This window comes from Primulina tabacum, chromosome 4, assembly GCF_025594145.1.
Source record: "Primulina tabacum isolate GXHZ01 chromosome 4, ASM2559414v2, whole genome shotgun sequence".
Classification (NCBI taxonomy): Eukaryota; Viridiplantae; Streptophyta; class Magnoliopsida; order Lamiales; family Gesneriaceae; genus Primulina; species Primulina tabacum.
This window is the reverse complement of record NC_134553.1, coordinates 7,785,532-7,843,598: the sequence shown is the minus strand read 5'-3', so window position 1 is coordinate 7,843,598 and position 58,067 is coordinate 7,785,532. Positions and strand designations below refer to the sequence as shown.

Sequence of the window (58,067 nt, the reverse complement as noted above, 5' to 3'; positions counted from 1 at the left end):
TATTTAAAAGATTTATGAATTTTATATGTTAAAAGGTTTCTTTTAAAATGTTTACGGATTTTTATGAGGAAACGGTAACGTTAAAAGAAATGTTACATGCTTATTTTTACAAGGAAAATGATATTAAATGAGTGATTTTTATAAAGTGATGAAAATGTAAAACGTTGAAGGAAGTGAAATAATTGTGACTATTGAGGATATGAGGATATGAGGATAAGAATGTGGATATCGTGAGGGAAAAAGCCTCAGAGGGAGCCCATTTATGGGAGAAGGCCCCAGAGGGAGACCGACGATCGTATTTCCATTCGATGAGGATAGGCCAAGGCTCAGTTGACAAGAGATTATCGTTGATGTACCCGTCGCCCAGTACTGTGGTTACATGTAGATGGATCCATCGACTTTTTGAGGATCGAGGAAAGTCACAATTAACGATCTGAATTCAATAAAAATGAAATGTTTATGATCATGATGAAAGGATACATGTTATGAATGAGGAAAAAGGAAAATATTGAGGTTTAAAGTATGCATGTTCATATGAATATGTTGAGGTTTACGAAAATGTTTATGAAAAGGTTTACGAAAATGCTTATGAAAATAATTATGTTTAAAATTGATGCATCATTATGAAAATATTTTTATTTAAAGTTTGTGTATCATGAAAATGTTTACAAAAATGGTTATGTTTAAAGTTTATGCATCTTCATGAAAACGATATTTTAAGTACAAGTATTTTTCACGGTTGTATGTGATCTGTATATATATTATGTTGTTATCAAGGTTATGGCGTCTTGAGTCTTTAGACTCACTAGGTGTGATTGATGCATGTAATATTGATTATATATATGATAATGGAGGTCTTGATGGTTGAATTTGCTGGACTGAAGGTGCACATAATCCAAGAACCGACGCTAGTTTTCCGCACTAGTTATGATTCATGATTTTAAGTTATGTTAAAGATATTTTATGACTTTTATTTATGTTATGAGTGGTTTTTGAGAGGTTATAGTATGTGCAGTACTTTTAAATAATGTTGGTAGGTTTAGTAAAATGTTGGATAATTTTATGCTAAACTATTTCTTTTGGTTTTCAAATTAGTTGGTTGATTTATTTTAAAATGATGTCAAAAATATTTTATGGTTCGGCCGATGCTATGTGAGGTTTGGAAAAAAAAATTTCTAGCACAAGTTAAGAAAACGAATAGCAGACGTTTCATATTCAAACTAAATTTTTATATATTTTATAAAAGTTCAATGATATTCAATGTAACTTTTGTAGAATTTTAAAAAGTCACGTAGTATTCAAACTTGACTTTTGAAAAGTCTACAAAAGTCTATAAATATTCAAAATGTCAATAATCTTTTAATGATTCCATGAAATTCTATCAGGTACAAGAATTATAGACTGAGGTTCAACAATAAAATGTCAAAAAAAATCTTTGATTCAACTAAAGATTTGGATGTATATTGAGAAATCTCACAAATTCATATACTCAATACAAACACTAAAAAAATTTCATTCTTTTCTCATCTATTTATTTTTCTTTTTATTTGTACTTTTTAAAAACATATTTTATATTGTTAACAATAGTTTAAAATCAAAATTATCAACATCGTTCATTTTATTTTTGGAGTTCAGTCACAAAACCTCATAAAATTTAAAATTATATTTATTAAAATTTTAAAAAAAATCATTACACTATATGTAACGCCCGAAGACCCAAACATACTAACCACATGCATTAATGAAAATTTATTTGAAATTATTTACATGAGTTGTCTATAACATGTTTAATTATATGCATGATTTAAATGATTATTTAACAGAATGTTATGAATGTAAACTGTACGTAGTCGAATATGCGATGTACGGCAGAAGACGAGAGAATCGGGGATGATTTTGATAAAGTTTCTATTTTTAAAAAGTTATAAATAGAAACTTGGGACTTAGTAATCCAAATTAGAAAAGCGGTAAATCTATATATTGTATGTGACGAACTTAATCGGTAGCGAACTTTTGCTAAGAAAATGAGTAGTTTCGGATGTGAGGTACTCGAAACGAGTAGCACTAAGTATTTTTAAATATTGTTGAGACTTTTTAGTGGATTAATTATGAGTTTAATTAACACTTTGGTGGGCCTAGATTGTTGGTGATTAATTAATTAATTATCGGGTCCTTTATGTAAATTAAAGCCCACTTAATAACTCAATGAGCTACTTAAATAAAACTCTAGCCTACCACCCCTAAACTACACGCCTCTCACCTTCAGCACACACAAACACACACACTCAAATTCCTAGGGAGGCGGAGCCATAGAGGAGAGGAAGGAAAGAAGATTCACGTCTCGTTCGTCTTTCGTCGTGCCGTCGCTGGTATATCGTAAGAATAAAGGAACAAAGCATGTTTTCAAACACTTTTTCATGCATCATTCAATCCATAATATTGAATGCATGCTGATGTTGTGTGAAAAGTTGTATTCTTGGGCTTTGTAAATTAAATTCAGTTGGTTTTCCTTTATCTTAGACTAAAATTATAAATTCATCTAATTTGTTATTTTTATATTTTAATTTAGATCCAGATGGTTTTTTGTTTGAAAACAGAAGATGACAACTCACTCTCACTTGAAAGTTGGAAGGAGACTATGGTCAGTAAGCCAAAATTGATTAGATTTAAAAAAACACAACGTGGAGTCCCTGCATTAGCTATGCTATAAAATTTTGAGCTACAAACTGAAAACTTTTTTGCAGATGTTTTGGTGAGTAAACTATAAACGAATAAGATTGTGAATAGTATCGGATATGCTTATTTATTGTATTGTCAATACGCACATATCAAAAGATTTAATATGACGAAAGATGTTCAACGACATTTTTCTCGTACTAATGAACTTCAATCAAATCAATTTAGTTGTTAATTTGAAGGTTTAAAAGATGAAAATTTTCTAGTAAGAAGATTACAGGTTATCAAAAGCCGGTCATTAGAACTAAATGTAAAGCCAAATTAAATATTACGAGGGAAAAGGAAGGTGAATAGTGTGTGAGTAGATTTTTGGATGAGTATAACATGAGATGTTTGCAAATGATAAAACTCACTTGTTAAGATCGACCCACAATATATCACGTGCAAAATAGTATACTCTAAAACCGAAAGTAAATGCTAGAATATATGTCTCTAGTGATGTTTCTTCTATGAGAAAAGAAGCACGTGGGCCGGAAAATTTAGATTTTATTAGAAATGATGCATATGAGCATATGAGTCGGTTGAAGAAAAAAACATACCGAAGTTGAGAATGCAGATGTCATTGCTCTTATTCAATATTTTTTGAATAACACTAATAATGAGAATTACTTTTACCAGAATGTGAGATTGGATGATGATGATAGGATGATGAAATTTTTCTTTAGGGAATATAGATGTGCGATTGATTATGAATATTTTGGTGATGTTTTGTTGATTGATACAACACATAGAATAACTTAGTATAATTTGATTACTTCATGTGTTGGTATAAATCACCATATGCAAAATATGATGTTTGGCTTGATATTTATTTCAAATGAACCAAAAGTTCTTTTAAATGATTTTTTACAAAATTTCTTAATTATATGAAAGAAAAACAATCTCAAACTATCTTTTCAGACCAATATCAAGTCATGATGAATTCCATTGAAACATTCTTCCCCACATCCACATCATCATTTATGTCAAAGACATATAAATCAAAATGCTCATTCACACTTTGGGAGTTTAAATGACGATTCAACTTTTAAAAAATTGTGATGTAAATGCATCATTTATTGTGAATTTGTAGATGAATTTGAGACCACGTGGAAATATATGATTGATATACATAATTGGATGGTCATAAATGGTTGAATGGGATATACAGGCTTTGGAAAAAAATGGGTCAATACTTTTAGCAATTGAAGATTTAGTGCAGAACTTTTGGCTATTTCGAGGAGTGAAGTCACAAATATGGTTTTAAAAATACAGATAAAAAATGAGTTCTTTGTATGAATTTGTGGTGAATTATGAAAAGATTCAAAATAATTGGCAGATAAAAGATAAGACGGAGGATACTCGTTGTCATGGTAAGTATACATGTCAAAATGGGTTGGCGGGTGGCGGGCTGGCCTCTAAATGGTCAACCCAACTCAACCCACCTTGGGCCGCGGGTTAGGCGGGCCGACCCGCTTATTTTTTTAAGAAAAAAATGCTAAACATATTTCAGTCAAATAATTAAAAATTTTGAAATAAGAAAGAAAGCATACAACATAATCCATAAAAAGTAAAATGTTTAAAACAAACATAAAGATTGAGACATGGAATAGAATATAAAGTCGAGGAAAGAGACTGTTGTAAATTTTAAAAAATATTATGTCTTCAACAATACACATAATTAGCAAACTTCCGTCTGGTCCACAAAATTTCACTGCAACTCGTCGTACTTCAAACGAAATCACTCTTCGGTTAACAAACAACTGCTATGCTTAAAATTTATTTTAAGATTCATAATAAAATTTATAGGAATTTCTTCCCTTTTGTTTTCTTTATGTATATCTGTAAATTTCTCTTTTTTTATTTTCTTTATGTATATTTGTTGTAAGAGTAAATTATCAATAAATTTGTTCTAAGAGTAAATTATCAATATATTTGTTCTGAGACGTGGAGGCGTATGAAACTTATTCCAATTTTTATATAAAACTTGAAAATATAAAATTTTATCCTAATTTGACGGGCCAGCCCGTCCCGTTTGAGCCCGACCCGTCTTGGCCCGCAACCCAAACGGGCTCAGCCCATTTGGACCGCCTCCAAACGGGCTGTTATTTTATCAACCCAACCCGTTCAATTTTTAAAGTGGAGCGGGCTAATCCGACGGGCCTAACCCAATTTGACAAGTCTAATGGTAAGCCTGCACATATTTTCAAAAATTATCAATTTTTTTACAGGTCAAAAATTATCAATTGTTGATTCATGTTGTTGATGTTTATACGATTTTCATATATCCGGTTATTTGAAATTAAATTGATTAATTCTTTGAATTGAAGATATGTTGAATCACCATCTTTTTTAGTAATGATTGAAATTGGATTGACGTCAAAATAAAATCTCATGCTGAAAATTAAAAGTTAGGCGTGTGGGGTTCAATAAACAGAATCGTGAAATAAAGTGCAGTTTTCATAAGTTTGGGACAACTGAGATTTTGTGTAAGCATGCTTTGATGGTGTTTAAATGTATCGACGTCATTGTTTTACCAAACTGGTGGTCATATATTTGAGATGATGTTTGTCAACCAAATAATGAGATCGACACATGATCTAACTCCACTGAACAAAACTCATGAGGATGCGATAGGAAAATTATATCGATTGTTGACACTACAAAAGATGAATTCTCCGAACTTTTCCCGAATTTGATTGCAGATGATGAGACTTCGTGTGATGATATTCAAAGTGATGGTCACATAGATGAAATATACATACATAACTCACATACTAATAAAGCAAAAGGAGATACAAATGTAAATATTACATTACATTTGGATAGTAAGAGCATAAAAAGGAAAAGGAAAGGGAAAAGCTGAACTATCACAAGTACGAGTAAACCTTGTTCATATCAAAGTTTTCACGAGAAAGGCACAAAAAATGCATTTATGGGCATTTGAAACGGAGGACACGTGACCTTTAAATTATGTGTAATATCGGTGTATAGAAATTTTTCAAAATTAAAAGTAAATAATAATGGAGTGTTAGCATGATAGGCACAAAATTACTTGTAGGGACGAGAATTATATATTAAGCCAAAGTTGATATAATGAAATTTAATGTAGAATTGAACTGAAAAGAAAAATAAAAAGAGAATGGACAACATCTCCATAATACATTAAGCAATAATAGCTAATATTGAACATTCGAGTCGCACATTCAAAAAAACATATCCATAATACATGAAATAAACTGTGTTCAAACTAAAGCTAATAAGCGTGAACAAATTGCTAATAACAAAAATATATAAACAATGAACGAAAACAATCTCGTAAAAAAAACACTAAACGAAAATGAGCATAATATTCAAAGTATGACTATCGATTATAAAAGAACAACAAGAAAACAGAAACTCAAATCGTGATCTGTACGAAGTACAGTTTCCTAAAAACATATTTTCTCCTCCGAAGGTGCTTCGAGGATCAGAACGGACAACTGTTTCCCAGGATACAATGACAAAATCATGCAGCAACTTAGCACGAATTAACTACACCGACAAACTGAAAATGTAATTTCACTTTATCATCAAAACTTAATGGAGGCCTAATAAAAAACTAACAATTTGAAATGCAAAAGAATGCTTGAGTGAGATTTTGAGTGTTCTTGTGAAATATATTATATATATATATGGATTGTGGAAATTATCACACTATTTATAAGCTCCAAAATACAAATTAAAAGTAATGCAAGATTAATTAACTCAATTAGTTTTGCAATTAACTCAAGAATATGAAGATCCAAAAGCCTCCAATTAACTCAAGAAAGCGGAGACTCAAAAGAGACTTCCACAATCATAAACAACAACTAACTCAAGAATGCGGTGAGTCAAAAGACACTATCACATTCATGAGTCATTAACTTTCATTCATACTTTAAATTTGATTCAAATTTCCTACAATAAGTTACAACATATAAGACAATATATCAATAACAATAACAACTCTAATTATCGTCACTAAATTGTAGGAATTTTAGTATTGTTTTGAGCTCTTCATTTATCTATGTCATTTTTAATACATTTTTGTGATGCACACGTGCTAAATCTAATTTCCCTGTTCTTGTGTAACATAATAAAAAATGACAAAATCATAAAGAAAAAACATAGAATTAGAGGGTGGGAAAGCTAAATCGGATCTCGGCAAGAACACCCTCTTTCTTAGAAGAAGTGACTTCTGGAATGGTGAATGTCGACAATGCTTCTGGAGGTAAAAATGAAGTCTTGGTTGTTTCAGTTTTTAGATCTAAAAACTTATGCGGTGAGTTGGTCAATATCCGGACTGAATGAACTATGGTTGGGGGTTACTAAAATTGAAAAAATTAAGGCTTTCAGAATTTTAAAAAAGAGGAAAAAGTAAAATCAATGTAAAAAAGTTAACTAAAATAGTTGCGAACAAAACCGGACACGTCTGATCTGGTGAGTAGATTCAGACCCGACCTCTAATGGTAGGGTCGACGAAACTATTCCACTGTGTATCATTTTTGTCTGGCGTTGAAAATACTTGTTGATTTACTAAGCATTGAACAACCTTACAACATTAGTTTAGCACCACTGAACAAACCATCGTCGTAACGGATCTCTTATTTGGGTCATCCATGAAAAAATATTACTTTTTATGCTAAGAGTAGTATTTTTAATTATGAATATCGGTAGGGTCGTCCCGTCTCACAGATAAAGATTCGTGAGACCTGTCTCACAAGATACCTACTCTTCAATCAAATCAAATGATTGAAAATAATAAATCTATATATGCTAAAATATGAAAATTTGCCAACTAAATCTAATTGTAGTTAATGATAGAGGAAGAACTCAATTCAAATAAAAGAACCAAAACGCACAATCTTGCCAAACTTCACAATGTCACACATGTTAAATTACAATTAATTATCTAACCTTTACTCAATCATGATGAAATTTCCTAAATTTAGTATTAATCTATTTTTATAATTCATAATCTTATTTAAATATATCTGGTTAACTATTTCTAGTTGAATTTTATTAGATTTAAATAAATTAAATTGTCATGAAATTCCAATTTTCACCTAAAACAATATATTGAAATTAAATATTATTTCTAATCGGCTTAATCATATCTTGATGGACATCTTTGAAGTTATCTTTAAACAATCATCTTTTGATTCAAGATTAATCAACGGATATGTGTGACAAAAACTTGTGTGAGATGGTCTCACATGTCGTATTTTGTGAGACGTATCTCTTATTTGGGGGCAAAAACTTGTGTGAGATGGTTACACGGGTCGTATTTTGTGAGACGAGTCTCTATTTGGGTCATCCATGAAAAAATATTATTTTTTATGCTAAGAGTATTACTTTTTATTGTGAATATCGGTAGGGTTGACCCGTCTCACAGGAGTCATACTCTTTATTTGGGTCATCCATGAAAAAGTATTACTTTTTATACTAAGAATATTACTTTTTATTGTGAATATCGGTAGGGTTGACACGTCTCCTACATAATATGTATATAGTTGATTATAATATTCACACAAAAAATTTAATCAACATCAATCAATAATTTACCGTAAAAAAATTGATTTATTAAAAAAAAAACTAAATATCAGAACATAAGCCCTATCGTGGTCTAGTGTAAAAGAAATTAATAAATTAAAACTGAAAAATAAATAAATTAATATTTTAATGCATGAAAATAAAATCGAAAGAGAAATAAGAAAATCCCATTGTTGACATATGATATTTTTGTTGAATTTAGCTTTCTCCCCTCTCAAGCCCTAACCGTCAAAATTTAGTTGTCGAAAGTACTCTCCTAATGGATTCTAGTTGCTTAAGATTACCGAGTTAGGATTCATTTTTCGTGGTAAATGTTTCGAATTTGGAATTATTTATCAGCTCTTTAATTCAGTTTATTCACGTGAGTTTATGGTGATCTTTGTCCAGGTTTGTATCCTAGTATTGGATAAGTTAATGCGTCATGAATATTTTCCTTGCATCTGCCTATGCGTCTGATTGTAATTTCTGGAGCTTTAACGTATGATTATTCTACTTGAAGATTACAGCCTTTTTGCTTTATGATTCTCATCTGGGTATTGAAGGCCTTCTCATCATCTTACAATTCTATGTTATTGTCTGCACGCGATTACTTTGGAATTTTCGTGAACTGGGAAAGAGTTTGATTTCCTGTGCCATTTTTTATATTAAGACCGAGTAATTTTTTTCATTTTTAACACGGATGTGCCCGTATGATTATAGTGATATACTGATATTGGAGGAGGTGGTGTAGCGTAAAACATGGGAAGTAGTGAAGTTGATAAATCCTCCAAGGAGGGGAAAGAAGCGAAGGAACCAAAGACTCCTTCACAGGTTATCCTGCTGGCGGCTCTTGGTATCATGTACTCTTATGGTATTTTTTACTAGCTTATGATTTGAAATATTGCATTTTTTGGGGGGAAATTTCCAGGAACGTACTCCAGCTGTTCAAGGCATGGTTGCTGCCGATTGGTCTGGATTTCAGGTTGCTTTTCATCTGGTTGTACCTCATTAACTTTGAATTTTCTAGTTATATGGTGTGGATTGTGGTTATGTAGGCATATTCTCCTATGCCTCCACCTGGTTTCTTGGCATCAAGTCCACAGGCCCACCCTCACATGTGGGGTGTTCAGGTATAACATTTCTTCGTTTGTTTTTGTTCAGGCGCATAATCTAACAATTATTACATTTTTTAAGTCATATATCAGCTTATATGCACATAGAGTTATCGGAGATGAGAACTTAACTTAGGATAAATAGTTAGCCAACTAAATTTCAATATATGATATTTGAAGACTACTATAAGTTGACGTCGCTTTACTATTGTTATAAGTTTCTGCCTAGCTATAGTGTATCCCCTACGCAATCATGATATTGTTCATACCCTGTAAAGAAATGAAGTATGGCTCTTTATAAATTTCACAAGTTGCATTGCTCCAAAATTCCGTGGTTTATTGGAATAATAACATATAGCATGCTTTGAGTGCTTCTAGTTCTACTAGTGAATTTTCAGAAATCATAGTGCAATGTTCCAATGAGATACCAACGGAAACAAAGTCTTGCACAGTGAACTTCAGATTCGTCCAACAAGTATCGAGCCGTGTGCAAAACAGGTCTGCTTAGCTAGTTTATCCCAGTATTGGTTCCCGACTAGCTTTTCCGGAGTTTCTGGTATTGAGGGAAGGTATGAACATAAAGAATTGGTGATTCAGGGATGATACGAGTTTGATTAACAAAGATGGCTCCAAATTAGATTTGCTAAAATTGTAGAAACTGGTTCTTGAGCTAATTATCTGTGGACGAGGGAAAATTTTGAGAAAGGAGAGATTTATAAGCAGGAGGTAGTAATGTATGTTGTTATTATGGCTTGTGGTAGAATTTGACTTCTTGCGAAATATACCGTGATCTATGACTAAGCAAGTTCATCCAGCGCATGGTATCTAAAACTCCATTTATTCGTGAACTAATATTCCCTCGGTTATTTCTAACTGTCAATTTTGTGTTGAGCCTTATTAAGTGAAAATATCTGATACACTTGCCTACTTCAATATTTGGAATTTGTAACTTTGTATTTAATTCCTTATGTTCTCTATATTTCTATATGATTGCTTTTTTACTACTTTAGGCTCTGCTTGACAATCATGTATATTTTTTGGGTTCTGCAAATTGCAGCAATTTATTCCACCCTATGGCACCCCTCCACATCCATACGTCGCTATGTACCCTCATGGGGGTATATATGCACATCCAACTATGGCTCCGGTATATTCTCGCTAAGTTTCTGTTGTTGAGCATGTTTATGATCAAGTTCATCTTGGTGCATCTTCCTTAATAGTCCTGGTGTCTTTGAATTTGTTTTTAGGGATCTTATCCTTTTAGTCCTTTCACTATGCCTTCTTCAAACGGTGTTGCTGAAGCCTCCGTGAGTCAACATGGCACTTGAGATTTTTCCCTCCATTTTTCTTTCAATGTGATGCATGCAAATCTTTCCCATGAACTAATTGGAAATGCATGTTTATATGTAAATAAAGGCCGACTCTCCAAGCAACATGGAGGTGGATGGAAAGTCATTTGAAGGGAAGGAAAAACTGCCAATCAAAAGATCCAAGGGAAGTTTGGGCAGTTTAAATATGATCATTGGGAAGAATAATGAACCTGGCAAAATGTCAGGTGCCACTGCAAATGGTTCGCATTCCAAAAGGTATGGTGAATGTGTGAAAAAACATAGTTAAGGGACATAAATAAACATCATTGTTCATATGTTGTTAGTATATGAAAGCTCACTCATCCACAAATTTGTTACTTGATGGGGGTAGGTCCGGGAGATGGAAAGTGACTTTGGTACAGACTTTATGTATTCAATTATGTTCAGTTTTTATATGCTCAGCTCTTGGCAGCATTATTTTTGTTGTCAGATAAAATTAATCATCCTTTTCTTTTTGTCTTTTGTTATTTTTTCCTTGGTTTTGAGGATCATCTATGTTGTTTTTGTGTTTTCCTTCCCATTGCTTCTCTTTGTTTGCTGGTACCTGTCCTATCAATTATTTGATTATGAGGACGAATTTGTGTTACCTATGTTATTTCTTAAAATAATCTGTTGGTGCTGAACATTGTTTTAAATTTCTCAATCGAGCTGTTTGATTGACAAAATCTTCAGTGCTGAAAGTGCAAGTGAAGGTTCAAGTGAAGGAAGTGATGCTGATTCTGAAAATGTAAGTTTTACATTTGCACTTTTACAAGTTGCTAAAAATTAAGAATCCCGTGCTTTAATTTTTTGTATTTCACGGCATCAATCAATTAATAATGTCTTGTTCAACATGTATCACCTGAAAAGTTTTGATGCTTGATCATCATATCTTGAGACACGTTTTTGTTTGCAATTGTGTAGTTTGGATTCTTCTTGAATCAGATGTAGATCCGTTTAGATTGGATCAAATAATGTCTAAACACAGTTGAAGTAACTTATTAGGTGCTGTACTCTGTATTCAGAAAATGTAATTCACAGTAAGTTGTACTGGGATATATATCGGATAGACAAGAGATCCCATACAACACGACTTGTAGTAATCACTCACAAATATAGAACTTACAAAAAATTACTCTCTAGCTCAAGTAATCACAAAATATTAGCAGTCTGGTTGTCCCATGAAATTTGCACCATTTTAAACATGAAGATACTACTTTCTTACTAGTTGCTATATCAAAGATCAGTCATTATCTCTCGAAGTTTGGATATTACAAAGGAAAAATTTGTAAAGAAAATTCCGGTATCTTCATTAGTCCATCTTAATAATGAGCACAAATGCACGATTTTCAGGACATTTCACTTTTTGTGGTTATCTTGAATGTTGCTCAAGTGTTATTTCAAAGGAGCAGTTTTCACATACTCAAGCAATCAAGCGTGACTTTGATATTTGCTTTGTATATTTGGGTCATATAGTAACTGGCCAAAAAGAATTGACAGACCATAGGAAATGACCAACGACTCCAGCATTTTTAGAGAAACAAGAAATATTGGAGTCTCCTACGATAAGCTTTGTATGTTGAAAATTTATGGCCCCTTATAGGTTTACGTTTGTTGTTTTTTCTTTTCCTGTCACTCGGGGTGAAGTAGTTTCGGCCTAGAGGTAAAAATTAACTCGCCCAGAAGATCAGGCTGAGGTACTTTTAGCTCGGAACTATTGGTGTTAAAAACCTCCTCTGTGAACACCCAGCCTAATACTATAGCCCGGTTACATATTTTTTTAAACATTTATTTTTTAAAATGTATAAAAGTAGAATTGAGAGAAATGTCGAAAAATCAGCACTCTCTTTAAAATGTAAATTATCACGTATTTTTAATTACTAAAAAAAAATTAAAATAGGTACAGAAAAAATGTTGATAAAAAAATGAAATATATATTTTTTAATTACTGGTGCGTACCCCAGGCTGGTCTTGGTTGCTCCATATGAAAAAAGCTTCACGGTTATAACTCGCATCAGGTTCATTATTACCATTTACCACCCAGTTACTGACCGGAATTAAGTGGATCAAATTTAATTGGTCTTGTTTTCACCTGATCGGATAGGGTTTTTGGGTTTCCTGCTTTCTGTTTTCCCCCTACCTGTTAGAAAGCTATTACAATCCTCCGATAAGATTGCAAATAATCATGTGAGTTTAGAGAATTAGGTCGCACTTGTTTCTCCTTCTGAACTTTCTTTATTATTTTTGCAGGAATTGCCAGAGAAGTCTGGTGACCAACAAGATTCAGGTACGGTTCTTGTAGATTTTACTTCTACTGCTGTCTTAACCTAGTTTCTGAACCTTTTAATGACTCGTGTTATCTTGCTACAGCTGAACTGTCTCAGAGTAGCAATGCTGCTCACAATTCTCAGAATGGAGGGATGGCTGCGCCTCACCCTACGGTAAATCAAACAATGGCTGTTATGCCAATGCCAGCATCAGGGGCTGTAGGTAGTATTCCTGGTCCCACAACTAACTTAAACATTGGAATGGATTATTGGGGTGCTGCTCCGACATCTGCTATGCCTCCAATGCGAGGAAAGGTACCTGGTTCTTCAGTTGTTGGAGGAATGGTCTCTTCTGGATCACGGGACAATGCTCAGTCACAGCCCTGGATACAGGTTTCAATTCTTTTCTTTATTTAACCTAATAACTGGTGGGTGCCCTGCGTCATTTTTATTCTTATTATAACTTGGTTTTTAAAGTTGCCGAAATAGGTTTTGATATGACGAGGATTATTCTAATCCTTTAAGATGGAGATTATCCTAGTCATACGAGGATAATTTTTATTTTTAAAGATGAATCAGTTGGAGTATGATAACAGGCGGCCCAGAGCCTATAAATAGAGTCTCATTGGTCACCTGTACAGACCAGTCGAATACCCTTCTCCAGATATTAAGTCAAATATGTCTTATTTCACCGAATACCTGAGTAAGGAACATATAGAGCCATTAAAAAGTTGCATCAACAATGAAAACAGTGTATTAACCGTGACATATTAAAGTTAAAGTAACGATGGTACTTACCATCGCTTCACGTGCTCTTTTACGACTTCCATTTGTGGTGCATGCAATGATGATTACGTTTCATGTATTTTCATTACCGACATGTATCCATCCACATTATCAAAGATTGCAAATAACATCGTGTGCTAAAAATAAAAGGTTGATTGAGCATCTGAAGAAAAGCAGAATGGAAAATGGATCGAAGAACATTGAACGGTAACAGTGCAAGATCATAAAAGCGAAGATTGTTGGAGAGCTAATGACGAATTCTGATAGTTTTATGATTCGATTCACCATTTATCATCCTAATCTCACAATGTTCGCATGATCAAGACGATGGGTATTTTTTAATGATCGGATATCGGTTTTTTACTGTGGATAATTTTTCTAGATCGCACAGTACATACTAAGCTGTCTCGACAGAGTCTATGCTTTCCTTTTTAACTTGTGAGTTACTGATATTATTTCCTCTGTATAGAGAATATATTTTTGTGTTTTGCCTTCTGGACCTTGACCTTCTACATGTTCACTGTGAGTCCAGGACGAACGGGAGCTCAAAAGACAGAGAAGAAAGCAGTCCAACCGGGAATCTGCTCGTCGATCTAGACTACGCAAGCAGGTAATTGGCAAATACTTCCATTTCTCATTTTAGTTAGTCAAGCCTCCATCATGTCTGATCGTGTTACTTGTTTTTTGGTTGCGGGATCAGGCAGAATGTGATGAACTTGCCCAACGTGCAGAAGCAATGAGAGAAGAAAATGCATCTCTGAGGACAGAATTGGCTCGGATAAGGAATGAGTACGAGCAACTTCTTGCCCAGAATGCATCACTCGAGGTATTATCTGTATTTGAGCCTGTTGTAATCTTACTGTACTTGGGAAGTACATCTAACAAAATCCGATGCTCAGTTTTTGTTGTGGCACGTGCTCCTCAGTTGTCACTTTAGAAGTATTTACCCACATAACACTTTTGATCATTGGTGATTTTCGGCAATACTTCGACCAAGTATGAAAATCATTTTATTCGAGAACTATTTATTCACTGGGGCTTTGAGGAAGCAGTATTGATCATTTTATGGTACACTTCTTCACATTTTCTTGCCGGTAATAATTTGCCAAATGTGGTTTTCAGGAGCGACTTGGTGAACTACCTGATCAAGTAGATCGAGGTGCAGTCCAGGTGATCAGTGATCAGCCAGCAACACCTAATAGACAGGAGATCGCATTGGTGTGATATAGTGATAGTTGAGAGCTCGGTTGTCCTTTTAGTCTCAGAGTCTGTATGTTTATTACTGTTGATCGTGTTTGTTTTGACCGAATCTTTCACGGTCGGATGAACACAACCGCCATTGAGCTGATGACAGGTGTCGTTACCCTCGACTCTGTTACCAAATCATGTTGAATTGTATTTTATATGTTTATTAAAATGGGTGATAGGAAGGGTTCCAGGAATATATTACGCTACAAAACACGCCCTTGATCATTTAGCTTGATGTTTTTTTGTTGGTTAATAGGTATTGTTTGACGTGCCAATTCAGCCATTGTGATATTTTATGGGTCTGCTGTGTCGTGGTAAGATCAAATCACAGCTCTAAAACTAAAGGGTAGTGAATATACATGTAAAAATGACAACCGCATATTCGTGTAAAATTTGTCGGTTTAGTTCAATATAAAAAAAAGTCGATTGACCGTTCGACCTTTAGTCAATCTTGAGCCCGCTCATAAGTCGGCGGGAGAACTACAACCTCTCGATTTTGGGTTTGATTATTCAAAAATCGACCCTGAAATCAATTTTTTTCTGTTGAATATCAACTTATTTATGCCCTTGTTATAGGGCCTCTCTCCAATTGATTTCGAGTTTCAAATATGAAAAAAAAAATCCCAACCTTCTTTAGAGCCCAGATATACTACAAGATGAATATGGAAAAAAAGCACAATGCTTAAGCCAAAGTCTAACTACCATCACATTGTTTCTCAAGTCATTGCAAAGAAAAAAAAAAGACGGAATGGGGGAGCAGAATAATCAGGTAATGAGGGGAAACGAGCAACAAAATCAAAATACAGTAATATATTGGCAATTAAAAGGTACAGTTGAAGCAAATGATCAAATATAAAATGGAAGCAACAAACAACTCCTCTCTCACACAATCCGCTCCAATTCTCTGGCATAACTGAGTGTCTGGTTGATCAGCTGCAAAGACGGAATCTCCTTGCAAGGTGTCGATTCTTTAGATCTTTGGAAAAATACAAACCCGTTCTTGATCTCCCACTCGGTACGCTCCTGCATATTCCAACATCATACCAAGTATCACTGCTCCAATACCAATAACAAGATAGTAAAATAGTCTGTGATAAGAGAAAAATAGACATTTTACATCGTCATATTCAGAAGCCAACTTGAGAGGTAACATGCTAGAGTTACAGTGGGATTGGAGAAAATACAGGCAGCAATTTTTACCTCGTTGATGTATTCGGATAATTCTTGGTCCGAAGAAAACAGCAGCATTTGCCTTGCATCTTTTATTGAAAGGGAATCATACGTCTTTTCACTGCATCCAGCTATCTCATCCCTACCACCGTAAAAAAATCATGTCCCAAAAAAAGTGGAATTTTGGTCTTATCATAATGAAAAAGGCATATAATCACATAAATGGCTATAATTTAAATTACATAATATGATCAAAAACAGGAACCAAAGGTCCACAAAGAGAAGTCTGAATAAATGCCAATTGTGTAGGAAATACGATGAACAAGTGGAATTAAAAGGATAAAGGAAAATATCAGTTTATCAAATCGCAAGGTATGACCAAAATACAGAAATGCTTACACTACTAAATCAACTCAATCAGGAAATGTTACCTAACTGTTTTTGCCAGTAAGTCCATGAAATAAACATATGTTTCATGAGGTACTGTTTGTCTAGCACTTAATACACGGTTGTAGGCTCCTTCCATGAAAGATTGCTCCAACTCAACTGCATGCTTGATGCAAGGATTCTCTAAAGCATTGGGAGGAAGTAATTCCAACTCGGTGTGGAATTCTGCAATTCTGTTTTGCACAAGAAGTCTCAAAAGGTTGAGACCCAAAATAGGATACTCCTCAGCTGATGGTGGGAGACTACTACTGTTCCATTACATCAAATGGTAAAAATAAATGCCTGAGAACTTAAAACACACCACTTCAAATTGCTCTAAAGTCTATGCATAAAACAGTTGTCAACTTATAATTCATCGTGAAATAAAAATATGAAAGCATGGAAAAAAATCAGTTTGATTTTCAAATAAGACATGAACTAAGCAGCAAAGAATATAAACTTTGAATATAGTAAAATCATCAATTACTAAATTAGTTTAATTAGGTCATGACCTCTAAAATATTTGTGATAGGATTCAGTTCTTAAACATTAATGCTGATTCATCAATATTCCAGTGAAAGAACCATGACGTCCACAAAAAGCTTGTGACATTCACAAGAGATGAGCCAACCAAGAGGAGAATGGTTATATAATTTTCCGCAAATAAATTAAAACCTGATTTCTGATTCTCTGCTATCCAAATTAACATGTTATAAACTTATGTGTGCCAGCAAGTAGAAACCAAGTTAAGTTACCGGGCATCCATATAGTAGGGTTTCAATTGGAAAAAATCCCGCTCAAAAGCATCCTGATCCTTACCGGGCATCCATATAGTAGGGTTTCAATTGGAAAAAATCCCGCTCAAAAGCATCCTGATCCTCAATTTTCACACTGAGAACAACTGCATATTCGTATATATGCCCTGAAAAAAGGTCAAAGCAAAAGACATACAAAGTATTGAGAAAATCAATCCCGAATGTAATGATAAACATCCCAAAAGATTTGAGTAATAATAAAAGGACAGCAATACTTGCTAGCGTCAATTCACGGATGTTATTTGGTGTTTCCTTAAACAACGGAGGTAGGCTCTTAAATTCAGTCAATAGAACCTGCAAAAAATACACAATACACCATACATTAGCAAGTAGCAATATCAACCTCAATCAATTCCAAAGAAATGATAATTTCCATTGTGCTAAATTAAGCATATTCCAAATTGAACTTGTAAGAAAATCAAGTTCCTCGCGTTTCACTTGGAGCTATCTAAACCTATTTGTTTCTTGATCCTACTCCTCCAAATTCAATTTCCTGATATCATAGCAAAAACACTTTTACCACGCTAGCCCAAATAAATATCCAGATCTAACTTCGTGTACAGATTTCAGGCAAAAGTGCTAAACTATAAAGCTACGTACGAACATTAATTACAAAAACCGGACCTTCTCCCTACCATTAGATGAAGCAAAATCGATATATTTCAGTGATCCCCACTCTGTACATTACTTTAACCGTAGCATGTCTCACGGAAGACAAGAAATTATACATCCAGAAACCTAAAAAGTTTATTTCAAACAACGAGCAATACATGTTTACAAAAATTAAATGAATTCCGAACAAAAGAAAAAAAAGAAAAGGAAACTTTACCTTGAGCTGCGAGAGGAGTCTATCACAAGTATCATAATCCTTCCGCATGAAAGACGCTTGAAACCTATCAAACATTTGGGAAACCTCTGTGATTTTCGGATCCATTGAGGTCTTCAACGATTTTTCTTCAAAAAAATTTGAGGCTTCTCAGAAGAACATAGAAGGATCCGCCCCTCTGCGTTATGCAGAAGAAAGAAGTGTGCTGCAAGCAAATGGATCTAACCAGTTTGGATGTGAATGGGTCGGGTTGACCCGAATTTATTGACCCTGATATGTTGGACCACAACCCATCTAAGTAGTGGTCGTGTTTTATACACACCAGTGACTATTTTGCATGAATTATGCGTTTATACAATTTATTTTATAATTAATTTAATTTATATTCAAATAACGATAATATTATAATTATAAAAATTAATAACAAATTGTACTGTAATTTGAAATTATTGTATATTATAATTTGAATTGATTATATTTAAATAAATATTATACCATAATTGTAAAAATTAGTGAGAGAATAACCTATAATTTTGAAATAATGATTTTTTTAGTAAAAAAAAGATACAAAATATTTGCTATATTATATCCACATTTAATAAATAGTAAGAGATTAGCGATCAGACATAATACATACATAAATATTATGTATTTGATATATTTTGTTTTTCAATTTTTGATTTATTGATGATACATAAACACATAAGACTAGACTGAAATTATGATTAGGCAACATTAAAATATAAATGATTTTAAATTTGATGAATGTCTTAAAAACGACAAATTATCAAGAGTAGGTCTCTTGTGAGACGGTCTCACAAATCTTTATCTGTGAGACGGATCAATCCTTACCGATATTCACAATAAAAAAGTAATATTATTAGCATACAAATTAATACTTTTTCATGGATGACCCAAGTAAGATATCAGTCTTACAAAATTCGACCCGTGAGATCGTTTTACACAAGTTTTTGTCAATTATCAAAACCTCGTAAAAAGTGTGAACCATCACAAAACTAGGTAAAAAATCAGGTCGTCGTATATTACATGTTTTAATACAATTATAAAAATATCTTTACAAAATATACATCCAAATTCAAAATGGAAACAAAACAAATTGCTTAGTACGTACATGTCCCCTCTTCATTATTGCATAGCTGAATTTAAAAATAAATTATTATTCTGAATCGATTTTTATTAATATAAATAAGCTTCGAATGAGAGATTTTTAAACAAATCAGTGACTTTTGATTTTGAAAGATTTAACAAACCATCAATCATAGACAACAACGGCTTTATTGTATTTTTACATTAGGGCTTGAAGAATATTTTATTTTAAAAAGAATTCCAAAGATATTTCGGGTATTATACCAAATCGTCCTCACTTAAGCATGTTTATAAAAATCAATCCAAACATAACAAATATTTTATCACCACATATTACAAATCATTATGTATCATTTTTCTTATCAATCATTTATTAATCATTCTTAATACTTTTTTTTTTTTATTTAACTTGTGAACTTTGATTTAACTTTTATGTTCATGCAAAAAAGTGTCTCCGAACACACCAAACAAAATGATCAAAGTATCCAAGACTTAATACACATACAGATGCGTTTTTCTGAAAACTATATTTTTCTCCTCTTGATGTGACCGTAATAATCATGACACGTGCATTTTACCAATTTAGCTCTTAATACTACAGGATAATTCAAGTAAAGTTTTTTTTGTTATTGGGATAGACGAATTCTTATACATTCATCTTCCGAAAGAACCGGATATGATAATTTTTTTATCATTCGACTCAAGCAAGATTCAAAAGAACCAAATGAATCTAGAAAAAATATGTGTTAGCTATATCTACACATATATGAATAATTCGATGTAAAAAAACTTAGATATGATTGATGACACATGATAATTAACCCCTGTATCTCTTTTATAGGGGTTAATTCGTGATTCATCGCCAACAATGTTTCTTGTTTTTGGTGCATCATTGTCATAGTTTCGATGTGTATATTCGCTACCATAGCCATAACAGGTAGGTAACGAGCATGTTTCACCCAACTACTCTAACATTTAGCGATATTATTCTTAATCACATCCCGTCAGTTACACACAAACAGATTCCCAATTCTCTTGGCAAAGGACTCCCCAGAAACTCTTGAGCGAGTAGCATAGACTTAGTTATACATGTAAGAAATATGACACATATTAAAAGAGGCGTAGCGTGTAGGAATTGACGACGACCAAAAAGCCTAACATTTTTTACGAACAACACATGCAGCTTCAAATTTTTGAAAATTGAGACGTGCACGTACCTCTTCTTTTGACATTCATGTTCCTGATTTTTCTCGTTGATGGTATGAGAAACGCCTATAAATAGAGGTGATTGAGGTCCCTAAGCACACACCTCATAAGAAAATTATACACCATCTATCGAGAGGACGGAGTGATTAGAAGACATCAATCGAAGGAAAATCAGAAGAATTTCAAAAATTTTAATGGCCGAAAGTAACACTCGATATATTTCCGGCTATTGCAGAAACATGATTTTGAGAAAAATTCTGACAATACAGTTTATATGTTCAGAAAATCCATGACCTCATGAGGCACACGTCGCTTTTTTCAAAACAGACAACCAATGATTCTTATTATAGAGTGGATACCAAGAAAAATGCATAATATTAAAAATCATAACCAATCAATAGAGGTACCATAAATGTCCACAACTATATATCATCATAAGGAACTAAGCTAACACGAAATTATCTACTAGATGTCTTAGGCAATAAGTATGTTGACTACCAGAAAACACAGATGCATAGCCTTTATCAAACCACGATGTATGTCAGAGAAAAAAGTATAGCTAAGGAAAAACATGATGTTTTTGGAAGCTGAAAAATCTTTTAATATATAACAAAATCAGTCTCAGTTACAATCATTTTCTACATCTACAACTACATATGACAATGACAATGTGAAAAGATCATTGTTAGTATCTTTCGCAACAATAACCAGAAGACATTTTTTGTATTTATCCTTGATATGAATCTCATCCAAAAATATTAATGATTGACATCCACAAACAAAACCAACAATGAACATGTGAAAACATAGGATAAATTGTTTAACTCTATTTGTTATGGGATCCATCTCACATTCAGTATAGCTTCTAGGATTGGTTTCTTTAATGGCTTGACAATATCATCACAACTTATCATTTGACCCCTTCTCGGTCCCATAAATATTATGTATTGTCATTTCTTTGCTCATCCAAACTTTGCGACATTTAAGTTTCGAAGCGGCATATTTTAATAATTGACCATTATCACTTGTCGAATGTATCTCATCTTCTAGTTGAACCCTTACCATTTTACTACAAAATAAAACTCAGTCAAGAAGCTTCTTTAGAATATTTATAGATATTGTTTCGAAGATCTATAAACCAACGATTAATTGGAGAATTTACAAGAGACCTGCTCAGACCTACTCTTGTAAAGGCAAAAACTTGTGTGAGACGGTCTCACGGGTCGTATTTTGTGAGACAGATCTCTTATTTGAGTCATCCATGAAAAAGTATTACTTTTTATGCTAAGAGTATTATTTTTTATTATGAATATTGGTAAGATTGATCCGTCTCACATATAAACATTCATGAGACCGTCTCACAAAAGACCTACTCGTATGTAAAACTTCTTCCAATTAATTCAAAAATCGACAAATTTCTTACGGATTTGAGCTACAAATTTTCAGCAAGCAATATACTAAAATACTCACCTCATAAATTCAGAAGTTAACCAACACTAGACCATATAAAATTATGTTGGAACCCGCAGGTCGCGGTCAAGGAGCATATTATTATGGTCCAATATATGCACAAATTAACAAGTCCCAAAATACTCGATGCCATCTGCTTTTCTCACTTTTAGAAGTTCAATTATTGCCATGTGCTTCGTTTCCGTACGTAGAAACCAAGGAAAAATTACTTGTCCATTTCACCAGAAATGGCATCAAAAGGCACCACTTTTACTTGTTCAATTAGAGATATAAGAAATGCCTTAAGTTATCGATGCCAAAGTCCACACACATACACTATTTACATATGATGTAGGATGGCTAAACTTTGTCATCCATTTTCACCACAAACACCCTCCCTAATTTGCACATCTTCTAATCCTCTCTTAATCAGCTGCCCTTATACTAGTACAGTTTTGTCAATACGTAAAAAAAAAGTCGAGATTCGACAAAACCGAGCCACTAACTAAGCTAGTTTAGTGAACGTTACATGGTTTGGTCCATCAATCCATCAGCAAGAGACATCCTCCTTGTTCCTTGGAATATAAAGAAATGCGTTTAAATGAAGCAGAAGGGTCAAATGATCAGAATTGAAAGGGTGAATTGAAATTCAATCTTCGCATTCTGCAGATGGAGGTAAAGTGATCTTGGTGCCTTTCATTTTCTTCACATCTTGGCTAGGACAGATGAAAATTCTTCGAACCATGTTACAGAATTCTCTGCAAGAAAAGTTTGTGTCTAAGCAAGCAAGCCCGTCGAAAAGATGGGTTTGATTGTATGAACATGCAGAACTTGACAAAGAGTTAACACACTTACGGCCATGGATCGTCACCCATTAGCATCATATCCCCTTCGTCATCTATGAACACTATTTCCAGCTTATTTCGGGGTTGCAGCTCTCCCTTGATTTCAAACATCTCTTCTATTTCAGTTATAAGTTCTTCATATCCATTCAATGCAGTTAAATCCACAGCTCGACCAACAGCAACCCCTTGCATTTGTACCTGCTCAAATATTATTCAAACAAAGCATATAAACTGGATTTAAACTCTCTTGATGTAAATATTTATGCTTATTTGGTAGTAATTCAATGTCGAAAGGTGTTTATCGGATACAGTATTTGTTCATGCATGGTATACCTTAGTGCGACTTCTAAACAAATGACTTTGATTCTGTCTGCTCTGAACCTCCTTGGTTGGTACTTGCACTTGGTCTTGCTTCATGTTTTTCAAATCCGGGAAACCACCATACTTTTGCTCTGAATAACACGATAATACAGTACTTGGAACACACACCTCGCCACCGTCATTTGGTGTGTCCAATGATTTTGGAGGAGAGTCCTCACAGAGGTTCACAAGTGAAGGACTTTTCAAATCAATCCCAAATAATCGACATGTTACAACAGTATCAAATTTCTTTGCTTCATTCTGGGAAGACAAAGGACTGTTGCTTTGTTTTCCCATGTTTGACGCTGAAGGGTTTAAAATGATAGACCTAGCTGATGCACCTTTACTTTCTTCCATTTCTTCAGTAATCATTTTCAAAGAAGCATTTAGATGGGGTGTAGCTTGCATAATAGCCATGTGGTGGTTGCTCCCTCGTTCCTCAAGATTGCAATTAATTTGATAGGATTCGTGACCCAGATTCCAGGCAGTTGACACAGTTGAAGTTGGTGTTTCTAAAATATAAGTTACAAAAAATGACGTGGTTGTGATAAAAATGTTGTAGAAGAAATACGGAAAAATACGGGAAAGAGAATCTAACCAGGAACCGGGATTTCAACATGTGATCGGAGCCTTTTATTCTTCATCATCTGGGTCTGAATAACGCTTGTGGGTGTTGACGCCACAAATGGTTCGATCTCCCAGGGAGAAACCCTCTCAGGTCTCGAAATAGATGCATGTTCATCCCATTGAACCTGGAAATTAACAGCAATCAGCAATCCGGAGAATTTCAGGGTTGATGAAAGTACGAAACAGAAGCCAGCATATCAGCAATAGCACAAACCTTGAGTGATCGCCATTTAGAATATTCCCAATTGGAAGATTTATCCTCGACACCAACAATTGTACCCGAAAACCTGATTGCTCAGAAAAAGAGAATTTTCAGCCATTCAAAACATGCAAACTCATAACAAGATAGTTTATGGTGAAAAATAACCTTCTCTCCGGAGAATCCTCCCCCTCAAAACGCATCTTGAATCTCATGCCAACTCCAAATTCATGGTTTATAGATTCGAGATATTTGTTAAGGCCTATGATGAACTGACTTGTTCTGGAAAGTTTTAAGACAGAAAAAGTAAATAAGGACATTATGAGCTAAACCACATAAACATTGTTGCAGGTAAACTTGTATCAGACCTCGGCTTGTAGTAAATAACAAATGGTGTTTGAGTTGAAACAGCGTGAGATGCAGTGGCAAGCACTCCGAGGTGCATGCTCTGACTTGAAATAACTGACGATGGCATCGAGCTTTGTTGACGGGTATGGCGTCTGAGCCCAACACGTAATTCTCCATTCTCTCCCCTGGAAAGAAAAGGCCATAACTTGACCAAATTTTAAAAAAAAAACTGGTTGCCAACTCACAACAATTATACTACGGAGTATGTTTTGATAATCAAAATAGAAAACATTCAGAAGTAACAGAGATAATATAGACATTGTTAAAAACAAAGAACGGTCGCATGTAAGTAGTATAGAAATTGACATCATCTTTACTTACTAACTATATAAAGGAAACATCTCAAAAAAAAAACCATATCAAGGAAAAAACATGTTTGATTTTCAGCAGGAAAAGTAAGGAATATTGAATTTATCATAATAATATGCATCAGTGAGAACCTCAAAAATACAAACGAATCCCCAGCAACTAATCTTTTGGAAGTAACAAAGGTACTCCATCCTGTCGTAAGCAAATGCCTTCGAGGTTGACCTGATGAGTTTACATTAAATATATGTCAGCGTTGAATCAGGAATATAGGATACATGATAATTATCATACATATTTGAACCATTTATTAGAATTCATGAATCAAACAACTTGCCAATGAGTCAAAGGAGTAATCTGTAGTCAGAATCAGACATCACCTCTAAAAATATGCTTAAAATGCCATTCGACATCATGCAAATCCTTGGCTATTAGTTCTTGCGTTGGTGTCTGTTGGGACATGTCCTGGTCCAAGAGCAATAGCGGAACAATGTGAGAATTTCTTCCATAAAACGAACCAGATATGAAAATGAGTAATCAGGAGAAAAAGGAATGGTTACCAGAGGAGGCAGGCATTCAATAGCATGTTTTCGAAGGACGGAGAATCCACCATGGGTACTTGTATCTGACGCAGTTAAAACCTTGCAGAATGAGTGCACTGCAGGTCTAGGAGGCTCCTCCGAGGAGTTATCAAGGCTTCTTGGCTCATTTTGCTGCAAACATGCGACCATAAAACTTGCGTAAAATTCATGATTTAAACCTGCCAGCATTTTGCTGAATATCACGTAAAGAAAATAAAAAAAGAAAGTGCAAAAATAAAATTTAAACAATTCCCAAAAGAAATTAGGGAGAGCGAATAAGTTCTTACACATATATCTGGCATCAAAGTAATCTGTGCATAAACTTCATCAGTGTCTTTTTCAGCCTGTAAAGATAAAATTCCATAAAATTAGCAAACCATTATACCATTAATATTAACAAGTAAAGTCTTTCAATTGCTAATTCGGGAAAGTATGATAATTACGAAAAAAGTGTATGAAAGTTTTAGAACACTCGAATTTTCAAAAAGTAAAGGAGCATAACACATCAAGAAAAGCTAATGCGGGGACCATACCAACAGATGAATATTGAAAACATGGCAAAGGATCTTTGAAGGCAGATTAAACATTGGTATTCTTTGATTCAGTTCTTGATTTGTTGATGCTTCCAACTGCAAAAAAAACACACAAATTTAGACGAAACCCAAGAAGAATGCCACAAAATAAATTCAAACACAAATTTCACTTTTAAAGTCCAGTATTTCATACAAAGATCTGAAATTTAAACACCCCAAAGTCAAAAATTTGTTCCAAAAAACGAAATGGAAATAAATTCAAACACAACTTACTTGCTCCATGTGACCTTGTGGAAAATAGTAAACTCTTTCCCCAACCTTCGGAACATCCACCAAAGGACCAGCGCAAGCCTTCCATAATTCAACGTTCAGAATATCCTTGCCTCCAGTCCCTGAAATTTACCAAAAACAATAATCAAATTCAAAACCTATAGCCGAAAAACAACTCTCAGGAAGGGGAAAAAAAAGACGGTGTAAATTAACAGGTCGTTTCAAGAAATTGACCTTCAACCGAAAATCTGCTCTGTTGCTGAGAAAATGATCCGGTATTTGCCATTAATTTAAACCAAAACTCCCCTTTCTAACCAAAGAATCCACCTCAAAATCCTCGAAAAAAGCTCAAGAAACTCGAAAATAAAGATAATATCACAACACAAAATGCATCGAATTCTAACCCATCAGCACCAAATTCACCACATCAAACACTCGTAAACACAACTTCAACTCAATTCACAACAGCAACCAACAAAACCCAGTAGACTTATCTCCCCAAAAACGCAGTAGCAGTTGAATAAAAACCTCACCCACCACACTAAAACCAGAAAAAGTCTGCCTCGGGAAAACGAAAAAGACCGCAAATGTAAAAGTAACAAAGAAAATAAATATGGGAGCACGAGCAGTCACAGAAACGACTCGAAACAATCCAAGAAACAGCTTAAAATACGCCCTGATTGATTGCTTCTCTCCTGTTTAAAAGTTTTTTATTTATTAATTGCGAGTAATTGAGTTGTGTGAGTTTCACAGTACGTGGTTTGGTTGTCTCCTTTTTCACTGCACACACACACATTGCGTGCGGTGTGTAACGCCAACGGAGTTAACCGTGGTTAAGGGGTTGGGTTCGATCCGGGTTAGCCGGTTCGAATGACGACATTTTTTTGGCGGAAAATAGTTTGGTGGGGTTAGTTTTTTGTGTTTGGACACATGCCATAACTGTGAAACAAGAAAAAAGTTGGGAGGCTACTTATTTAATATTTTATTTATTATTATTTTCCTTTTTGTGGCCAAAATTTATTTTCAAAAATAATACTAATAATTCTTATTTGGTTTTTTTTTTAATAGCAGGAATTGTATTTGTATTTAAGAAAATATTTCAATAAATTTATAATCCTTGACTTCAAATTCATACGTCCAAGTCAACCTTAACAAGTCTCATGTCGAATCATTGGTTGAATGGTAATTTTAAATCATATTATATTTTTATTTAAAACAATTAGATTTAAGTCCATTTTTAATATGTCTAAAAATAAAAACTTGTGTTAGACGATCTTACGGGTTGTATTTTGTGAGACAGATGTCTTATTTGGGTCATCCATGAAAAATGTATTACTTTATATGCTAAAAATATTACTTTTTATTCTGAATATCGACATGTCTTACAGTTCGTGAGACCGTCTCACAAATAGGTCTACTCATGACTAAATCTTAATTTAAATTGTTTGTGTATATTAACGTATTTGACAATATTTTATGACAGTGATTAAAAAAAAAACAAATAAGTCGATAGATTCAAAAATACAATTCCAAAGCGTGCTTAGTAAAAGGTGAGATGAATATCTCAAGTGAAAAAAAAAATATTTGATCTCAAACACATTCCAAACTAAAATAATTCACTAAAAGTTTATTTTATTTTTTTCCCATATATGATTTTACTAATTTATCGTAGCGTCTCGAGTTGTTAAGACTTTGAAATGTAGGGATAAAAGTAAGTTAATTCGATGGATGTCGGCATGTGATTGGCCGCCTGTTCCGAGGCAGACAACAAGGTTGGCTCCACCCCACCCGGCAGCCCACTCGATTGCTTCCAAATCCTACATTTCGATAACTGCAACGATTAATTAATTCTAATCAAGGCAATTTATAATCAATTACCTCGAACAATGTGTCCTACTACCCTTTTTTTTGGGGAGTATTTGAACCATATATATATATATATACTTTCGAATAAATAAAAGTTATATTAATTATATTTTATACATTTTCTAGAGTGAAATTATAATTGAAAAATTACGTGTTTAATTAGAAAAAAAACAGTTGGCGTTCATGTTACTAAATTTAATCAATCAACTAAGAATTAATAATATGTAGGAAGCTAACAATTTATTACAAACTATTATGAACTAATAAAAATAATAGAAAAATAATAATAATAATATTTGATTATTTTTAGCATTTAGAATAAGATATAAAATCCTAAATATACAAGGAAAACAAATCAATTAAAATATGTATCATTAAACCTAACTAACTAATATTTTGGGGGAGACTGAAGAGTTCAGTCGAGTATTTAGTTGGGTGCGATGCGGAGTACATTTATAGGGTGGTCATGCACAAGTACAGCTCATCAAACGAATCCACGTGGCACAGCCTCACATCGTACTGATAATAATTTATGGCTATGGATATACTACTTGTATAAAAAATATTTTTATCTGCTCAACACATAATATAAAGACCACTTATTCATATATCACAGTTGAATAAATAGTCATGATTTATATATTAAATACATATATCTTGTGTTGAGTGAATAAAAACACTCACGACCAAACTCATAATTTGTCTGCCAATGTCTGATTGGACCACCCCATGTTGTACGAGGCCGCACATGTGACTTGACCTACCACTATGCTTCTCAATTATAATATATCTTTATTATTATTTAAATAAAAATATACATAATATTTATTATTATTATTATTTATTTTTTAGTTTATATCACTAAGAGAAGATAACGTTATTTAAATTTTTGGATTAAAAAAATTCGTAATCTAAGCAATTTGGTGAAGAGCAGGGAACTTTCCCCACGAATTTGGGGACCCGTGCGAAAAAATCGAAATGGGGACGCGGATCCCCGATTTTTTCGGGTTCGTGGATTTAAAAAAATCCTCGATGTAATTCGGGACGGGTATGCGATTACTATCTTCATCCCCGAAATCCCCGAATCCGCTTCGAAAATAATATCAATAATAAAATAATATTATTATTATTATTAATAATATAATAATATTATTATTTTTTAAAATTAATAATCTTATTATTATTCATATTGATATTGATATTAATATTAATATTATCTCTAATAATAATATATAATAATAAGTTTTGGTTCGAGAAAATCTCCGAATTCGTCATCGTCTTGCCATATTAATATTTTTGAAATGGGGATGGGGGCGGGGATGGGAAGTTGATCCCCGAAGTTTCGGTTCGGGGAATAAGCGGGGATTGGGGCGGGTATGGGGGGTGGGGATGGGGATGGCAAACTCGCCCCCGCCCCGGCCTATTGACATCCCTAGTGAGGAGTATATTTCTTGTGATATGGTCTCACAAATATTTATATGTGATACGGGTCAACTCTATCGATATTCACAATAAAAAGTAATAATCTTAGCATAAAAAATAATATTTTTTCATGGATGACCCAAATGAAAAATCTGTCTCACAAAATATGATCTGTGAGATCGTCTAACAGAAGTTTTTGTCTTTGGTTGAACGATGACAAGTAGGAGAATATGCCAAGTTTATTATTTACAACATAAATAAAATATAAAATTGCTATTATTTTAAATAAAAAAATTGGAAACTTGACACATTAATTCTTGTAACTTTGTTAGAACAGAAAAGATTAGCTCTACGAAGTCAAATAGAAGTGGTTGGCTCTTTAAAGAGGACAAATTATGATATTTTATGTACAATAATTGTTAGGTTCGTTGAACCCAATATTCTCAACAAGCAATTTACTAAATTATTTATTTAATTAATATTCATTGACTAAACTCTGATGATAATAATGGATTCATATAGCATTAATTAATAATTTCATTTATAAATTATAATAATAGGAGGTGAAATAAAAAAAATTATTTATTATATTTGAAATTAATTGTTGTTATATTAATTATATGAGTAGGTCTCTTGTGAGACGGTCTCACGAATCTTTATTTGTGAGATGGATCAATCATACGAATATTCACAATAAAAAATAATATTTTTTCATGGATGACCCAAATAAAATATTCGTCTCACAAAATACGATTCGTGAGACCGTCTCACACAAAATTTTGGCTAATTACATGGAATAATTATTTGGAAGCTTGGAGGCGATTCCTTCCATTGTGTTGGGGATGGAAATGAGTGGAGTCATTTGAAAATGATGTGAGCAAGAAGTCTTTTTCAGGAAAAATAAATAATAAAATAAAATAAAATAAAAGACATATGGATAAGTTAGTGAAGAATCAAAATTCAAATTCCCATTTTGAACCGATTTAAGGTTGTCTAAGAAACACAAACAATATATCTGAATCGGGAAGTTAATAAAAATTATCTTAGGGAAAAATATATATAATAATCACCAAAATTCTCCCATTTCGGGATTTTATCATATAAACAGTCAAAAATAATAACCTAAAAATGATCAAGATCGTCACAATTATTAATAAAATGATGAATGTCAAATGTGAAATAATAAAAATAAACATTAGAATAATTAAAGTAATAATCATAATTCATAATTCATAGCTATTTACGTAAGATATGTCAACTCGATCCATATTTAAAGCGAAAAGTAATACTTTTAACATAAAAATAATAATTGCTCATAAATCGGACCTGGTTAGAAATCTGTCTCGTTAGACAAAGTATATTAGGTTGCATTTGGATTGATTGATTTCAAATTCATGAATTTCACATGTATTTTTGTTTGTTAGAGAAGTAAGACAATATACTTCAAATTCATATCTTATATTTTTATATAATATTTCATATTAAATATGTTAAATTTTAAGTTAACTCAATAATGATATCATTTGAAATATATTATATTTTATATTAATAATGTGTAAATACGTAAGATTTAAATTTAATATTTGATTTATTATTTCATTACAAATAATGAAACAATAATCGAAATTCATGGATTTTTAATTCATCAATCCGATATACCCGGTAAAACCTCCATCATTCCTCCATTATATTTCTCTAAGTGATAATAATAATAATAATAATAATAATAATAAGAAAATGGGGCAATTATTAGTCGAAAAGTATCTCTCTATATATTATCTCTTAATGAAACGAATTAGTGCCATAATTAAATTCGAGGCTTTGTTGCTTTAGGCGGAGAACGTACGCAAAGAGTCGCGACAAACCAATTACATCACGGTTATGTGACTGTCTCCCTGGATAATTAGGCAAACAATTAAATTAATAAATAAGGTGTTTAGAGGGTGAAGTGGATCATACTAAAACAAAGTGATTAAGGACAAACTAATTGAGATTAGTACCATAATCATGGATTCTAGCGCGTGTGATGACAATTAATGGGGGTTGGATCCTCTGTGGGGAAGCTCACGACCCATAAAAAATATATCCACTTGACCTAATTTATATTATTTTACAATTATATAGTTTGCATAAAAGGATATACATCAACAAGCTAACTCAAGGACATTAAAATAATTTGGTCCTTATTCTTGATTAAATTTTTTACCTTAAAGAAAAAAAAAACTAAATAAACCGGTATCATGAACTCGAAATTTATTAGTTTTCTTTTTTAGGTGAGATGTTTGTTAATATTGAGTCTCTGATCAAGAATTTGATATAAATTTAAGATCTTAGATTCAGATAAACTAGAAGCGATCGACAAAATTACTCGTTCTCGAGTTAAATTATTCACTACACAAGTTTTTGACTCTGTAATAGTGATAGTACCATATGAGAGCAAGAGTTTGAGAAGTATGTCGGTCATCGGTCGGATTTTAAAATGTAGTAATAATTAATATAGGAAATATTTTCACCATAAAGCATCCCGATTGAGCCATGTGATGTTGCAGGTGTTAGATGGAGCCATTGAAAATTGTAGCACATCCCAATTTTATGGCTCACAAATTAACTTTATTATAAGCCCTAAAAGTTATAGTTATGTGATGTTTACAAAAGCTATGTATAGATGTTATAGGCTAAAAACTTTATGATAAAGAAAGAGGAAAAAAATTTATATCCATTTTACCAAACTTTGATAGATTAAGATACCTTTAGGTTTGTGCTTAGATTTGTGAATTTGTGAATTTGATTTGGAGAAATATATGAGAGATAGATTTCAAATAACACTTATCTTGCGTAGATTTGAAATAGATCTCAATTATTGTTGAAATTGTATAGCTTGATTAAAATCTACTTGAATTTGTTATATTCAGGAAAGTCAAAGAATTTAATTTATCAATCCAATCCAAGCACAACCTGGTATATATTAAAACTAGATGTGTAAACGAATAGGATATAGTCGAATATGACGAAAATTTTAATGTTCAAAGTTTGATCGAATAGAACGTTCGAAAATTTTAAAAATTTTGGATCAAATTTGATTCGAGTTAATTCGAGTCGAAAGATTCAAACACGTTAGTGTATTATTCGAGCAATTTGGCGTATTATCCGACTATTGCTCGAAAATAAGATTTGGGCTCGAATTTGACTCGAAAAAAATTTGAACATATTCGAGTTCAGCTCAAATTCTATAAACTTGAATACAAATCAAATAATTTTTGAGCTTACTCAAAAATCTAACAAACTTATTCAATTCGTTTACACCCAAAACTAGGGTGTGTTAAAGAGTGTAAGAATCGGTAAAATCGTATCCCAAAAAAATGTGGTAAGATGTTTATCATCCATTCCTTATTTACTTGCGTAGTTTTTCTATTTTATAAATCATGAGGGCATATCAATCACAAATTGCTAAAAACTTTGGAATATTTCAGAAATAGAAGATGTCCACCCTCTCTCATTCTCACTCAGCGTAGCTGATAGTTATATTTCATGAACTATCCGATCACTTGAATAAGGAGGAATTGAGGAAACTTGATTCATAAAACCCAGCTGTGGATTTTAAACAGCAAACAGCAATTTCATGAAAGTGATCCACACACAAAAACAACCAAATACATCAGCGTTTTACATCTCCAAGCGTGAAAATATATACAGCCCATTCTCAAAACAGGGTCAACAATGACATACAAAACCGATCATTTTCGTCCAAAAGTGAGAAATATTTACTTCGAGAAACTGCAGGAAATAAGACAACATCGTGTTACGTGGTTAAAATCTGAGGAGACATGCTACCAAGGAGTACAGGGCTGATTCTTGTCTGCTCACCAGTTTTTGCAGAGAGGATCATTCTCATTCACGGGGCTGGTTGAATTACATAAGCTGCGTATCTCGACAACATGCTCTGATTCAATTGACGGGTTCTGTCCGATCCTGCAAAGCAAGACGCTCGGACACATCAGCCAGCGATTTGAGGTTGCACTTTATCAGGGCCTCGACAAAGTAACATGTTTCATCTTTAGTGTTCCCGTCTGGCACATCCACCACAAATGACTCAATTGCCATCGTCCCTGGTCTCCCATCAATAATTTCTGGATGGACAGTGATGATAGAAGAATAGTTCTGAATAAATTTTCAAGCAAAGCCGACTCAATTAGATAAGAAATAAAGATGAAGTTATGACACATCGGCAAAGCAAGAAAGGCTAAAGTTTCACATTTAGAAATGATTAGGCTTATTATAACATATCAGTTACTAGGTGATGAAATCATAAAGACATCATATCCTAAAAATAGGAAATCCAGTTTCTTAACCAGGCAAATTAACAGGCACTTGATAAAGGATCACGCAAGTTGATTCAACTACATAACAGACCTTTTGCAACTAACTAAAGTGGCCAACCTAAATTATCTGAGGCGATGCATCCATTAATAAAAACTAACTAATGTGGCCAACCTAAATTATCTCAGACGATGTATCCATTAATGAAAGGGAAGAGAAATCCAATAAAACAAAAGGTAGATCAAACTTAGAATAACTTCCACGAAAAATTAGCACATCCAAGTATCAGAGTAAACCGTAGTAATATTTAAAAGGCTAAAATTCCGATTAAAAAAATCTAGACTAAACCCCCACGTGTTTTTAAATTCAAAGCAAAAAATCCTCAAGCAACAATGTTTTTCAAGGAAAACTTGCTCTTTATCCGTCTATGCTCGAAATTATCACCACATTAGTTTTATCAAAGTCAGAGATATCATCCTAAACGTAAAGATGTCATCCTAAACGTAGCAGAAACATAGATATGATCATGTTAGTTTTCATTTTTAACATATCTACCAACAAAAATATGTGAAACTTTCAGGATGCTCTAGTCGATAAAGAAAATAAACATATTTGTAGGACCGAACTCCTCTCTATTTACAAAAAAACATAGATAATGGTAGTATTACAACTCTAATATTTTAAATACCACGTTTCGATTGCTACCCAGCCACCCCAACAGTCCCCCACCCAATAATTGCATTCCTTGTAATCCAAAAAATTGAACCCATGACCTTGAGGAATTTGACTAATTGTAAGACCGAACGCGTGTCTTTTACGAAAAACTATAGCATATAGTAACAAAAAAAACTCTAATCTAACAACCCAAGCACCACGGACAAAAATTTTGCACCCCAACAATATTTATGTTTTTATTATGGTAAAATGGTGTTATCGACTTCTTGACAACTTTAATTTTAGGGTAATTACATGCAAGGCGTAGAATAAATAGGCATACCAAAAAATAGTTGTTGACTGGGGATTTCAACTAATAATTTAGAAACGTAAGGTGATTTTATCTCATTAAAGTTATATAAAAGATCTTAGCCTTATCATCAGACGGAATCAGAAGCCCGAATAACATACTATTTGCCCCATTGAATGAATATAAAATGCTTAAACCATTTAAGAATTTAAAAAAAAAAAATCAAAAATTATATCTAACCATTTCTCCCGAAGCTCCCAGAAATAGCTAATAATCAATCAAATGCAGGTACTACCGAAATAAAAATGCAAATCTATAATTTTCGAAAAAAAGGGACAAGTGAGGTTGTTACTGGCCAAAACAAATCAAGAAAAGAAAATTTATATGGGAACCAACAAATTGAATACGACTCCGAGAAGTAACAGATTCCAAAATAGTTTCTAGATTTACCTAAACGGAATGTTCTCAAATAAATTCTTCATTTACTCAGATTCAAACAATGAGCTACACAACAAAAGTAAGTGAAATCACTTAAAAAGCTTCGAATTTGATCACTGTTAAGATAAAGCTTAATTAATACCTTGAGCCGGTGATCACCACCGACGATCCGCATACTGAAAATGTGCTCCTCATCATCCAACAGCTCCAGCCTCTCCCTGCTCGTAGTCGCCGGCAGTCCTGACTTCACATTCACTTCTCTCACAGTTCCGATTTTCAGATCACCCTGCATTATACATCTACTCACAAACGGCTTGTAACTTTGAGGCTGGTCAAATCTCCTCACCAGCGACCAAACCTAAGTAACCGAGCAACACACGCAAATTCAACGCACAAAAGCGCGTGAATCAACAGAAACTAACATCGAGAAAAAGCTAAAAAAATCAACAGAATTCAACAAATCAAACATAGATCTGAGATCGACTCACGAAGAGGTAGGGGAGCTTTGATGTGTTTGACCAAAAAGGAAGTGCACTGGTTATCGGCAACGTCGTGCTTGTGGTGTCGCTTGATGAAATCCTCCACGGTAGCTGTGAGCACATCGCCTTTCACTGTGACGACCATGATCAAAATAACCGGAGATTTGTGAGGGGGAGTGGATATTGGGCAAGTATAACAATAGAAGAGAGAAGAAGAGTGAAGGAGAGAGAATCAGAGTCAGAGGTCAGAAATCACAAGTGGACAAAACGCACCGCCATTGTCATCTGCAAGTTGTGGTGAATGGTCCAATATTAATTTTATATGTTATCTCCCTCACAAAGGGCCAATGACGACAAATTATTATTACTATTAATAATAATAAAATATATATATATATACATATACATACATACGATTATTATAGTCAAGACGGACCCAGTGGGTATGACTGACAATAGGAGTGTCAAAAGGCATAAAAAGGTTTTTTTTATTTTTAATAATTTAATAAATATTTTGAAATAATTTAAATTTAAAAAAAATGATTATATGTGTTCATATGATATATTATGAATTTTGAAAGATACGAAGAACTTAACTAATTTTAACAGCTTTATATATGTTGAGTAGGTCTTTCATGAGACGGTCTCACGAATCTTTATCTGTGAGACATATCAATCCTATCGATATTCACAATAAAAAGTAATAATCTTAGCATAAAAAGTAATATTTTTTCATGGATGACCGAATAAGAGATCTGCCTCACAAAATATAACCCGTGAGACCGTTTCACACAAGTTTTTTGTCATACATATGCTTGTAGTTAATCTTACAATTTAATTTTATTGAATTAATTTGAGTCGTGCACAAAGTTTGAATGATGAAAATTTTGTTTGAATTGTGATTCAAATGTGATTTTAACTTCGATTGATTGTGTTCGAACGTATTCTCAAATATATTTATACATAGATTAAGAGAGGTGAAAAAAAAAATTATATGGTAGCCGTTATTTTAGTTAATACATTCAAAAGAAGAAGAAAAAAAAAATTCCATCTAAATGGAAAGATCTAGTTTGTCGTGTGTGTGTGGATATATATATATATATATATATCCCTAGCCCAAATGGAAGACAGGACCATCAAGGGCCCATGTATTCTCATATAAATATCAGGTTTGAGTGGTTAGTTGAATCATTCAATATATTGTTTTCAGCAGCACCCTTAGCTGCTTCCCTCATATATCCTCAGTCTCTGACTTGAGCGTCGGAGGGGATACGCCTTGACACCCTCCTGGCCCCCTTCTAACGGTCTTATTCGTGATTTCAGGCTCGGGACAATTTTGCAACCTGCGTTTGTACTAGTGACACTTGCTGGGATCGAACCTAAATTTCCCGTGAGTATCACTTGGCCCAGTCCGTGGGAAACTTGAGTTGAGACATAGAAATGGTAGACAAGAGAGGGAGTAGAAGAGCTACCTCAGCGTCATCACGTCCTCAGAGGGGACCCGAACAATCTCATGTTGAGACAAAATAGGAACAACCGCGTCTTGAGACGAGACAGGAACAATCTCGTCAAGAGACAAGAGCTGAGCAGCCAGTGTCGAGCAAATCCTTCTCAATGAGAACGTGGGGAACTTGACCCGGGGCAGTTGGGCCAATTTATCACCCGGACAATGGATGAGGCCATGAAAAGAAATCCAGAGTATGTGTTTGTAGAGGAACAGGCCGTCCGTCAGGAGCGTGAAGAAAATGCTGAAGGCCACCAGAGCAGGGTTGAAGAGACACAGCCCCACCAAAGGGGAGAGATTAGTGAGATGGGAGAAATGTGGAAGGAAATACAGATATTGAGGCAGCAGTTGGGAAGCAGAGCGCCGACACCCAAGAGAGGAAGTCCTTTTTCCCTAGCCATTTTAGAAGAAGGGCTTCCTCCAAATTTTCGACAGCCGAGGAACACTTGGGGAGGTTTGATAATGCGGCCCTGTTACATCAATATTCAAATGGGGTCAGGTGCAGGGTGTTTCTGGGCACGTTGGTGAGGTCAGCCCAACAATGGTTTAACACATTGCAGCCCAACTCCATACGATCTTTCGAGGATTTTTCCGCTGCTTTCTTGCACAGATTTGCTAGCAGCAAAAAACACCAAAAAAACTATTTGAGCCTGTTTGTGGTGAAACAACAAGAAGCTGAAACTTTGCGAGAGTTTGTCTAGCGTTTCAACAATGCAGCGTTAAAGATATCAGCGACCACTCCTGACATCATGATAAGTGCCTTTACCCAGGGACTTAGAGGAGGAGAGTTCTTTAAATCGTTAGTAAAGAAACCTCCATCAAGTTATGATGATCTGTTATCTCGGGCAGAAAAATATGTAAATCTTGAAGATGCCCAGCGGCATAAGAGGATAGAGCAGCGACCTGAGGGAAGTAGAGTTGAGGGAGCGGAAAGAGGAAATAGGAAGAGAGGCGTGGGCGAGAGGGAGGATGATAAGGCTAGGGGCAGAGGACAATTCTCATCCCATGTTCCTCTGGATGGGAGTCGGGACAAGGTCATGGAAGTGAGGGAGCCTGAGGGGAGGTGGGAGAAGTCGCAAAGGGTTGAGTGCAGTGCTAGATTGCCTTCGCGGGATAGACGAGAAGGATCCTCATCCAGGAGTCGACAGAGGTCTCGCTCGTCCCCTAGGCGTGGTCAAGGCCCTCCATGGATAAATCAGAGGATCAGGGAGCAGAAAGGGGAAGGTCGATGTCAAGATGTCCTTCAGAAGCCCGTCGAACCGAGGAGGGGAATGAATGAGGATAACCACCTATACGAGAGGAATGATTCATATGATCTCGGGGGGTGCTACTGATGGAGGCTCTGCGCGAGCTCGGAAGGCATATGAGAGAAGGTTGGAGAACTTTGAGATATCTAGGGGTGCAGACTTACCACAAGACCCCGTCATCAGCTTTGGACCGGAAGACCTCCGAGGCATTGTGACTCCACATAACGATGCCTTGGTGGTAACGGCCACCATTGCCAATTATGATGTGGCGAGGATATTTATTGATAATGGAAGCTCCGTGAAAGTCTTGTTCAAGAGCACATTGGAATCAAATGAAGATGGAAGGATTTGAGTTTGAGCCGGTATCCATCCCGCTGTATGGGTTTGCAGGGCACGCCATCCCGCCTTTAGGTCAGATTGTTCTTCCCCTATCCTTGGGGACTGATCCTCGGTGGATAACAAAGATGATAGCCTTCACCGTGATAGATACCCCGTCAGCGTATAATGGAATTCTAGGACGGCCATCCCTGAAAGATTTTAGAGCCGTAGCTTCCACTTATCATCAGAAGCTTAAGTTTCCTGTGGGAAAAGGAGTTGGAGTCTTGTGCGGGGACAAGAAAGCCGCGCGTCGATGTTATGAGGGGGTAGTGAGGGAGGAGGGAAAAGAACGCTTTTGGAGGTTAACATGATTAGGAAAGGAAGAAGTGTCTGACTGGATCCTGTTGAAGGTTCAAGAAGAGCAGGGGGAAAGATGGACCCAGAGTGGGATGATCTTTTCAGAGTGATTGAGAAATTTAATTCTGGGGCTTATTACTTGGAGAATGCTCAAGGCAATGCTTTAAGGAGTCCCTGGAATGCTTACCACCTTAAGGATTATCATTCTGGATTTTATTGTTGATGTATTTCATCTTTGAATTTTCTCATGTAATCAGTTGGAATTCAATAAAATCAAGTTCTTCTTTTCAATTCATGAATGTTGGTGTATGATGAAAGTGAGAAAAATTAAATTTTCCTGCCAAGACATCGCCTAGCAGAGGAGCAGAGTTGGGGTGGAGAAAATTTTTATTTTCCTGCTAAGGCATCGCCTAGCAGAGGAGCAAAGTTAGAGAGGAGGAGAATAAAATTTTCCTGCTAAGGCATCGCCTAGCAGAGGAGCAGAGTTGGGGTGGAGAAAAATTTTATTTTCCTGCTAAAGCATCGCCTTGCAAAGGAGCAGAGTTAGAGAGGATGAGAATTAAATTTTCTGCTTAAGGCATCACCTAGCAGAGGAGCAGAGTTGGAGTGGAGAAAAAGTTTTATTTTCCTGCTAAGGCATCGCCTAGCAGAGGAGCAGAGTTGGGGTGGAGAAAAATTTTATTTTCCTGCTATGACGTCGCCTAGCAGAGGAGCAGAATTAGAGAGAAGGAGAATTAAATTTTCCTACTAAGGCATCGCCTAGCAGAGGAGCAGGGTTGAGGTGGAGAAAAATTTTATTTTCCTGCTAAGACGTCGCCTAGCAGAGGAGCAGAGTTAGAGAGGAGGAGAATTAAATTTTCCTGCTAAGGCTTCGCCTAACAGAGGAGCAGAGTTGGGGTGGAGAAAAATTTTATTTTCCTGCTATGGCATCGCCTAGCAGAGGAGCAGAGTGAGGGAGGAGAAAAGTTTTATTTTCCTGCTAAGGCACCGCCTTAGCAGAGGAGCAGAGTTAGGGAGGAGAAAAATTTTATTTTCCTGCTATGGCATCGCCTAGCAGAAGGAGCAGAGTGAGTAAGGAGAAAAATTAAATTTTTCTGCTAAGGCATCGCCTAGCATAGGAGAAGAGTGGAGGAGAAGAATTTTATTTTCCTTCCATGGCATTGCCTAGCAGAGGAGCAGAGTGAGGCGGAGAATTAAATTTTATTTTTCCTACTAAGACATCGCCTAGTAGAGGAGCAGAGTGGAGTAGAGACAAAATTAAATTTTCCTGCTAAGGCACCGCCTAGCAGAGTTAGGGAGGAGAAAAATTTTATTTTCCTGCTATGACATCGCCTAGCAGAGGAGCAGAGTGAGGAAGGAGAAAAATTTTATTTTTCCTACTAAGGCATTGCCTAGGAGAGGAGCAGGGTGGAGTAGAGACAAAATTAAATTTTCCTGCTAAGGCACCGCCTAGCAGAGGAGCAGAGTGGGGAGGAAAAAAATATTATTTTCCTACTAAGGCATCGCCTAGTAGAGAAGCAGAGTTGAGAAAGAGAAAATTAAAATTTTCCTACTAAGGCGTCGCCTAGCAGAGGAGCAGAGTGGAGTAGAGAGAAAAATCAACTTTACCTACTTGGGCTGATCCTAGTAGAGGAGTCAGGGGTGAGGAGGTGAAACATTTACTTTCCTGCTAAGGCATCGCCTAGTAGAAGAGACTGGGATGATTTGGAAATTAAATTTTATTTTCCTGCTATGGCGTCGTCTAGCAGAGGAGTTAGAGGATGATGAGGTGAGAATTTGATTTTTCCTGCTAAGGCCCGGCTTAGCAGATGAGTTATGAGATAATGAGGTGAGAGCTTGATTTTTCCTGCTAAGGCCCGGCTTAGCACAGGAGTTAGGAGATGATGAGGTGAGAGTTTGATTTTTTCTGCTAAGACCCGGATTAACAGAAGAGTTACGAGATGATGAGGTGAGAGTTTTATTTTCCTGCTAAGGCATCGCCTAGCAGATGAGTTAGAGAGTTGAGGAGGTTGAAGTTTTATTTTTTCTGCTAAGGACTATTTTAGCAGAGGAATCAAAGGCACGGGGAAGTGAAAATTATTTTCCTTCAAAAGCTTAGTAGAGGACCTTGAAGATGGGGGCGACAAGGGCATACCTTGTTAGAGAAATTTATTTGGTTTGTCGATTACGAACGATGTTTGCCGCTGCGAAAATTACGGGGATCGACCTGCCCGGTCAGGTCGTGGGGGTTTGGGGGCAATGCCCCCAAAAGCTATTCAGAAGCCATACAATCGTTCGGAAGTGACAGAGGACGAGGCTGCGCAGGGGGAGCGCTCGGCGTGCTGGGCGAGGGGTGTGCTAGGCGAGGGTGATGGCTTGGGCGAGGGGCGATAGCGTGCTAGGTACTGTGGGCGAGCAGGTGCGTTGAGCGATGGTGGCGAGGGGCTGGCGGGCTGGGTGAGGCAGGCTGCTGTGGCGTCGAGGGTGTGGGGCGGGCCTGGCAGGGGCGATCCTGCAGCGTTGGGCGAGCGCCGAGTGTGTTGGGGCGAGACTGTTGTGGCGTCGAGGGGATGGCGAGCTTGGCACGGGCGAGGGCGAGCGCTGGGCGAGCTCAGGGGTGAGGGGATGGCGAGAGCCTGGCAGGGGCGAGCATGCAGCGCTGGGCAAGCGCGCGCATTTGACAAGGGCGAGGCGAGTGCTGGGGCGAGGCTGCTGTGGCGTCGAGGGGATGGCGGGCCTGGCAAGGACGAGCCTCCAGCGTTGGGCGAGTGCCGAGTGTGCTGGGGCGAGGCTATTGTGGCGTCGAGGGGATGGCGAGCTTGGCAGCAGCAAGGGCGAGCGCTTGGCGAGCTCATGGGTGAGGGGATGGCGAGAGCCTGGCGTGCGAGCGCACGGGCGCTGGGCGAGCGCGTGCACTCGGCGAGGGGATGGCGATGTAGTGAGTGAGGAGGACAATTAATCGAACTTTGAACCTACGATTCAGTTCGACTCGGGAGGGTGATACTGGTGATATCCATGGATGGGCCCGCTACCCTTGGCTCATCCCTAGCCCAAATGGAAGACAGGACCATCAAGGCCCCAGGTATTCTCCTATAAATATCAGGTTTGAGTGGTCAGTTGATTCATTCAATATATTATTTTCAGCAGCACCCTTAGCTGCTCCCCTCATATATCCTCAGTCTCTGACTTGAGCGTCGGAGGGGCTACGCCAGGACACCCTCTTGGCCCCCTTTTAACGGTCTTATTCGTGATTTCAGGCTCGGGACAATTTTGCAACCTACGTCTATACTAGTGACACTTGCTGAGATCGGACCTAAATTTCCCGTTAGTATCATATATATATATATATATATATATATATATATATATATCCTACTTGAGTTCGGGCTACACTTGATCAGCCAGGAGAAAAGGCCTAACTCAAATAACGGCTACCATATAAATTATATAATACTTTTATATATATATACACATATACACACACAAGTCAAATGCAGTGATAATTGATTGGTGGACGGGACTGAAATGGCGTTGATGAACAAGATACATATACATACTACTGTTAAGACAAGTGTAGATGTTTGGTGGGTTCAATTCATTCATTTTAACTTCTTTTATTCATTTTGCATATATATATATATATATATATATTATATGATGAATATATACTAAAAATACATAATTATTTAATTGTCTAAACGAAACAATGTCTTAAAGTATTAATCAAATCAAACTTGATGTACTGAATTTGGGATTCCCGCGAGAATGTTCACTTCTAGTGTAGATTAACTGCAAATGTCATCGAATATCTGTGAAAGGCCTATGATGAGAGAGCTTGGATTCTTGGCAGTTGGCACCATCATTTACATTTACATTTACATTTACACTTACAGCCCCTGTTACTAGCTATTACAACCATTGAACAAAAGCACGTTTCGTGCTAAATTTTGGAGTAATGCAAAGGCTGTTCCGTTTTCTTGAATATATTAATTAGATTATTTATTATGGTACAAAGCATGAAGTCGAGAGTTTTTCTTATGATGAAGCAGAGGATATATGCACGCAGAAAGAAGATATTAATTAGCAAGAACTTCCCATATCGACTCAGGGTCGAACGATGTCATCCGACGAAGCGAGCACCCTTCAATCTCCAGCTCCCCTTGAGGCGCCACCGCCGAGCACCAGTCATACGAAGACGAGCCCTGCGAATCTTCGCCACCTCTCAAGAACCCGTCTTCGGAAACGCTTGCACTCCAACTCTCCGCGTTCACTTCAGAGTTGGGAGGCAAACCCGTCTTCTTTTCCGCGCTTTCACTTTCGCATTTGCTGCTGCCACTCTCCTTTTTGTTCCCACTTTTTTTAGCCTTTTTACCCTTTCTCGCCTTCAGAAGAATGGCTTGAATCTTGTTATCAACAGCATTATTCAAAGCTTTGAGGCTGGCGCAGTCCCCTAATCCTAAACACGTCGGGTCACACAGGTTCGGGAAGTTCAGGCGGGCGTATTCGCCTCGGAGCTTGGAAGCAGCCCTGTCGTAGGCGTAAGCAGCGGTCTCCGCCGTGTCAAACGTTCCGAGCCAAATTCTCATCCTGTTCTGCGGCAGTCTTATTTCAGCCACCCATTTGCCCCAGTGCCTCTGCCTCACTCCCCTGTACAGCTTCTTCTTGCTCGGATTGAAATTAGTTTTAACATAACCCGGTTCCGAAATAGGATTTAACAGAGAGTTTCTCGGAAATGAAGCAATTTTTTGTCCTTCATTGTCGAATTTTCGGAACACAGCTCTCTGTTCCGTGTAAACAGAAGAGCCCAAGGGCCGGAAAACATGGCTGCAGACTGTGTCTGTTGTTTGGTAGAAGGAGAAGATCGAATCAAAGGTGCTGGAGTCACTAGTTAGAATGAGCTGTGACAGAACAGCTCCAATACTTGCCTCATTTTCAACTGTAAACGGAGGCTTATTTTCTAGAACTTTGTCCATTTTTACGAGGTTGTACGAAGGTTTCTTGACATCACAAAACAGGGGACTGAGAAATTAATTACCCATTTCCTGAGTTTGAGGATGTCAGAATCAAGAAAGAAACACATCCCAGATGTCAAGAAATTTAGAAAGTTATATATAAACAACAGAAAATAAAGTGAATGGATGAATAGATTAAGACCTCGGGGCCGAAATATTGGAAAAATAATCCCTGCACGAGTGAGAACTCAATAATGAAAAGGTAGTTTGAAGATAGCAGCTTTCCGAGAAAATTTTGGTTATGGGTTCTTCTTGTTATCTGTTGGCTGGCATGAATTTATAGGTCTTAATGCTGGTTTGGTTATACAATCGAGTAAATGCTCTTGTTATTTACTAATTTGCCATTGGAATTTGTAGATATTTTAAATTTGGTTTGTGTTTTCACTTTTCAATACCCGAGAACTGAATCTAGACAGATGTACGTATGTATATATACGAGAAAATTAAAAATAAAAAAAAGACATATTGATCAAGTAGTGATTTTGTACTCGTGATCTAAAATCTATTCGATTTTAAATTCAGATTATCTGTTAATTTGTATAGTCCTAACACTTGTCCCCTTCTGAAAGAGCCTAAAAACTAGAGTCGAAAAACTTCCAAATCTTTTTTAAATGAGCATTTAATAAACATGATGAGACAGACAGCAATTCACCCTAAAAGAAAATATTTTGAAGATAATTAGTGGCTAGGTTTAGCTTCTGAGTTTCAATAATGTCTTTTATTTAAAGATATTTGAATTATATATCGCTCTCGTTATATGTTAAAAATATCTTTTTAAATAATTTTCTTACATGCAGTTGTTATGTCAAAGATGCAACTAATTAATAAGTTAGTGGAAGGAGGAGTTATTAAAAAAAATATCGAAATTTTCGATACGATAACGGTATGAAATTTGAAAAAATTCGGTGTATAATATACATAAACTAACAAATATATAATATTTTTAAATGATAAAATTATAAATTTGAAAAATATAAGGTTCTTTCGGTATAAAACGATAAATACTGATACCGTATCGAATATCAGTATATCGCAAAATTTCGATATAATAAGTATGCTAGTTATATATACTGAAAATTTTGGTGTACCGATAAATTTTCGAGATGATACCGGTATATATTTTATTATACCGTAATTTTATCGTAATTTTCGATACAATGTATGATATATTATTCTCGATAAAGTACGATATATCATCCTATGTGGACACTTACGCTCACATCAAACGCTGGATACAAGTCCACAACTTGACATAGGGTTCCCCTTGCTACAACTACATGCAAAACTTAAACAAAAAATGCCTTCATTTATACAAAATTGATCGGACAATAAGTATTCGAAAATCTATCCCAAAAGATTAATAGAAGTATGGGTTCTATATATGGCCTAGCTACCTAATTATATATTGTCCCATGTTACAATTCGTGCGCAACTTAAACTACTATATATGAACTATAAATAGATGAATCACTGCGAAAACATATCTTTTCGCATCGTATCGTTTGGTTCGTGTGATGAGAGAATATATAAACTGATCATTCTCATCAAACAATGACTTTATATATAGGATTGAGAATATTATCATATTTTACTTATCCCATCATGAATAAAGGAAACATGTAAAAATTTTATTTCTCGATTGAAATTATTTCTTTTTATTTAAAAAATCTATGAGATTGTAGGATCCTACGTCCCTAAAATAATTAAAGAGCATTCTATACTGATTCCCCACTAGAAAAGTAAACTTTATGCATGGAAGAAGTTGATCATCACATACAATTCACATGCAGAAAGGTCAAAGCTTTAAAGGTGTAAAGTATGATTTTTTTAAAAAAATAAGACTAAAGCGATGGCCTCCAAGGTCTAAAAATGGCTTTTCATATCCACATGTGACACCCAAACCTAATCCTCCAAAAGTCAATCGAAACCGCACCCCTCCCAACCCGGCACATATCTTTTTCACACGTCCATTTAAGCATAAATTCACGAGTTTGCCTTTCGGGATATTTTCCTTCAAATTTGATGCATCATCGTCGGGACGTTCTTGGGAAATTCGTAAAAGATTCTTTTAATAGTGATGCGACCGGGTGAATTGAGTTTGAGATGAGTGGACAATTACCGGGTCGGACTATAATTGTTCAAGAAATGGCTCTCCCTAGCTTTCGAAATATCTGCACACTTAAAATAACAGAGATCGTTAGTGGAGCGTCAGAAGGTTTTCAAACATAGTCACTACGATGCTCAAGTCAGTCAAGTGTTTTTTGGATAGAGTGAGTATTTCTTAGCAAGAGAGTATATATCTGAATGAATTAATATCAGACAAACATGATATTTAAAGGAGAGAAGTCAATGATGATTTTGTTTTCAGTGTTCAACTTTTACTCATGATGGATGGTTACTCATGCCCTGTTTACTAGCACTGTTAGTTCTAACAACCCATACTTACTCTGATCGAGTCACATCACCCTGACGTGTGCCTAGAGATCTTCTAATGACGATCAAGTCATGATGTCCCATTCTTGTGAGCTCACACATGACACATGTACTGAATGTCTGGGTAAACTACTTGGAGGCAGAGCTTTGTTCTTGCTTGTATTACTCGGGCTTCAACTACTCGGGCTACTACTGATACTACTCGAGCTACTAGATAAACTCTGCTTCTGCTGAACATGGGGTAGGCCGTAGGGCTACTTCACTTTCCGGGCGACCCTAAGTCCATAATTGATGACCCTATACCAAATATCTCTCAAGATATCAAATAGCTTGATCGAGAGAATTGTCATGACATGGATAGAATAAGTTGGAAATACTCGGAAGCTAATAATCCTCGTATTTTGTTTTGCTTTTACTCAAGAAATAAATAGGCAGAGTTTCACGTAATATTCGTTACAATATCTCAAGTAATATTTAGAAAAAAATTACGATGTTAGAGAGAGTTATTTAGAAATCACATGTAATGCCGAAATTAGCAAATGGCTAAGAAAGTAATAATTTGGCGTTTTGTTGCTTTGGATGCACAAAACGACACGTTACTGCTGCCAAACCACACACAAGCTACCTAGCCTTCGGATTCTTTTCTTTCATTTCCTTTTTTTTTTTTACTAACAATTTCTCGTGTCTACTTTTTAGAGATTACGTCATCAGGCACTAATTTCAAGATAATTATGTGATTTGCATAATGTTTATTCGTACAATAAATTATAATTAAGATCTAAAAGGGGTTAAAATTAAGTTCGAAGAGCCCGGAAATCTTTACTCACTTTCTTATAAAAATAATCCATCGATCATTTTTACGTGTATGTATACGGTAAGTTTCAATAAAATAAAAATATATATATTTCTTACAAATTTGAAGTTAATATAATCCGTTATTTTTTTCATCGCCCCGACATATCAATATTGACGCTAATGCTACGCAAATTTAACTCGTGTTGGATTCAATGCCATTTTCTCTTGATTAAATCTCATAAAAACCATATATAAAACTAGTTTTTGTTTGTAAATCTACATACGAGCGCATACGATATCTTGAAAATTAACTACATTTCTACCTCATCACGATACAACCAGGGGCGGAGGTACAGAGCCCGGGTGGTCCAATTTTTTTTTAAAAAATTTATATCTAAATTTTTGTATAATTTTGGATAAATTTGTTATTAACCCGGGTAGATCAATTTAAAATATTAAATGATGTTAGAGTTTAAAATTTTAGCTCGGATAACGCCAAATTCTTGGCTCCGCTGCTGGATACAACTCTCAAAATGACTAAAAAAAAAGAAGAATCAAAAACACGGCAATTGCAAATAACATGTGAAATCTACAAATGCCACTTAAAAAACAAAAGATAAGAATACGAATATACGATCAAAAGTCACGTGAATTCATTCGATGATTCTCATCAACGGTGGCGGAGCCACATGCATAAGTCCGGGTGGTCCAATTTTTTTTTAAAAAAAATTATATGTACATTTTATATAATTTTGGAATAATATAATATTAACCCGGGTAGATCAATTTAAAATAGTAAAAGATTTTAGAGTTTAAAATTCTAACTCTAACAAAATCATATTTTTCTAACTTCACCACTGCTCATCGTGCATCTTTGTCAACGCTCCATTATTTTTTTTTCAAACTATACCACCATTCTATAGTAAGTCCATTTGGGGTAAACTTATAGGGATAAATTAAAATTAGTTATTTTTTTTAAGAGCGAGTCTCTTAAAAAAACGATCTTATACATCTATATTTGTGATATAGCTCGATTAATGGCTACGTTGAAAAATAATGTTTTTGAAATAAAAAATAATATTTTTTCATAGATCGGACTGAGTTGAAAATCTGTTTCAGAAATCCATATGTTAAATGTTCTATTTTTGTGTTTGGCTGACTCTGTTCCCTTGTACAAAATCTTGACCCACATGATATTATGTAGAGGGGATGTGTCTTGTCTATTTAGACATAATTGCATGTCACGAAGCCTTAAGTCTTATCTATTAGTCTTAATCAATCTTTCGGTTTCCTCACCAAAAAAAGCGTACTTTAGAACAATGGTCGGTTTGACAACATTGTAACTCAGCCCTTTTAATGCACTTTTATTGATTTATTTTAATCTTTGGAGAATTATTCATTAAGATACCTCTTTTCATATGGTTGGTTAGTGAAATTTATTTCGAGTTAGACAAATGATCCATGCTCGATGTGCAGTTAACATCCATATGCCCTAGCTATAGGGTCATTATACTTTATTGTTATTTTTCAAGAAGTTTATTTATTTTTTGAGTTTCGGAACTGTGTTTCGAATTTGAGACGTCGTTTCATATTTGAGACTGTTGATATCAGATGAACCATCAATTATCAGTTAGGCATGATTTTGTTTTATCTGTTTTATTAAGTTGAAGGAAAAAATCAAAATTAAACGGTAAGATAATTGTGTCAATAAACTTAATTTTTAGCATTTAATTTCAACTAATCAGGTATTACTTTATATACATACATATATATATATACATACATATATATATATACATACATATATATATATATATCCTGTGTGAGAAAAGCGAACGTGTATGAACACAATTATGCCGTCTAAACTGGGCCACAATAGTCATTTGACTTAAAAGGGCCTTTTATGAATTATGCGTGGTCCATAAAACTTTCAGGCCCATTTAATATTTTGAAAACAATTAGTTACTGGTGTTTGGCTTTAGGGGGCAGCTAGGCTTGTCAAATCCCCACAATAAAAATGGATTTTAATGATAATTAAATTTGTAGTATATTTTTATTTTTTCATATTTTATTCAACTAATTAATTTTAGTAATTTTTAATTTCTTATAGTAATTAAATAGTTCATTTTCAATTTTTTTATATTTCAAAGGTTTTTAGATTTTTTTAATTAAAAAATTGACATTTTTTCTAATTATTTTGAATAAAAAATTAGATGAGCCGATCCAGTTAACCCACAGTCCCTTACGGGTTCGATTGAGTCAGCCATTTAGAAGAAGCTCACCAAAATGACGGGTCGAACTGCCTCACCTCGCCTAGTTGCGGGCTGGCTCGTGGGTCGCTTCCCATTTTGACATCCCTAGGTGCAGCTTCTTTTTCTATACAAAGAAGCTTGGTATTTGGGAATAATCTTGATCAAATTTTATTTTTGAAAAATAATATTTTTTGAAGTGTAGTTGGATGTTTTCAAAATACAGGTGGTCAAAGAATGTTTGACCTTACGCCGTATTGTATTTGCTTTGTTTGTGGTTTTACATTGTCAAGCGTAATTTTCTAGTTTTTTTTTTCCCTTAATTTTTTTGGTGTTATTTCTGTGTAGTGATTGAGTTCTTGTCGATATCAGAAGGTTTTAGATCAATAATCTTTATGGGGACGAAGATAAATTCTTGTCTTATGCTGATTGTTCTTCTAGCCCCAGTTGTTTTATATCCAGTTGTAGCGGAGTCGAAGGTAGTTTGGACTTCAGATTTTTTTGTGCATATTGATGATTTCGCGTTGGAATTAGTTTAATTGTTCGGATTATGTGGTTGTATAATTGTTTTCGTATTTTTTAGGTTATTGGTGGTACTTCTGATACAAAAGCGAAGGGTGACGGTAATGATAGTGTAAATCCGGCAGTGAAGCCTGTAAAGGATGTTCACGTAAATAGGAATGATTTGATTAAACAACCGGAGTTAACAGAAGGGGTGAATGGTGAGCAAAAGAACACGAATGGCACCGTTTCGAAAGGTGATCAGAAGCAGAACGAGGGGTCTGATTCCAAATCTGATAAGGGTACAGAAAAGGTTAAGAACCCTGTATGTGATTCATCGTCAAATCGCTGCACTGATGATGATAAGACGCTGGTTGCTTGTCTGAGAGTTCCAGGGAATGGTATACAGTTTAATTTTCTCAGTTGTTTTTTTTCTTCTTTTCTTGTATTATTTATTGATAAGTGTTTACTCGTAGCAGGCGGTTTTTTTTTTTTTTTTTGCAGTGATCTTTATATTGATGACTATCCATGAGCTTCAAGTTACGAGCGTGGCAATTTGTGTTTAGTGAATTAGGATTTGTGCTTAAACATTTAAATTCATCATTTCTGTCAGTGAGATTAACTCTATTGAGTTATGTATACAGGTTTCTATGTTCCGTGTTCCCTGTGTGGCCCATTGGTAGTTCATGTAGAGTCGTAGACTATCCAAGTTGCTAGACATTTAAGAAGTGTGTGCAGAAAAAATCTTGATGATTTGCTCACTCTGTCTCATAGTGATTTGATGTTTTGTGAATGTGTATTGGATCAAATAGTGCGTATTAGTCAACGGAATCCTCTTAGACAAAAATCCTTCACGAATAAGTTCAAATTTAATTAATTTGGAGAAGAAAATAGCATATAAGATCACCTAGGCGAACATTTTGATAAATCTTTGTTTGGGATATTAATTTGCACATTCTGCTTCTTACTATGGACGTTATATTTACCTAGAGCAAGTAGGTTTATTATTACGAAGGTTTTGCTTAAATGATTGAATTTGTTATGTGTTTGGGTAGTATCTTATTGAGTATTAGTGATGAAACTTACTCAATTCCAAACGAACAAGCTAAAAAGGGTTTCTCTCGATGTCCCAGAATCTCCAGAACGTTCACTTTTGATTCTGAACAAGGGAAAAGGCCCCCTCCGTGTGACAATAGCGGCACCTGATTTGGTTCATCTAGAGAAGAACAAAATTCAACTTCAGAAAAATGAAGTCACTGAGGTACGTACAATTTTACCAGAATTCTCATCCCTTGAGGAAGAACTGCTATGTTGTTGGTCACGTCTACTTTTTCAACGAGACTGGCATCCATTAGACAGTACAGTTCCATACTTGATCATAATTCGATGTTTTAAATAATTCATTGGATAAAAATGTTTGCAACGATTTCTTGTTTGTTCTTAACTTTATTTTGATATGCCTAATTTTTGTTTTGCATGTGTAAGCACACATCATTACTTTTTTTTCTTGGTTTTGCTACTCCTTTAATATTGTGAGATCCCTATCCATGGAGTATCTGAAATAAAGAGTGTCTTATTAGGACTGTAAATTTACTGTTCATTATTACAAGCGATAATTACTACATAGGAGCAGAATTTGGTTAATTGGCTTAGATCTTGATTTCTTGTGATAGCAATAATCAATAAACAACTGAAAACCATTTTTTGACTAGTCTGAAGATTTGTAGTGTGCCATTACAAATTCCATCTTTCTGAGAGTATGTACACATTGTTGTTGTGTAAAGTGTTTTTTGGCTCTGTCTCTTGCAGTTGGAAGTAGATTTAGTTTCTTCATTGAATCAATTTATGTTCTTTTATTTACCTGAGTTTCCTCAAAGTGATGGATCAGGAATGATGTTTTATTTCTGATTACACTTATTGTTTCATTTTTCTTTTAGAGTTCCTGTCTTCACGAGATCTAATTTCATCAATGATGCTTTATAGGTCGTTATTTATGTTCTGCCATAACTATTGCTCTTTACTGCCCTCTATCAGATCAAGCGGATCTGAATTGATTTATCTGATCTTGCATCACATATGTTTTCTTAGTTTCTGTCCATGGTTGGTCATGAAAATGCCTCCATGTGGATTTCAATTCTCAACGCTTTATTATGCAGCTCAGTATACCTGTCAAAGGTGTAGGATATGGCCAATTCATCGTGCTCACGGCAGGGCATGGTGATTGCCGTCTCGATATTAGTTATCAATCTATACATGGTAACAAAAAGCTTGATGGTGACTCTGAGTCCAGTTTCTTCAACTTCGCTCAGAAAACTAACTTCATTGCCATCCTGTTTTTGGGTGCATTAGCAGTGACAGCATCTGTTTTGATGTGTGTCTTCTTGAGGCGGCGTTCTGCAAAAAAACCTCTCAAGTACCAAATGCTAGACATGGAGCTACCAGTTTCCCATGGCAGCGAACAGGTGCCAGCTCCAAATGAGGGTTGGGACGACAGTTGGGGAGACAATTGGGATGATGAAGAAGCACCAACTACGCCTTCATTTCCTGTAACTCCAAGTCACTCAACCAAAGGCATCGCCTCAAGAAAGTATAATAAGGTTGGTTGGAAGGATTAGCATCAAGAGGTGACAAGACCAGAAAATTATATTTGCCCTGTTTAGAATCGCCTTGTTTTTTATTACCTCGTTATCTAAGGTATGTTATTCAGATTAGTTTGGAGTAGAAATGGACATAAACAACACATGTCCCCCGGCTCTATTTCAAATGACTCGGGTGTTCATAGATTTTGGGTTGTCATACACTAGCTAGAGTGTGAATTTGAAAGAATCTTGAATTCATGGGATACTTTTTCGACGGTTACAATTGAAGGGAAGATAAAGTGGCGTAAGTTTTCTTGATTTTCCAGTGGCAGCATCCATTGTATACGCGTAGTAACATTTCCTTGATTGGCCACCAAGGCCCATCCATTTCTTTGAACCCATCTTTTATTTAGTTCATGACTTCAAATTTGAACTAAAGTTTCGAGTGAACTAGGTGATGGGGTGTCACATTATTTTTTTCCAAGAAAGATTGGAGAACGATCAGACATCATCGTAATAATCGAGTCACACGGCCAACCGCAAACGAGGCCGCCAAAGTCCTCCAAGACCATTCGATCCTAGGACAAAATGGATGCTTCTGTTCTTAGTTTTCAGTCGAAATAGAATATTGTGTTAAAATTGTGTAAACAAGTAAAGTACAGATTTAAGATTTCACGTATTGTTTTATTATTAAAAATAAAAATATAATTGAAATCCGGATATTTCAAATCTGTTGGTCTCACATGCGGAATTTTGGATAATAAAACCCGAAAATAAAGAATAAACTGGACACCTGAAATTTACGTGGAAAATCCATAAAAAATTATTAGGGTAAAAATCACAGGCAAGATGAAAAAAATTTCACTATAATATTTTGTGGTGTACAAATTCACTTACTGTGTTTTCAAAGAGAACACACACTCTTTTAATACAGGAGAACAAAACATCTCACAAATATTATAGAACTAAGCACTCAAATGCTTATAAGATGAGAGAAAACTCGAAAAATGGATGATTTCAGAATGAAGGGAGAGCTCGGAGAGCTCTATTTATAGAGCTCCTTGTCCGTGTGAATACGTATTAAAAACGCGTATTCATATTTCCATCTGAATTTCCTTCTGCTGCAAATTATGACTTTTCCTCATTCATTGAATCATTCATGTTTGGCATTTAATGCATATTGCCGACATTTCTCCCACTTAGAGATTTGATTGAGAATCAAACACATCTCCACACATCCTTTCAATCTTGCCATTCCATGCTGCTTACGTTTCTGCTAGGCCACTTGAGGATCTACACCACTCAAACTTATCAGTGTTCACTGGCTTGGTCAGAAAATCAGCTATGTTGCCCTTTGTATAGATCTTCTGCATATTCACGCTTCCTTCTTCTACTACTTCCCGCACAAAGTGAAATTGTACTCCAATGTGTTTCGTCCTGGAATGAAAGGATGGATTTCTTGCGATGTGTAAGGCACTCTGACTATCACTACAACAGAGGCAAAATACATGGCAGCTACTTAAGCTTGCAAAAGGCAATATGGATTAAAAGGTTATTGGAGGAGATCAGACACAAACTAAGAGAACATTATCTTGTTTGTGTCTGATCTCCTCCAATAACATTTTAATCCATATTGCCTCCTTGCAAGCTTGAGTAGCTGCCATGTATTCTGCCTCTGTTGTAGATAACGCCACAACTGTCTGCAGTTTTGAAACCCAGCTTACTACTCTCCCTGCAAATGTAAACACATAACCAGTAGTAGATTTCCTCTTGTCAGGATCACCTGCATAATCTGAATCAACATAGCCCTTGACTGTAAAATCTGATCCTCCATAATATAATGCAGCATTTGAGGTACCCTTAATGTATCTAAGGATCCTCTTGACAGTGCTCCAATGCTCTCGTCCAGGATTCGTCATATACCGACTAACTACTCCCACTGCTTGAGCAATGTCTGGTCTTGTACATATCATGACGAACATCAAACTTCCCACTGCTGATGCATATGGTACACGAGACATCTCCATTCTCTCTGCTTCACTGATAGGACACATCTCGGAGGATAACTCGAAGTTAACAGGAAGATGGGTCGAAATTGGCTTACTATCTTGCATGTTGAAGCGTTGCGAGATTTTCTTCAAATAATTTTTCTACGAAAGCCAAATCTTTCTGTTACTTCTATCTCGGTGAACTTGCATCCCTAGAATCTTGTTTGCTGGTCCCAAGTCCTTCATATCAAATTCTCTAGCCAACTGTGCCTTCAATCCTTGGACATGATCTTTATTGGGGCCTGCTACCAACATGTCCACATACAACAGCAAAATGATATAATCATCACCTGACCTCTTGAAATATGTACAAGGGTCTGCACTTAGTCTGTTGTATCCAAGGCTCATGATATAGGAATCAAATCTCTTGTACCAACACCTTGGCGCCTGTTTGAGACCGTACAGAGATTTATTCAACCTGCAAACCAAGTTCTCTTTGTCTTTTTCTGCAAAACCTTCTGGCTGGAGCATATAGATTTCTTCTTCAAGATCTCCATGAAGAAATGTCGTTTTTACATCTAGCTGTTCTAGATGTAGGTCAAACACCGCACACAATGCCAATACTATTCTGACTGTTGTAAGCCGAACCACAAGAGAAAATATCTCATTGAAGTCAATGCCTTCTTTCTGAGCATACTCTTTTACCACCAATCTAGCATGATACCGCTTCACTTGGTTATTGCCATCATGCTTGATCTTATAGACCTATCTGTTTCCAATGGCTTTCCTCCCTCGTGGTAGTGTAACGAGATCCCAAGTTATATCCTTGTCTAATGCCTCTAATTCTTCTTGCATTGCTATCATCCACAAGGATACATCCGAGCTTTGAGTAGCCTCGTGGAAACTCGATGGCTCACCATCCTCCGATAGTAGACAATATGCAATGTTGCTTTCAGTGACATAATCTGAAAGCCAAACTGGTGGTCTTCTGTCTCGAGTTGACTGCCTCACACTAGAAACCTCAGACTCAACGTGTTCTTGTTCTTCGTGCTCTAGTACTGGTTCACAAGAAACTTGACCTTCGTCCGTCTTATTTTCTACCTGAAAAATAGTAGTTTCTGAATTCGGTGTGCATTTGTCTCCCTTTACTTTATCTTCCTCGAAGATAACATCCCTGCTGATGACAAACTTGTGAACAGTAGGATCCCACAAGCGAAACCCCTTTACTCCATTAGGATAACCCAAGAAGATACATTTTCTGGATTTTGAATCCAACTTCGATCTTTCTTGCTCATTGTACAGAACGTACACATGACTTCCAAATGTATGCAAATGAGAATAATATGTTGGCTTCCCGGTCCACATCTCCATCGGAGTCTTCAGATCAATCGCCACTGAAGGAGAACGATTGATAATATAACAAGCGGTTTTGTCTGCTTCTGCCCAAAATGACTTTTCTAGACTTGCAGTCCTCAACATAGCTCTTGTTCTGTCCAACAAGGTCATGTTCATTCGTTCCGCCACTCCATTGTGTTGAGGTGTGTAAGCCGTCGTGAAATGTCTCTTGATGCCCTCATGTTGACAATATGCATCAAATTCGTCATTGTTATATTCTCCTTCATTGTCAGTCCTCAAACACTTGATTTTTTTTCAGAATCAAGTTCAACCCGCGTTTTGAAATCTTTAAAGATCTAGAAAGCGTCTGATTTCTTCTTGATTGGATACACCCAACATCTCCTAGAGAAATAATCAATGAACGAGACAAAGTATCTCGCTCCTCCTAGGGATACAACCGGTGCTTGCCAAACATCCGAATGAATCAGGTCCAATATATTTTTGCTTCTGGCAGTAGAAGTGTCAAACTTTAATTTGTATTGTTTACTGGTAACACAATGCTCACAAAATGGTAGTGACAGTTTTGTAAGTCCTGGCAGCAGCTTTCGTTCTGAGAGAATTTTCAACCCTCGTTCTGACATATGCCCGAGCTTTCTATGCCATAACACTGTTAATTCTTCTCCTGAACCAATTGATGCACCAGCTAGTTCTGCCTCTTTGTGTGTTTCTCCCAAAAGTACATACAGATTTGCAGCAACTTTTTCCGCCTTCATAACTTCAAGCGCACCCTTCACAATTTTCATGATCTCGTTCTCGATACAGGTTTTACACCCGATGTCATCCAATTGCCCCAAGGACAAAAGATTCTTCGTTAGTCCTTTCACATGTCGTACCTCCTGTATGGTGCGAATTGTGCCATCAAACATCTTTATTTTGATAGTACCGACCCCAGCGATTTCTAAGGCATGATCATTTCCCATGAATACAGATCCTCTTGAGACTGATTCATAACTGATCAAACCATTCTCTTCGAGACGTCATGTGCCACGTCGCTCCCGAATCCATAATCCATGTATCACAAAATTTTTGTCTGCCTTCTGCAACTGTTATTGCTTCGCTGAATAATATTTCACCACTGCCTGAAGTACTGACCACATCTCCTTGAGAACTTTTATCGATACTCCTACACTCTTTCTTGAAGTGCCCTTTACCGCCACATTTAAAGCAGTAAATATTTTTCTTCTTACTTCTCGACTTTGATCTACCTTGCCTTTGGCTCCCACTGGAGTCACGGTCCATAAATATTCCTCTTATCATCGGTAAAGTCTCTGCTTGCTTCGATGTTACCAACCTATCTTCTTTATTCTTGCGCCGGTTTTCTTCTCCGAGAACCGCAGTTAAGACATCGTCGAATCTTAAAAAGCCCATAAAAATATTGTTGGTAATGTTGATGATAAGTTGATCATATGAACCTGGTATACTTTGAAGTAGAAGCTTCGCACGTTCATTTTCCCCTATTTTATGCCCTATGGAAGTGAGTTGGGCAAATTGAGTATTTAGTGTATTGATATATCGATGAGGATTCCGCCATCCGAAGAGTATAAAACATTCTCTTTAGGAAAATCATGTTGTATAGCGATTCGACCTCGTACATCTTTGTCAGAGTATCACAGATAATTTTTGCTGTTTTTATCTCAGAGATACTTAACAATACTTTGTCTGCTATAGCCAAGTGTAAATTGGCAACATCGTTAATCATTCATCTCATTCCACTTTCCATCGTCCGTTATTTCCACCGGTCTATCTCCAATAGCCGTCAAGCAATTCTTCTTTCTTAAAATTGCTTGTATCTTTATTTTCCATAGCATAAAATTGCTTCCGTTGAATTTTGATATCTCGTACCTTCCCGCCATTATGTCTACAACAATTTTAGTAGACGGGACAAAATAATCTCGCCTTAAATAAAAAATCTCAAAAAAAATTTCTGATGTGGAAGATCATTTTAGGCAGCAACCACAGAGCATACTCAGAAATTTAAGAAATTTTTAACCAAGGCTCTGATACCACTTGTTGGTACCACGTGCGGAATTTGAGATAATAAAACCCGAAAATAAAGAATAAACTAG

General features: G+C 35.6%; 6 protein-coding genes across 11 annotated transcripts; 2 read left to right on the top strand and 4 right to left on the bottom strand.

Annotated features, from left to right (window-relative positions):
• The first annotated feature begins 8,454 nt into the window (after nt 1-8,454).
• Nucleotides 8,455-15,222, top strand: LOC142542938 (bZIP transcription factor 16-like). 5 transcript variants are annotated; one of them, XR_012819602.1, is made up of 14 exons: nt 8,455-8,676; nt 8,796-9,099; nt 9,197-9,250; nt 9,324-9,398; nt 10,438-10,527; nt 10,628-10,687; nt 10,797-10,966; nt 11,423-11,477; nt 12,980-13,016; nt 13,100-13,389; nt 14,165-14,220; nt 14,315-14,392; nt 14,483-14,608; nt 14,905-15,222. XR_012819602.1 is itself a non-coding variant. In XM_075649859.1 (13 exons), the coding sequence occupies exons 2-13, from the start codon at nt 9,028-9,030 to the stop codon at nt 15,004-15,006; spliced, it is 1,209 nt and encodes a 402-aa protein (XP_075505974.1). In that variant the 5' UTR covers nt 8,457-8,596; nt 8,989-9,027; the 3' UTR covers nt 15,007-15,222. The 5 variants fall into 5 exon arrangements, 4 of the variants coding, with proteins under 4 accessions (XP_075505974.1, XP_075505972.1, XP_075505975.1 ...); XM_075649859.1 differs by lacking the exon at nt 14,165-14,220 and having other exon boundaries at nt 8,457-8,596; nt 8,989-9,099; XM_075649857.1 differs by lacking the exon at nt 14,165-14,220 and having other exon boundaries at nt 8,457-8,676.
• A 599-nt stretch (nt 15,223-15,821) lies between these two features.
• On the bottom strand, nt 15,822-18,494 carry LOC142542937 (26S proteasome non-ATPase regulatory subunit 8 homolog A-like). 2 transcript variants are annotated; one of them, XM_075649856.1, is made up of 6 exons: nt 18,271-18,494; nt 17,657-17,735; nt 17,446-17,548; nt 16,632-16,892; nt 16,231-16,342; nt 15,822-16,053 (listed from the first exon to the last, which is right to left on the bottom strand). In XM_075649856.1, the coding sequence occupies exons 1-6, from the start codon at nt 18,373-18,375 to the stop codon at nt 15,913-15,915; spliced, it is 801 nt and encodes a 266-aa protein (XP_075505971.1). In that variant the 5' UTR covers nt 18,376-18,494; the 3' UTR covers nt 15,822-15,912. The 2 variants fall into 2 exon arrangements, with proteins under 2 accessions (XP_075505971.1, XP_075505970.1); XM_075649855.1 differs by having other exon boundaries at nt 16,632-16,895; nt 18,271-18,493.
• Nucleotides 18,495-22,278: 3,784 nt separating this feature from the next.
• LOC142542936 (auxin response factor 9-like) lies at nt 22,279-26,895 on the bottom strand. Its single transcript, XM_075649853.1, has 14 exons — nt 26,393-26,895; nt 26,162-26,280; nt 25,889-25,984; nt 25,643-25,699; nt 25,335-25,487; nt 25,155-25,239; nt 24,909-24,999; nt 24,429-24,593; nt 24,229-24,342; nt 24,076-24,148; nt 23,833-23,986; nt 23,208-23,746; nt 22,885-23,072; nt 22,279-22,787 (listed from the first exon to the last, which is right to left on the bottom strand). The coding sequence occupies exons 1-14, from the start codon at nt 26,442-26,444 to the stop codon at nt 22,679-22,681; spliced, it is 1,995 nt and encodes a 664-aa protein (XP_075505968.1). The 5' UTR covers nt 26,445-26,895; the 3' UTR covers nt 22,279-22,678.
• A 6,125-nt stretch (nt 26,896-33,020) lies between these two features.
• Nucleotides 33,021-35,946, bottom strand: LOC142542935 (abscisic acid receptor PYL8-like). The gene is made up of 3 exons (XM_075649852.1): nt 35,656-35,946; nt 35,308-35,524; nt 33,021-33,604 (listed from the first exon to the last, which is right to left on the bottom strand). The coding sequence occupies exons 1-3, from the start codon at nt 35,787-35,789 to the stop codon at nt 33,392-33,394; spliced, it is 564 nt and encodes a 187-aa protein (XP_075505967.1). The 5' UTR covers nt 35,790-35,946; the 3' UTR covers nt 33,021-33,391.
• Nucleotides 35,947-42,838: 6,892 nt separating this feature from the next.
• LOC142542934 (ethylene-responsive transcription factor ERF061-like) lies at nt 42,839-44,321 on the bottom strand. Its single transcript, XM_075649851.1, has one exon. The coding sequence runs from the start codon at nt 44,020-44,022 to the stop codon at nt 43,126-43,128; it is 897 nt and encodes a 298-aa protein (XP_075505966.1). The 5' UTR covers nt 44,023-44,321; the 3' UTR covers nt 42,839-43,125.
• A 5,427-nt stretch (nt 44,322-49,748) lies between these two features.
• On the top strand, nt 49,749-52,936 carry LOC142542932 (uncharacterized). Its single transcript, XM_075649850.1, has 5 exons — nt 49,749-49,767; nt 49,887-50,017; nt 50,122-50,440; nt 51,173-51,300; nt 52,196-52,936. The coding sequence occupies exons 2-5, from the start codon at nt 49,934-49,936 to the stop codon at nt 52,652-52,654; spliced, it is 990 nt and encodes a 329-aa protein (XP_075505965.1). The 5' UTR covers nt 49,749-49,767; nt 49,887-49,933; the 3' UTR covers nt 52,655-52,936.
• The last annotated feature ends 5,131 nt before the right edge of the window (nt 52,937-58,067 follow it).

Bases quoted from the DNA above. Each gene is read 5' to 3' on its own strand.
- LOC142542935 (XM_075649852.1), bottom strand. From the start codon at position 35,789: ATGGTCGTCACAGTGAAAGGCGATGTGCTCACAGCTACCGTGGAGGAT. The intron at 35,525-35,655 runs TCGTGAGTCGAT...CTCGGTTACTTA, and splicing joins ATCAAAGCTCCCCTACCTCT to GGTTTGGTCGCTGGTGAGGA. The intron at 33,605-35,307 runs GTATTAATTAAG...AAATTTATTCAG, and splicing joins GTGGTGATCACCGGCTCAAG to AACTATTCTTCTATCATCAC.
- LOC142542932 (XM_075649850.1), top strand. From the start codon at position 49,934: ATGGGGACGAAGATAAATTCTTGTCTTATGCTGATTGTTCTTCTAGCC. The intron at 50,018-50,121 runs GTAGTTTGGACT...CGTATTTTTTAG, and splicing joins CAGTTGTAGCGGAGTCGAAG to GTTATTGGTGGTACTTCTGA. The intron at 50,441-51,172 runs GTATACAGTTTA...TCGATGTCCCAG, and splicing joins TCTGAGAGTTCCAGGGAATG to AATCTCCAGAACGTTCACTT.
- LOC142542937 (XM_075649855.1), bottom strand. From the start codon at position 18,375: ATGGATCCGAAAATCACAGAGGTTTCCCAAATGTTTGATAGGTTTCAA. The intron at 16,896-17,445 runs GTAAGGATCAGG...GTAATGGAACAG, and splicing joins CCCTACTATATGGATGCCCG to TAGTAGTCTCCCACCATCAG. The intron at 16,054-16,230 runs GTAAAAATTGCT...TGGAATATGCAG, and splicing joins TATCCGAATACATCAACGAG to GAGCGTACCGAGTGGGAGAT.
- LOC142542938 (XM_075649859.1), top strand. From the start codon at position 9,028: ATGGGAAGTAGTGAAGTTGATAAATCCTCCAAGGAGGGGAAAGAAGCG. The intron at 10,528-10,627 runs GTATATTCTCGC...ATTTGTTTTTAG, and splicing joins CACATCCAACTATGGCTCCG to GGATCTTATCCTTTTAGTCC. The intron at 14,609-14,904 runs GTATTATCTGTA...TGTGGTTTTCAG, and splicing joins CCCAGAATGCATCACTCGAG to GAGCGACTTGGTGAACTACC.
- LOC142542934 (XM_075649851.1), bottom strand. From the start codon at position 44,022: ATGGACAAAGTTCTAGAAAATAAGCCTCCGTTTACAGTTGAAAATGAG.
- LOC142542936 (XM_075649853.1), bottom strand. From the start codon at position 26,444: ATGGCAAATACCGGATCATTTTCTCAGCAACAGAGCAGATTTTCGGTT. The intron at 25,700-25,888 runs GTATGGTCCCCG...TTATCTTTACAG, and splicing joins TTTTCAATATTCATCTGTTG to GCTGAAAAAGACACTGATGA. The intron at 24,594-24,908 runs GTTCTCACTGAT...TTTTCTTTCCAG, and splicing joins GATTCGTTTGTATTTTTGAG to GGGAGAGAATGGAGAATTAC.